The 58167-nt window shown below is 46.9% G+C and overlaps 2 protein-coding genes across 5 annotated transcripts; both read left to right on the plus strand.

The window, feature by feature from the left end:
• The first annotated feature begins 1015 nt into the window (after window positions 1-1015).
• Window positions 1016-16412, plus strand: LOC148003613 (triggering receptor expressed on myeloid cells 1-like). Of its 2 annotated transcripts, XM_087568138.1 has the most exons (4): window positions 1016-1376; window positions 1618-1947; window positions 5081-5264; window positions 14702-16412. In XM_087568138.1, the coding sequence occupies exons 1-4, from the start codon at window positions 1319-1321 to the stop codon at window positions 14799-14801; spliced, it is 672 nt and encodes a 223-aa protein (XP_087424264.1). In that variant the 5' UTR covers window positions 1016-1318; the 3' UTR covers window positions 14802-16412. The 2 variants fall into 2 exon arrangements, with proteins under 2 accessions (XP_087424264.1, XP_087424266.1); XM_087568140.1 differs by lacking the exon at window positions 5081-5264 and having other exon boundaries at window positions 14702-16400.
• Window positions 16413-32807: 16395 nt separating this feature from the next.
• On the plus strand, window positions 32808-43590 carry LOC148003614 (triggering receptor expressed on myeloid cells 1-like). 3 transcript variants are annotated; one of them, XM_087568141.1, is made up of 4 exons: window positions 32808-33168; window positions 33410-33739; window positions 36843-37026; window positions 41873-43590. In XM_087568141.1, exons 1-4 carry the CDS (start codon window positions 33111-33113, stop codon window positions 41970-41972), a joined length of 672 nt encoding a protein of 223 aa, XP_087424267.1. In that variant the 5' UTR covers window positions 32808-33110; the 3' UTR covers window positions 41973-43590. The 3 variants fall into 3 exon arrangements, with proteins under 3 accessions (XP_087424267.1, XP_087424268.1, XP_087424269.1); XM_087568142.1 differs by having other exon boundaries at window positions 36885-37026; window positions 41873-43579; XM_087568143.1 differs by lacking the exon at window positions 36843-37026 and having other exon boundaries at window positions 41873-43589.
• The last annotated feature ends 14577 nt before the right edge of the window (window positions 43591-58167 follow it).

The raw sequence follows: 58167 nt of genomic DNA on the forward strand, positions 1-58167 counted from the left end.
ACCTCCTCACAGGGTGACCTGTGCTTCCTTGGTGCCAGCATCACTACCCACTCCTCTGTCCCTTTCTTCCCCAGAGCCCATCACAAGTCCTGTGCCAATCTGGATCAACCCTTGTTCCCGGGCATCCTACCTGAAACACTGCATTGCCATTTAAAGGTTTCCCCACTATCATAGGCTTTTAAAATTATGTTTATTTGTTTATTTTGGGAAAGGTTCTCATGTAACCTTGACTGAACTTGCTGTGTAGCCAAGAATAAACTTGCCTCGCCATCTTCCTGCCTCTACCTCCTAAGTTCTAGGGTGATAATCAGGCACCCTCATGCCTGATTTTCCCCTTACTCATCTGATAACTGTGAATAGCCTGTAGCTATTGATATTCCCTAGCTCATGTAATGAAAGGTGGATTTATTTACTTTAAATTTTTCACGGTGGGGAACTGAGGGCACGTGTGTTGGGAATTGGGTCTCTCTTTCCAGCCTATGGGTCTTGGGGTTCAATCTCAGGTTCTCAGTCTTGGTAGCCAGTGTCCTTACCTGCTGAAGATCTCGCTGTCCTGTGACAGCTCGTTTAAAAATGTGTGTGATGGCTACATTGACTTCTTAGCAGTGAGTGTGGCATGTTGGGGAGCTGGGTGTATGGGGGTGACACGGGGCCTGGGGCTCCATTCTGAAGTCTTCTATCATGCCCAGGTTTCCCACCCCCACCCTGACCAGGCTCCTTCCCACCCCCTTGTTCTTCTGTTCCTGAGAGTAAATGTCATCTCCTTTCCTCTCATCACCTCTGCTCCGCATGGGACAGGAGGGCTGGTCGAAAAGTTCTGATCCCTGAGCGAAAGCTGGGCTTGGAGTTCTAGCCAGGTCTCCAAAGGGCCTCTAATTCTGTCATCTACCTTCAGTGGGTCCATCTTGAGTGGATAACAGAGACTTTAAGCTGAAGAGGAAGTGGGAGAATGGGGGTGGGGGAGGAGAAATGAGCATTCTCTTAGGGGGAGGAGAAATGAGCATTCTCTTACTTCACTTTCCTCAGGCTTTCTCAGCCCTCAGCCCTGGCCTTATGAGGCAGGAGATCACAGAGTCTCTGAGAGCCTTTACCTAGTTCAGTACAGGGACCTAGACTCAAAGCCTGTAGCTGATGGATACACAGGACCACACTGGCCTTACCTATCTTCCCTCGTGTCCACAGAGGTCTCCGGCTTCCTCAGCAGTTCATGCAGGACTGGCTGTGGTGGCTCCTGAATCCTGTCCAGGACTGCTCTCCTCTCTTCAGAGCATCCCTCCGTTCTTGCTCCCACCCCCTCTCTCAGGAAGAGAACTGAACGATGGCCTGGGAGGCCACATACCTGCTCTCCTCAATGCTGCTGCTGCTCCTGGCCTCAGGTGAGGACAGGGGACAAGGACAGAGGGAAGGAACCAGGTTGCTAAGAGGGCAGGGGGCAGGAGGTGTGCACAGTGGGGCTCTGTGCTTGGGAAGGCAGAATACATGGCGGGTTGTGGCCAGTCATTGGCTGTAAGAAAATTCTGAGCATAGACACAAAGAGGGGTCACCCCCTGAGAAGGGAGCCTATTTTCTCCTGCTGCTGCAGAGGATGGGGCTCTGACACGAAGCGTGTATTTCCAGGCTCCTGGGCACAGGACCCAGAGGTATTTCGAACATGGGAGGGCAAGACTGTTTCTGTGACATGCTGGCATAATCCGGGATACCGCTTCAATGAGAAGTTCTGGTGTAAGGAAACATCAGAAGTCGCTTGTCAACCTTTAGTGTCGAGTGTCAGCAGAGGTGCTGAGAAGCTAAGACTCTCCATCCAGGAAGATTCTCGGTTCAGCTTCTTCACTGTCACCATGACTGAGCTAGAGACGGCCGACTCGGGCATCTATCACTGTGGGTTCTTTGGAAATCAAAGAAACTTCATCTATATTCTCAGAACTATTCACCTGGTGGTATCAAAAGGTGAGCTTCCCCTTTCTATGTCGTTTTTAAGCCTTCCTGAGTAACAAGTCTTGAGATTGGAGAGGACTCAAGAGACTGCGTCCTCTAGTAGAGGGGTTGTCAACCTATGGGTCAAAAGCCCTACTGGGATCACATATCAGATATTTACATTGTGATTCATAACAGTAGCAAAGCTGGGGATTTAGCTCAGTGGTAGAGCGCTTACCTAGGAAGCGCAAGGCCCTGGGTTCGGTCCCCAGCTCCGAAAAAAAAAAAAAAAAAAAGAACCAAAAAAAAAAAAAAAAAAAGCTTAAGCTCATAACAGTAGCAAAATTACAATTATGAAGTAGCAATGAAATATCTTTATGATTGGGGGTTTCACAACTTGAAGAAGTGTGATAAAGAACGACAGCATTAGGAAGTTTGAGAATGCCTAGGTGCTCTGGTAGCTGAAAACTGACCCCTCCCACAAGGCCATCAATTTGCTAAATTTGGGGCCAACCCTAGGAAGCTTGCTGGCCTCTGAGGACACTGGTAAGAACTGAACATTTTTGCTGCTGTTGCTAACAGAAATCTTCCATTTGGTTTTTAAATATCTAATTTTAATTGTATGTGTGTACATGCTCATGCTATGGCAGACATGCAAATGTTCTTTTGGGATTCAGTTCTCTCCTTCTACCATGTGGGCTAAACTTAGGTCATCAGGCTTGGCACAGAGAACCTTCATCTGCTGAGCTATCCCATCTACACTATTAATGTGGAAGAATCTTAAAGTTCCCTAAGGCTTTCACAAGCTTCCATTCCTGAGTGTTCCTTGCCTATAATTCCATGAGAGCCCTCTCCAGGGCCGGTGGGCTCCAGCACACCATTACCTCAGAGCAGAGGGAGGTGGTCACATGACAGAGAGGAGGCAGAGAGACAGTAAAGGAGACTCTGGAGTGAAAGATGTGAGTCCTCATCCTGGATCCACCATTAATAAGTAAGAACCTGTGAGCTTTGGCATGGCAGCCCTGAGACCTTCACTGGTCCCTAGACCCCTTCACAGCTCATTCTGAACACTGCAGAGGTACCAGGCTCCTTGCATTTGTCTATGATGTTCAGAGCTTCAACAGAGCCCTCTCCATGATGCCTACACATTTGGTCAAGTAAGTACCTGAAGGTCAGTCCCATCCGAGCTTTGACCCCAAGTCTATTCCATGTAGAAGACATATTAGGTATCATGGTAGTTTGAATGAACTACCCATGGGCTCCCACAGTAGTAGAGGTGTGGCCTTGTTGGAGGAAGTTGAAGTCATGAGCGTGGGCTTTGAGGTTTCAGATGCTTGTCAGGTCCAGGGTTCCTCTTTCTTCTTGCTGCCTTCAGATCCAGATGTCTCCAGCACCATGTCTACCCACAGGGCCCTTTGAGTCCCTCCAAGATGATCATGGACTAAACCTCAGAGCTGCAAGCCAGCCCCAGTTAATTGTTTTCCTTTGTAAGAATTGTCATAGTCATGGTGTCTCTTCATAGCAATGGAAGCCCAAATTGAGACAAGTGTAAAAAGTATGTGGCGTGTTCAAATGTAGTGCAGGCAGGACTGGAAAGACAGCTCTGCTGGTGTAGGGCCTGACATGCACATGGGGGTTCTAACCTCAGTTCTAACATTAAAAAGCCTGAGGTGGTGGCCTACACTAATAATAGATCCTTGAGACACACTGGCCAGCCAGCCTAGCTAAATCAGCAAATTTCAAGAAAAAGATGAGACACTCTGCCTCAAAAAATAAGGTACCCTGAAGGATGACACCTGAGGTTGCTATCTAGCCTCTACATGCATGTACACCCTCACACATGTATATGCACACTCACATGACAATTTCTATGCACGCAGACACAGGGATCATTTAAAGCGTTTGAGTTCCATGGGCCACATGTCTCGTGGCTCTTGCAAATAAAAAAACAAAATGAGACACGACTCTCTCTGAGCTCTGAGGAAAACCAATTCATACTTCAGCCATCCTTTCAGGCTTCCGGAGTACACGCTGATGGTGTATAGAGAGAGCTAGGTCAGGTAAGGATACCTTGGAGGCCAGGGTTTCTAGCAGCCTGGCTTTCTCCCACAATCTTCATCTGAGTTTCAGGACAATAAGAAGTGGATTTCCCTTGGGTAGCACAGTTCAGTAAAAGGTAAGCAGTGGACTTGGAAGACAGTCGGGTCCCATTTCCCAGATCTCTAACTAGAAGTTACATTCTTAGGAAGCCTCTTGCAATCTACCCTCCTGCTCCCAAGATGCCATCGGTGGCCTTACCTTGGGCTTCTAAACTGTGCATCGCAGGCCTTGCTGTGGGCACAAACAACTTAAAGGTCTTATTTCAAATGCAGACCCTGCCTCAGTAGACTAGAAGTGACACTTGCTTATGAGGAAAAAGTCTCTAGGCTCACTTCAGTAGTGACAAACATACTTACAAGTCCCCACTATGAAATCTGAGTTCTCTGAGAAATAGCCTGTGCCTTGCAGGGCTCTACATCCCCAGCAAGTAACAGTGGATGTGTCAGGGATGGCAGAGAGCAAAGGAACAGGCCTCACTTCCTAGAACCAGGAGAATCTGTGCCAACCCCAAGACGGGGCTCAGTTGCAATACACCAGTAAAGGACAGGCTGAGAGTGATGTGACTTCCACAGGCAGAGGGAACAATGTCAGGAGAGCATGGGGCTGGTGGAGAGTGAGCTGCAGGCAAGAGAATTCCCAACTCAAAGGACCAAGAACTCTTTCCCCATTCCCCTCCCCTCTTCCTCCTTTTCTCCTTCCGTTCCGCTTTTATTGCCTCTGACTCAGGATGACTTCATACTCTTTCTTTGGAGTTTAGCAAAAGAAAACCTTGTTTCTTGGATGGCAATGTTTATTTCCATCCTCAGCTCCATTGCTTTTCACCTGCTCATCTGTCCATCTGTCCATCATTCTTTCCGTTATCCATCAATCTATATTTACATACATACATTTGTTCCTCCATCCATTATCCATCTATCTATCTATACATACATACATACATACATACATACATACATACAAACAAACATACATACATCTCTCCCGCCATCCATCTCTCATCCATCCCTCCATCTTTCCGTCCATCCACCCACCTACCCATTCATTATCTATACATGTCTTCCTGCAGTTTCTTCAGATGTGTCCATTCCTGACATCATTCCTATTGAAAAGCTGACTGCGGTTTCCATCCTCGTTACCACAAAATACTCGCCCAGTGACACAACTACGACCCCATCCCTACCCAAGTCCACTGCTGTTGTTTCCTCTCCTGATCCTGAAGTCACCGTCAAAAATGGGACAGATCCTACCAGGTATAATTTCTTGGCTCCTGGCTTGGACACCCTTCATTTCATCATCCTTGTGTTGAGAGGATGTGGGAATGAGGATGTGGGGTGGGTGGAGCAGGATCAGATTTGAGTCACTTCAGTCTCTGTAGATATTTCAAGACATGGAGGAGGTGACTGGCTGTATAGGAGGCTCCTGTCCTCCCTAGCTCGCTCTCATGTTTTCTTGCACATCAGAGTAGTGGGGGGGATGGAAATGGCATTTTTGATGAATGCTGTTACTCCTGCCAACCCAGAAGCAGGACAGATTCTAGACCATATGTGTATGTAACATTGGGTGAGCCAGGGACCCTGTGACCCAACAGTTCCGAGGGACGCTGTTGGAATCCCAGATCAAAGCTAGAGGAGGCTACCAACTGCCTCCCTGGATATTGTATGACAACCATCACTAGTACTGCTCAGTCATTCTGTTTGACTTTACTTATTTGTTTCATTTGATTTTAATGATGGTGGGAGCACCCTCCCATAGACACAAGGCACATACTACCATAGACTGAAGGAACGTCAGTTTGTGAAGTGGTTTGCACTTTTTTCTGTTTGTACTTCTAGGGATTAAACTCGCCAGAGCTCCTGGTTTCTGTATAAGCTAAAATAAGGTTTTTCAGGAGATTGTTAACCCATGATTATGTCAGTCACCTTTCATCTTTGTATGAGCGCCTGAGACAATAGGTTTAACGGAGGATGGGTGTACTTTGTCTCCAAGTTCTAGAGGTTTCAGTGCATGGCTTTGGGATCACAGAGAACACAAGATATACCCACAAGGCATATCATGTCACCTATATTCCCAGTATCTGCACCCTCTTCTGGCTCTCATGGGCAGACATTTCACCTACACAGTGCATAAACATATCAGGCAAGCACACATATACATAAACAAGAATAAATAAAAGATTTGCAGATGATCCCCAATGTTGAAATGGGGTGGTGGTACTGCAGGGCGGCCATCTTGGGTTTAGTTTATTAAAACATTTCCTCTATGGCCGATCATTGGCTCAGAGAATGGGCTAAGGATGCACAAGAATCTGTTTCCATCTTCAGCATCTAGAAAAAACATATTCCTAGCAAATTAGATGTGGTGCGTTCATGGTACTCATTTCTCTGAGAGTGTAGACTCCTGTTCCAGGCTTGGAGGCAGGCCTAGTGTTTCCCCTCTTCGCATTGTTTGCTTGGTACCAGGTCAAGTGTCTGGCACAGGGTAGGTACTTATTCAGCCTTCACGGACTCAATAACATTTGCAATCTAGTGAGTGTTAGCACTGATCTTTCTTTTCTTTTTAAAAATATTAACTTTTCATTGCACCTGCGTGCGTGCGTGCGAGCGTGTGTGTGTGTGTGCATGTGTGTGAGTGTGTGTGTGCATGTGTGTGAGTGAGTGTGTGTGTGAGTGTATGTGTGTGTGCATGTGTGTGTGAGTGTGTGTGTGAGTCTGTGTGTGTGAGTGTGTGCGTGTGTGTGAGTGTGTGAGTGTGTGAGTGTGTGAGTGTGTGTGTGTGTGTGTGTGTGTGTGTGTGTGTGTGTGTGTGTAAATTGTACACCTGAGTTCAGGTGCTTGAATAGACTGCAGAGGCATCTGATCCCTTGGGGTTAGAGTTACAGTAAGCTGTGAGCTGCCCAATATGGCTGCTGGGAAATGTAACTCAGGCCCTCTGGAAGGGCAGTATATGCTCTTAACCACTGAGCCATCTTCCCAGAAGTTACTTTTTCTTCCTTGCCTTTATTTTCCAAGGCACAGGAGGCAGGCGCCCTGCTCACATTCTGACTACCACTGTACCTCTTCCACCCCCTAACTTTATCCAGTGTAGATATTACGTGGGATCATGCACCAGTTCTGATCATTTTGGTCAGAGTCCAGACAGGACAGCAGCAGCCATCCCAGCTGTCCGTACAGAGAATTCTGGGATTCAATGAGTTCTCTGCCTGTGTGACAGAAGAGCAGAGCCCCTGCCCTGTTGATGGGCAGGCATTGTAGGGAGCCCCCTCCTCCTGTGGCAGGGACTTCCTCATAGGTAGGGCATGGGAAAGTAAACCTCATGAAAATGTCTAGGAAGTAGTCCTTGGAAGAGTCATTAGGGAAATGAGGCTGGGCAGGGAAGGAAATCAATAAAGGGTCATAAACAGGGCCAGCTTCCCAGGTGTGCTGTAGTGTGGGTCACACAACAGAGTCTGGTGAACACCTGAACTTGCTTCTATCAGAGGCAGAAGGCCTGGTGTGTTCATACCCCTGCATCCAGTCATTGGGTGAGGGCAGCCCTAAGCAGTGCATGGGTACATGGTGTTTGTCTTAGTCAGGGTTTCTGTTCCTGCACAAGCATCATGACCAAGAAGCAAGTGGGGAGGAAAGGGTTTATTCAGCTTACACTTCAATGTTGCTGTTCATCACCAAAGGAAGTCAGGACTGAAACACACAAGTCAGGAAGCAGGAGCTGATGCAGAGGCCATGGAGGGATGTTACTTACTGACTTGCTTCCCCTAGCTTGCTCAGCTTGCTCTCTTATATAACCCAAGACCACCAGCCCAGGGATGGCAGCACCCACAATGGGCTGGGTCCTCTCCCCTTGATCACTAAGTGAGAAAGTGCCTTACAGCTGGGTCTCATGAAGGCATTTCCACAAGGGAGGCTCCTTTCTCTGTGGTAACTCCAGCTTGTGTCAAGTTGACACACAAAACCAGCCAGTACAGAGACCTAGCACCTCAGGGGCCCCACAGTCTGTGCAAAGTCTGGGAAAGAGATAGGTGAAGTGCTGCCCTGAGGATGTGCCCTGCAGCCCAGTGCATGACAACAGCTCACAGCTCCAGGAAACACAAGAGAACCCTGGCAGCCTTGACTTGGGAAGCAGTGCAGTTAGCCAAGGCCAGAAGCAGGGCCTTTCTAGCAGCAGGTTCCTCTGGGGGCCGAGGCTGGCACCAGGGAAGGTACTGTGGCGACCACAAGATGAGAGACAGGAGCCAGCCTCCCTGCACTGGTTACCGCTCCAGCTCTGTCAACTGCTGACCTTACCAAGTGGCCTTGGGGATATTGTCACCCTGATAGGAGACAGGCAGGAGGCTGGAGAGGGTGTCAGCACAGAGGGGCATGTAACCCCAGTCTATCAGCATTTGCATGACTACATGAACTTCTTCCAAGATTATTATTTTGATTTATTCTTTAACTGAGCTCAATTCCATTTCCTAGTGATTTTCCATGATACCTCCACCATATCTATCTATCTATCTATCTATCTATCTATCTATCTATCATTTATCAATTATTTCTATATCTATACTGTATCATGTAGTTTCTACTACCTCACTTAAAGCTCAGGGCATATCTCTCTTTTTTTTTAGATTTTATTTATTCATTTTATATATGACGAGTACACTGTCACTGTCTTCAGACACACCATAAGAGGGCATCAGATCTTGTCACAGATGGTTGTGAGCCACCATGTGGTTTGGGGGATTTGAACTCATGACCTCTGGAAGAGCAGTCAGTGCTCTTAACCACTAAGCCATCTCTCCAGCACCAGGGCATATCTCATGACCAGCCACCACCCTGGTTCCCTTGGTTTCGTGGACGGAAGACGTGTGTGTGTGTGTGTGTGTGTGTGCGCGCACACACACACACACACACACACACACACACACACACGCTCATTTTTAACCTGCCATATGGTTCAGTAGCTGGCCTCTTTTAAACCTTTACTCCTTGCTCAACACTAAAAATCTGCCCTCAGCTTAGCTGTGTTTCTAATCTCCTGCCTGCTACCCCAGGCCCTATCAGGGATGTGGCTAAAGTCACTCAACGTGAGATCTCACATGGCTGAGGGCTCTCTTTCCCCCTGAAGCATGGTGAATTCCCTTTCCCTATTCCTGCCTGCCTGTAGGAACCTAGAAATTCCACCTTTTCTTCCCAGTCATTGACTGGGGTCATCTTTATTGATTGATCAAGAACCAGTTGGAGAACAGGACCATCAGGATCACATGGAAATTTCCAATCAAAGCATCATAACCACCCCCTACACTACATATACTATATATCTATACATATATCTAATCTATATCTCTATGTGTCTAACCTATAGGTCTAGACCTCTACACTTCTACATTTCTATATGTCTAATCACTAGCCATGGTTGGAGCAGGGCTGTAGTGTGTGCTCAGACCAGCAGGACTTTACACTGCTCTGTATAACTACACTACAGGGTTACCCACTAAGCTTTAGTTAGTAAGCAGGTCATTGACCAAGCCATTCCATTCTTTTTTTTTCTATTCTTTTTTTCGGAGCTGGGGATCGAACCCAGGGCCTTGTGCTTGCTAGGCAAGTGCTCTACCACTGAGCCAAATCCCCAACCCAAGCCATTCCATTCTTATTTATTTACACAAGGTCTCATCTTGTTGCCCATGCTGCCTCCTGTGGATTTGTGATCTTCTGGCCTCAGCTCACCAATGCTGGGATTATGAGCATGAACCATTTCTGGCTTTGTTAGCCAGTATGTTGTTATATGTAGAGCGTATGATGGCCTTGTGCTTACATGTAAGCAAGCACTGGGGAACCAGTCGTGCTAAACATGCATTGCTGTCTCTTCAAAGGAAGAGATGAAAAGCCTGCCTTCTGCCAGAGATCAGGGAGTGGTCACCTCTCTCCTCACAACCCTACCCATGTGGTTAAGTCACACCTGCCTGGCTGCCCCCTCCCCACCACAACTGTTACGTTTATCTCAGTCATTCACCCAACATCCTCATCTCGAGCACTGTTTCTCAGGCAATAGAACCCATCTTTATGGAGCATGTCATTTGTACTTTGGAACTGAGAATGGGATCCACAATGGAGGTGTTAGAGGAAGGATTGAAGGAGCTGAAGGGGTTTGCAACCCCATAAGAACAACAATACCAACCAACCAGAGCTCCCAGGAACTAAGCCACCACCTAAAGAGTACACAAGGGCAGACCCATGGCTCCAGCTGCATATGTAGCAGAGGATGGCCTTGTTGGGCACCAATGTGAGGAGAAGCTCTTGGTCCTGTCAAGGCTGGATCTCCTAGTAAAGGGGAATGTCAGAGCAGGGAGGCAGGAAGGGGTGGGTGGTTGGGTGGGGAAACACCCTCATACAAGAAGGGGGAGGGGGAGGAGATAGGGGGTTTATTGATGGGAAACTGGAAAAGGGGATAAGATTTGAAATGTAAATAAAAATATCCAATTACAAAAGAAAAAGAAAATACAGAGAGAGAAAAAAAAGAGTTTCGGTATCATCATGTTATATAAGCTTTGTTGTATACACAGGATTGAGTTAATTACAATCAGGAACCTCTTTTTTCTAATTGTGCTGTAGTTAAGTTTGCCTAAAACAAACTGCTCAGGGTCAGACTTCTAAGTTTCAACTAACACCAGCCACTGAATTTGTGGATCCAGCTGTCCTTCTTGCCTCACGCAGATGGACACTCTGCTGGCCATGGATTTGCAGAGACCCCCACAAGTATATGTCATAAATACTCCATGTGGCCTCCCTGTGATTCACTGTCACCTGTTCCTTTTGTCTCTGTGTCCTATCATGCAGAGTCTGTGTGTCCTCATCTGTTTCCCTATCTGCCCAGGGTCAGGCAGGGCTCGTTCTTCTCTGTGGGTCTATTTTCTAAGTCTACCTGGAACTTGGAGAACCATTTTGCTAAACTCATGACAAGTCCAAAGTGGGCTTTTCAGTGACGTTGGGTTCTTCCTGGTTTATGAATGGGAAAATGAGGCTAAGGTGCAGTGACTGTCCCCAGAAGAGGGTCAGAAGGCTGACCACAGAGATCACTTCCCTAGATGTGGTCCTCACTCATTTCACAGAGAAGGTTAAGATGCTGGGTTAACCCTTCCTCCTTCATTCATCTTCCGGACCTGAGCTCTGTGCTCTCCACAGCACGCATTTCTAATTGGTAATGCCAGGAAGTGACCCTCTGAACTGCACAGGGCCAGAGGCTGTGGGGAAGCTGTAGGAAGGACCTGGATTGAAAGATGGTGTGGGAGTGTGGGTGGCCACTGCACCGACCTTGAGGTGATGTGACTTACAGAGGCAGCCGGAACAGTGCCAGGGAGAGGATGGGGCCGCTGGAGAGTGAGCACCAGCCAGCGATAGAATTATTGCCACAACTCAAACTGCCCAGAAATCTTTTCTCATGCCTCTTCCCACCCTTCCTCCTTTTCTCCTTCCATTCTTTCTTTTTTACTATCTCTGGCTGAGGATGACTCTGCACTATTTCTTTGGATTTTGGTAAAAGAAAACCTTGCTTCTTCCGTAGCAGTGTTAGTTTCTATCCTGAGCTCCATTTTCTCTCTCCACCAATTATCTTTCCACTTCTCACCCATCCATTTATCTGTCCATTCCATGTGCCATCTTGCAGGTGATTCAAGTACTACTGTCTATTGCAGGTTTCCAACTTTGAGAGCTCATACACGTAGTCCCACACAGGACCCACTCTCCATTGCCAAGTCAACCGTTGTTGTCCTCTCTCTCCAGACCCTGACGTCAACTTCACAAACATGACAGGTGTTACCAATATGTTTTCAGGCCACCGGGCTCTTTGTTTGAATACGTTTTGTCCCCAGCCCTTGCCCAGAAAAAATGTGGGAGATAAGAATGAAGCCAGGGAGGGGAAGGCTGAGGCAGGAGTGAACTCAAGTCACCCCAGTCTGTGTAAAAATTCCCAGAGAGCTGACAGGTGGTGACTGACTGGGAAGGAGGATCATGTCCTCCCCAGCTCACCTTCTACATTTCTTTTACACCAGAGTAGTAAAAGGAAGGAAGTGGCATATTTGACGAAGCCCATCTGCCCTGCCAACCTAGGAGTGTAATGATGTAGTGAAATACCCTGAGCCTGTGTTCTCATGGCAGGTAAACTGCGTGACTTCGAACAAGTCGGGAACCTCTGTAGCTTTAGTTTCCTGTAGTGGAGGGACACCAGAGCAGAAGGGACACTAGAGCAGAGGGGGAGGGACACACAACTCTTTTTTGGAAACAAGATCTGTGTAGCCTTGGCTGTCCTTGACCTCTGTGTTGACCAGGCTGGCTGTAAACTCGAGTGCTGCCCCCAAGTGCTGGGATTCAAGGCATTTGCCACTGTGCCTGCCGAGTCCCTCAGCTCTTACAGCTATGGTGAGGACTCTCTTGAGTTTTTTGCTTTTGTTTTGCTACGCTTTGCTTTGCTTTGCTTACTTAGTTTGTTTTCTTGTTTGATTTCAACACTGGTGTGAGCACCTTATTCTACATGGACGGAATGACAATTTCTGGACATAAATTCTCACCGTTGTTGTTGTTTTTGTTGTTGTTGTTACTAAAGCCGGGGATGGAAATTAGGGCCTCACCCATGCAAATAGATGCGTTCCCTCCAAGCTCCACCCCTAGCCACTGGTCTCTGGGTTTTAGAATAAGATTTTCAGATTTCTATCAGGCAATTGTGTTGGCCAGCTTCCCCTCACTGTAACAGACCCTGCAGGCTAATCAATTTATAAAGATGAGAGGAGCCTAGTTTGTCTGGGAGCTGTAGAGGCCTCAACACACGGCTTTGAACCTGGGACAGGCAGCACGTGGCAAAGCCTTTCTCCATAGCCGGGCTACGAAGAAAAAAAGAAGTGGAGACTGGGTCCCATTGTCTCCTTGAGGATGGGGGAATGGATAGATAATGGATATGTGTATGGAGAGGTGATGGCTGAAGAAACAGGTAGGAAATGCAATAACTAAATGGGTGAATGAATTGGTAGATATCACCAATGATTGATAGATATCACCAGTGATTGATACAAATCGCCAATGACCTGAAGTCTCCGATTAGTCCCAGTCTATCTCATCATCATAATTATCTCATGCTTCGTCGCGTCTGTTTTAGTAAGACTCTTGTTCTCTTGGTGCTGAGGACAGAACCCAAGGCTTCATGAGTCCTTAGCCCATGCTCTGAGCTCCACACGAGGCCCCAGCACAAATATTTTAAAATTCTAAGCCTGCATTGACTAACTTGCAGTAAACCTGACTCACTCTGCACTAAATAAGTTCCAAATTATGGATTTCAGAAGACGGCTTGTACGTGTGATGATATCTAGGGTAACATACATGCTCAAATTTTCATGGAAATTGTATAGGGATAAATAATTTTTTTAAATGGACTGCAGAGAGGACTCAGCAGTTAAGAGTACTTGCCGCCCTTGCAGAAGACCCGGGGTCAGTTCTGAGTGTTAATGTCAAGCAACTCACAACCACTTATATAATAACCAGTCCAGAGGCATCCCGCACCCTCTTCTGGCCCCTGTGGCCTCTGTGCTCACATGCACAAACCTGCATATGAGACACCACTATGTACACATGAATAAAAATAAAAATAAAAACTTAGAGAACTAAGAGTAATATCAATGACTAATAACTGACAAAGGATTGTGCTTCTCTGACTGATGGGAAATTTGGCATTTGTTGACATTAGAATCACGGATACTAGATACTGAGGTTGAAGGACAATCTTAGCAGACAAGATGATGATGTGCAGTGTAAATTTTAAATAATCTGCAAAATATGATGATCAGAAGGTGGCTGGTGTGGCTGATGATATACAGAGGGACATGTATGCTCAAATTCTCTGGGGAGATTATATACAGATAAATGATTTTTAAAACAGAATTAGTGTCATGCTAAAATAGGTCTACGCATGGATAAAGACTGGACAAGACGGTGAGGAGTCATTTTAGATTAGTCGGAATGAAGTAAACGTTTTCTCTCTGTGTTAATTCAGCATTTAAATGAAGATACATCAAAATTCAATAGGAAATGCATCAAGTTTGTGGCTCTTGATGCTGCTTATTGGTGTACGCTGGATCTGATGTGTTCTGCAGAGGCCCAAGTTGGTTTAGTCACCCGAGTGGCCCTCAGTCACTGAGGAGAGAGTAGTAGAAACTTCAGAAGGCTCTGTGTACTCTATGTGGCCCTTGTCTGATTCATTGTCATCTGCTCCTTTTGTCCCTGTGTCCTATCACACAGAGTCCGTGTGTCCTCATCTGCTTCCCTATCTGCCCAGGGTCAGCAGGGCTCGCTCTCCTCTCTGGGTCTATTTTCTACGTCTATTGCTCTCTACCTGGAACTTGGAGAACCATTTTGCTAAACTCATGACAGTCCAAAGTGGGCTTTTCAGTGACGTTGGGTTCTTCCTGGTTTATGAATGGGAAAATGAGGCTAAGGTACAGTGACTGTCTCCAGAAGAGGGTCTGAAGGCTGACCACAGAGATCACTTCCCTAGATGTGGTCCTCACTCATTTTGCAGAGAAGGCCAAGATGCTGGGTTAGCCCTACTTGTTTCATGCATCTCCCAGACCTGAGCTCTGTGCTCTCCACTGCCAGCATGTCTAATGTGGGACGATTCTGCTGCATGGGTGGCCATTGCAATGACCTTCAATCTCTTCTCTCTGCAGGGGCTGTGTATTCAGTGTGGTTCCCGTGGTCTGTGCACTTCTCATCAAGAATGTGATCTTCATCGTCTTATTTGCTGTCACACAGAGGTCATTTGGATGACAGATCTTGAAGCTACACAATAGTGACCTTCAGCCATGTCTCTCACAGAAGGAGCTGACATGGGGGGCTAAGGAGGACCTGTGACACGAATTGAGCCTGTAATCATAGGTGACATCTAAGGCTCAGGATGTCCCCACCTGGCCCTGCCCACCCTCCTCATCTCATCCATCATTTAGGGAACGTATTCTGCACCCTCAGGAAAGAGGAACCAATTCCTAGAACACTCTAGTCATTCCCCCTAAATAGGTGGGTTTGTCTGAAATAAAGACAGAGCAAAGTACTTCCCCCTGTCTCCTTTTGGGGCAGTCATGAAGATTATGGTTTCCATGCTATCCCCATCCCTCGTCCTTCCCCTGGATGGTACAATTCTAGCCACTGGGCAGGTCCCTTGCTCATGAAGCAGCCTGCACTCCCACCTCTGGGGCCTTCTGCTCTGGGAGTCAGACACTCAGATTTCTGCCTTCACCTGTGCTCCTCGGAACACTCCCAACCATGGATCAAGAAGACAAGATCCCACCTTGACAATAATGCAACTGGGAGAGAGGAATCAAGATAAACTGGGAAACTGCTGTTGCCTGGGAAACACCTAGAGAAGCAGATGGCATCTGTAGGTTTGGATCAGTACAGCACATCAACATGCTGTGCTCATTTTATCATTGACTCCTCAGTGCATCCCATGAGCGTCAAGGAGTGTGTGAGCAGAGTGAGGCTGCAGGAGTGAGGCCATCACCTCTTGGCAAGAATGAAATGTAGAGAGCTCCCTTGGTGAGACAGGGAGTTAGAGGCTCCAGAGGCAGGGGGATGGAGAGCCAGGCTCTGCTGCTAGCTGAATGCCTTTTGGCCTGGACTGAGGCAGGGGCCAGCATTGCAAGGGTCCCAACCCAAGCTGTCCCCCTGTGTGCCTCTGCCTCCCACCCACCTTCTTTCACCTCTCAGTCTCCTCCCAGGTACTCTATGGCTCAGGCGCTTTCTCTGGGACATATCAGCACTTTCTTGTTCCTATCTCTTTGGACTCTACAGGCAAAGTGGCCCCATGGGGCATGGGGGGAGGATGGTACATGAACTCATTCTACGTCAGCAATGGCTGGAGCCAACTTCATCCCAAGGTTCCCAAGAGCAAACACATCACCACATAGCATCCAGCTCATGTGATCTCACCCAGAAGGCTGAGGAGTGGCTGGACCCCTCATCTCAGGTCAGGAAAGCACATTCCTGTCAGGGAGACTTCCACCTCCTCCTGTGAAGATCCTAGGTCCTAAGGCATGCTTCAGTCTCATAAGGATGGTTCATTGTGAACATGGCTTTCTGTGTAATTCCCCCCCTGGGGTGGCATTGATGAGGCACGGGGTATTTACAGCCCTATGACATCTAGTGTGTCCGGAGAGGCCTCAGTGGAATTCATCTATGTTGGTGTTCTGGGTGGGTCTTTGGAGAATTGATCCAGAAAATGGTCACCTCAGTATGATGTATGATTTTTTGTGTGTTCCTAAAGAACCAAGCTGTTATTTCCTGGGCTTTTCCACCCAGGACTTCTCTGATCCCTGGAGTAATGACTCTGAGTCTTCTTGTTTATTAATAAATGCCTACATCATAAGCTTCAGCTTGTTCTCCAACCAGTTCTTAATTTATTCTAAGCTGAGTGCATCCACGTGGCTGGTTTTCTCTCATTGTCTTCTTTTTTTTTTTTTTTTTTTTTTTTTTTGGTTCTTTATTTCAGAGCTGGGGACCGAACCCAGGGCCTTGCGCTTCCTAGGTAAGCGCTCTACCACTGAGCTAAATCCCCAGCCCCTCTCGTTGTCTTCTTATGTCTGAGTTCCCAGAGCAAAATCTGTCACCTTTATTTCCCAGAATTCTCTCTCTCTCTCTCTCTCTCTCTCTCTCTCTCTCTCCCTCCCTCCCTTCCTCTCCCTCTCCCTCTTCCCCCTCCCCCTCTTCTCTCCTCCCCTCTCTCTCTCATCCCACCTCCTATTTCCTGCCTCAGCTCATTGGCCGCAGGCTTCTTTATTGACAGGCGATGCCTATAAGAGATTCTCTCTACACCAAGCAGGAGGCTTTGGTCCGGTCAAGAACCAGTTGGTGTAGTACTTGCCACGAACCCAGGATTGGTGCACAGAAACCATGTGGAAATGCTGGTTGCGATGTGGCAGACTTTAATTCCAGCTCTGTAGAGACAGACACGGGTCATTTCCTAGGTTTTGCTGGCCTGCAAGTCTAGCCAGGCTAGCTCGAGAGCCTGTGTCAAAGAGCAAATGTATGGCTCTTGAGGAGCAACATCCAAAGCTGACCACTGGTCTCCACATGCACTCTCCCAGAAATGCCTGCACACATGTTCTTTTAAATGCTAAGGGAGAGACTGAAGAAGACACCTAAGAGACCTCCTGCGCACATCGATTGGTAAACTTTAGGTGGTGGACACGGTCATTTTACCAAAAGCAATCTACAGATTAAATGCAGTTCCTATCAAAAGTCCAATGCAACTCTTCACAAAAATTGGATAAACAATCTTAAAATTAATTAATACAGAAGCATAAAAGACCCCTGTATGGCCAAAACAATCCTGAACAATAAAAACACCACCAGAAATATACTACAGAGCCATGGTAGCAGAACCAGTACAGTGCTGGCAGAAAACAAACAACACACACACACACACGCACACACACACACACACACACACACACACACACACACAAATGGATTCACTGATCGATAGAATAGACTTAAGGACCCAAATAGTCCATACATCCAGGGGAGGATGTAGCATCTTTAACACACCATGTCGGCAAACTGGTTATCTACATGTGATGAATGAAATTTGACCCTTCTCTCACTCTGTACATATGTACATCAATTCCAAGTGGATCAAGGATCTCAATATTAAACCCAGAACTCTGAAACGTCTAGAGGAAGACATCGGGTGTACACTATGGGATACAGGCCGAGGTAAGAACTTTCTGGATAGGACCGTGGTCACGCAGGAAATGGTGCCAACAGCCAACCTGTGGGACCTTATGAAGTTAAAAAAAAACCTCATTCATTGCAAAGGAAACTTAAGCATCTGAAGAGGCAGACAGCCTACTGAATGGGAAGCAGTTATTTCCAGCCGGGCATCTGACAGGATTGCTGTCCAGAATATACCAAGAACTAAAGCTCACAACTATATCAACCCAATTTAAAAATGGAAGTAAAACTAAACAGAGAGTTCTCAGAGAAGTGTAAATGGCTAAAGAATGGAGGGTTCTAAGATTTTGTTTCTATTTTCAACAGTATGTGTGTGTTCTGTGTGTGTGTGTGTGTGTGTGTGTGTGTGATCTGTGTGTGGGTATGTACACATGGGTGAAGTATCCATGGAGACCAGAAGAGAGCATTGGATCCCCAGAGCTAGAGTTCCAGGCATCTGTGAGCTACCCAGTGTGGGTGCTGGAAAGAGAACTCAGTCCTCTGTAAGAACAGTATATGTTTTCATCACTGTCGTTCGCCACCTCTCCAGCCCACTACAAAACATTAGTGTTCAAAGTCACTAGCTATCAGAGAAATACAAATTAGACCTGTCTTGAGCTGTCTTCTTGACCCAATCAGAATAGCTAAGACTAGGAAAACAAGCGTTTGGGGAGGATGTGGGGAAAGCATTCACTCACTATTGGGAGTGCCAACTGCTGTAGTCACTATGGGAATTAGCATGGCTCCTCAAGGAGCTAGAAATGCACTTGCCAGGTGGCCCAACTCTGCCCTTCCTGGCATATACCTAATGGACTCTGTTATATGAGGGAGACAGGGGCTCATTCATGTCCACTGCTGCTCTATTCACAATAACTAGGACAGAGAAATGGCCTAGATGTCCATCAACTAATGGCTGTATAACAAATGATGGTATCTCTATACAACGGAATTCCATTCAGTTGGAGAGAAAAATCCAGTTATGAAAAGTTCAGATAAATGGGTAGAACTGGAAAAAATTATACCACATGAGGTAGACCAGGCCCAGAGAGACAAACACAGCATGTTCTCTCTCATAGGTGAGTTCCACTGTCAAATCTTTAGAACTCTGAGTTTAACTTGGAGTTTCTGTGGGAGACAGGAAGTAAAAGAGCATCGGGAAAGGGAGAGAGATTATGGAAGAGGGGATGGAAGGACACAGGTTATAAAGGAAGTAAGGGGAGGCTTAGGTGAGGAGGGGAATAGGGTAACAAAGAGGAAACGGTAACCAACACTGAGTTATCTGAGAGCCATATTGAAACCCACTATTTTGTGAAGTGGAAGTTTCTGGTTTCTATAAAACTCAGTTGTGTCATGCAATGTGTTTCTGGAAGCTGTCTTGTGAGAGGGCACTTGATGTTTTGCTGAGAGCAGACCCTTGAGAGAGTGTGTGATGTTTACAAAGAGTATAAGTAGAACCCCACGGGTAATGAGAGGCTGCTCTTGCACCGCTACACCGTGCAACGCTTCGCTGGTCGTCACTGGTCTTTGCTGGTCTTCACTGGTCCTTATTGGTCTTCCCTTTTTAGAGAGAAACTCAGCAAAGGACTTCTCATGGTATTCTGGCTGATTCTGGACGACTCTGCTGGCTCATGCCGATTTGGCAGAGACTTCTGTTTCTGTTAGGTCACGCCTCTGCTAAGAATTCATTTTTGGTGTTTGCTGTTAGAGTGGACTGCTAGGATCCTGACAACAAAAATTAGAATTGCCTCAGTGAACTACTTCTAAACGGATCCACAAATCACCCCTCCCCTGCCACCCCCCATCCTACAAACCTTCTTTCTTCCCTATCTCTGGTGTATAGGTTAAGAACACTTATTAAAATAGAAGCAGAAAAATCAAAGCCTACAATTTTATAAAATTGTACACATGCATATACACACACACCCCACACACACATATACACACACCACATACACACACACATATACCACACACACCACATACACACACACATATACCACACACACCACACACACACACCCATACACCACACACACCACACACACACCACACACACACCACACACACACCACACACACACACATACACACACACCACACACACACATACAACACACAGACATATACACACACACATACAACACATAAACCACACACCACACATACACACTTCACACACACACACACACACACACACACACACACACAAATGTAAATGGAGTTACCCTACATGGGGGTTAATGCTTCTCCCACAGGTCATAGAATACAAAATAAAAAATCTCAGTTCCAGATGTGGGATACAGTACTCAAGTTGTGGGTTGGGGGAGATCCCAGAACAGTGATAGCAGGCTTTTGCCGTTGCTCTCGAGTGCCCACTCAACCTGACAATAAGGTCCTGGTACTGAAAATAGCACATACTTTTGTACAAGACTTGGAGAAATCAAGATAGTGCTTACCTAGAAGCTTCCTCCTTGTGAACTAGCTGCCTTTGTCCTGGAAAGCACTCTCTTGTGCTAGGGGAGAGGGAGGGAGCATTCACTAGCAGTTCTACCCCCCCCCTGCTGTGAATCCTGCAAACTACAATAACAATTGTCCTGGCAAGTCAGACCCATAAGCACTATTGGGGTACGGATGTTGTGAAGGTAACCAAGCCCTTTCTGACTGGATTTAAGGTTCACTCCACTGAAGGAAATTCATGCATGGTACTATAAACATGACCAGGGCTGGAGAGATGGCTCAGCGGTTAAGAGCACCCGACTGCTCTTCCAGAGGTCATGAGTTCAATTCCCAGCAACCACATGGTGGCTCACAACCATCTGTAAAGAGATGTATCTGGTGTATCTGAAGACAGCTACAGTGTACTTATATATAATAAATAAATAAATAAATCTTTAAAAATAAAATAAAAAAATAAACATGACCAAAGCCTCATGTCTGGGGAGCTCATAAGCTCTAGGGGTGACTCTGCTGTTATTGCATTGTTAAATGGAGATAGTATCACACTGGCCAGGGTAGGTCTCAGTCCTCATCAGAGAAACTTTGCAGAGAATAAATGTCTGTAGACATTTATGGTATATTATATGTCCTTACCCATGGCTCAGTGTTGGGAGCAATGCCCTTAAAACCCTCCATTATTGATGTTAAAATTATAATTAAAGTATGACTGGGTTCATTAAGAGGTCAGGACAACAGAAAATCCCCAGCCAGCAGCAGAAAGCGAATATAAATCTGGTGGTCAGAATGCCTAATGATATGACAAACTTGTGACCTTTCTGAGAAACCAACATCCTGTTGACATCAGCTGACCACAAGAGCACTGTGTCCTTGGCTTTCATAGATGTTTCCCGATTCCCCCCTCCCTCTGTTACCCCTGCTATGGTATAAATTCAGCCTTGGGAAAAAAATAAAAGTTGTCACCTTGATCAGACTTTTGTCTTGGCATCCTTCTTCAAGTCTCTTGTCCCCCATTCTCTCCTAGGTGGTCCCCAACCTCCTCCGATGACAGCCCTGCAGGACAGGGCAGCTCAGGAATCATCATAGAAGAAAGAGTGAAAAGATTGTAAGATCCAGATATCAGAAGCAAAGCAGTGTCTCTTGGGTAGAGCAGGACCTTTGCATTTCTAAACTCAGGAGCTGTGGTTGCCTGAATGAAACCTGGGCAAGATTGAGCCAGTCAACATTCTATCATGAATAGGAATCACGTCTCTTCCTACCCTGTGAGTCTATGGGATTGAAATCAAGTCATTGTGCTTAGTAAGAGAGGCCCTTCTCCAAAGAGCAGTCTCAGTGGTCCGTTTTGGTTTTGGTTTTAGACAATCTCTGTACCTAGGGCTGGCTTCAAACTTCTACATAGCTGAGAGTGACCTTGGACTTTTTAAGTTTATTTATCTTATCTTTTGTGTGTGTGTGTGTGTCTGTGTATGTGCGCGCGCGCTCTTGAGCATGCCATGGTGTATGTGTGGATATCAGGAGTTAGTTCTCTCCACCATGTGGGTCCTGGCATTGAACTAAGGTGCCAGTCTTGGTGGCAAGTACCTTTACCTTCTGAGCCACCTTCCTAGCCTCACCTTGAACTTCTGATCTCCTGCTTCCACCCTCTTGAGTACTGCGATCATAAAGCTAGACCACCATTGTCATTTTAAAGAGTTTTGTGGGTTTAACCCAGGACTGTGTATGCATGGTAGGCAGGCCACCTTCCCTAGCTTCTCAAAATGGACTGTGATTCATCTCACCACGCTCTTTCTGGAAGGTGGAATCGATTTGTTTTACGCAGTAGCACATGCAATTATCTTTGACCTAAAACCTTCTATGCCTCTATTAGTATCTTTCCATCATTTCCATTTCCATCATGCTAAAGAGAAGAAGTATCTTTGCATTTATTTTAATAATTTTCATCTTGAATACATCTTATTAATGTTGCTAACGTAAATTCCTTCCAGGGGAAACTGCTTTCCTGCAGCCATATCTCCTATTTCTACTCAAATGTTCACAGTATTGTGTTTCTTTAAAAAAAAAAACCTGTTTTTTACATGAGGTCTAATAACCTTTAATCTTGCAAATAGGGAAGGAAGTTTTAATACTACTTGTGATGTTTAAAAAACATATGCGTCATATTTTTTAGTAATATCTAACTCTTCATCCTTGTAAAGTGTGAGCTGCCATTTCTTCCTGTATGGTTGTTAGCCCTAATAATCAGAGGTTCTAGAGCTAGGGTTATAGCTATCTAGTAGACCACCAGCTTAACCTGTCCAGGAGTGACACTACCCACAATGCACTGGGCTGTCCCACATCAATTATTAATCAAGAAAATGCACCATAGATTTGCCCATGAGTCAATATAATGTAGACAATTCCTCAATTGAGTTTCCCTATTCCCAGATATGTCTCGGTTTATGTCAAGTCGACAAAAACAACCAGCACAGGGATCAAGAAAATGTAATGGCTTTCCCTTCCCTTTCCTTCCCCTCCTCTTGTCTCACATCCCCCTTTTCCTTAAAACATTTTGTAGATTTATTTATTTCATTATGAATATGTGTTGCACTGTGCACATGCCCAGTGCCTTTAAAGATGCTACAACAAAAGGATTTGGAGCCCTGGAACTGGAGTTACAGACAATCGCCAGCCACCAAGTGGGTGCTGGGAACCAACTCAGGTCCTCTGCAAGAGCAACAAGTGCGCTTAACCACTGAGCCAACTCTCTAGCCTGGTAAAGTGATCTCCTTTTTTCCCCTCATGCTGTCGGGTAGCCAACAAGCTGGGGTGCTGTACACGCTAGGTAAATGCTCCACCACTAGGGGCACCCCAGTCCTTGTTTATTGTTCTGTTGTTATTTATTTTACTTTCAATTGTGTCCACACAGAAGGCAGGTGTGTGTGCACATGCCAGTGTGCAAGAGTGGAAGAATCTAGAAAAGGGCATTGGATCCCTGGAGCTGGGGTTACAGACACGGGTGATGGAGCTGAACTTGGGTCCTCTGTAAGAGCAGTATGCTCTCTTAACATCTGGGCCAGTTCTCCAAGACGCGGGCAGCCAGAGCTACACAGAGAAGCCCTGTCTTCGAAAAAAACTAAACTAAACTAAAGACGTGCTACTTCAACTAGAATTCTCATATAGCCAAGAATGATTTTGAACTTATGATTCTCCTACCACCTCCTCCTGTATGCTACAATTACAAGGGTGCGCCACCACGCCTAGTTTATATGTCCTGGAGGTTTGGGGCATGCTAGGTAAGCAGACTACCAAGTGATCTATGCCTCCATTATGATTTTGCATTTAAAAAATGTTCACTGAGCACCAAACTTTTACATACAATACCTCATGAATTCTCACAATGACCTTGCAAGGTAGGTGCTGTTTCTATAAGCAGTTTTGCACGTGACAGAGTGCAACTCAGTGGGCCTGATTGCTCACAGATGTGCTCAACAGGTGTGCTCACAGGTGTGCTCAACAGGTGTGCTCACAGGTGTGCTCAACAGGTGTGCTCAACAGTTGTGCTCTCAGGTGTGATCCCAGGTGTGATTCCAGGTGTGATCCCAGGTGTGATCCCAGGTGTGATCCCAGGTGTGATCCCAGGTGTGATCCCAGGTGTGCTTCTTATGTCTTTCATTACATTGGCCCGTCTGGGCTGAGTCAAGATGATTTGAGCCACACTAGAATGGCATCTTAGGTTTGGTGGTTGTTTTATTTTGTTTTGTTTTGTTTTGTTTTCCTGTTTCTCTGATAAAAGATGCTAACACAAGAAATTTAAAGAAGGGGTTCATTTTGGCTTAGAGTTCCTGAAGAGTACAATCATCCTAGCAGGGAAGACACGTCGGCCTCCCTTAGCTGGGAAGGAGCGAGTCACATCAGCTACTGGCTGGAGGCTGGCTGGTCACATTGTGTGTGCACTCAGGAGGCAGAGAAGGAACACAAATGGTACCCAGCTATAGAACTCCAAAGTCTGACCCCAGTGACCTGATTTCTCCAGAGAGACTCCACCCCTAAAGGTTCCACAGCCTTCCCAAACTGCACTGCCCTCTATGGATCAAGTGTGCAAACGCACTCCGGAAAGGGGATGTGTCACGTTCAAACCACTGTATATGCTTGCCCTGTAGTCCTCAAGATGCCTGGAGGGTCCTAGAAACAACATTCACGGGGCGTCTCTCTTCTTCTCTGGGTATTTGAAAACATAAGACACCACTGAAGCCTGCAGGGCCAGCCTAGACTGACACCAGGTATCCTCTGAGAGTCTTGGCAGAGCCTGGCCCACGTCTTTCTTCTCCTTAGCAGGAGCCTGTCTGTTGACTTGTCTCCAGCCCCAATGGTTGGACCATGGCAGCCAGCAACCCCTTCAACAGCACCCTTTCCAGATTCTCTACTGGATACCCACTGCCTTTATCCTAACGTCATGTCCTGGGCCACATGTGTTCAACTCTCTCCCCGAGTCATCTCTCACAGACTTCCTTGGATCTCACCCTCACCACCTCTCAGGGAAGCCTCTCACCTCTTCAGAGCACAGGAAGACCACACCCTGTCCTGTGGCTGCCATACCTACAATTCCCCAGGCCCCAAAGCCACTCACTGTTTGTTTTTTGGCCCATTTTTTTTCCTCACTTCACTTCCCTGACCATTTAAAACATTGTTTAATATATTCAAAACGCTATATTTATTATACAGGTAATTCCCAAGTACGTGCATAACAGTACTTCAGACAAACACTCCAAGTGTTGATCTAAAGGTACCGTTTCATTTAGACAGATGGGTATGGCCAGGTGGCTCACTAACCTGTAACCCTGGCTCGGGGAATCTGGCACCATTTTAGCCTCCATGGGCACCTACAGTCACATGCACATACCCATACAGCCAAACACACACACAGACACAGACACAGACACAGACACAGACACAGACACACACACACACACACACACACACACACACACACACACACACACACTCTTAGTAAAAATAAACTGTAAAAATAATCCTAACCAATCCAGTAATGGTCGACATCATTTCTCCATCTGAGTGTCTCAAGTAGACTCCTCCTTCTAAAAGCCTAGTCGGGCTTTCCCCGACATCCCTGCTATGACCTCTTTTTGTCCATTCCTTTGCCCTTTCTCTGTCAGCCACACTGCAAGGAGCAGGACACTGCCCTGAACTTAGAGGCAAGCCTTTGACAAGGTCCAATTACCAACTCTGAGCTGGTCTCCACCCACTAACAGATAGAGTGGCAGCGCCCCTTGTGGCTCAACAGGAAATTACACCTTCCCCACCTCTGCAGATTACATTCCTTTTAAAACTTGAATCAATAATGAATAAGACTCACTCTTTCTTCTGTTTAGGTTTATATCTCTAGCGTGCACAGGTGGTAGAGTCGAACGTGCACCCGGCCAGGATCTTTCTCATCTATTCTTATTTTGTCTTTTTTTTTTTTCTTTCGGAGCTGAGGACCAAACCCAGGGCCTTGCCCTTGCTAGGCAAGCGCTCTACCACTGACCTAAATCCCCAACCCCTCATCTATTCTTATTACAGAGGCGCTGAAAGAGGCACCAAACCCAAGCCTCCCCATCCACCTCCAATGTCCTCTCCACCTGTCCCTCTGCCTGTCCCAGCAGCTGCAGGGAAAGGGCCCCGTGGCCTGCAGGTCCCCACTCGTACCTCTGCTGCTGTTGTGTTCCCAGGTGAGGAGGGGAGAAGGGAGTGGTGGGAACTGTTGTGGGGGGTAGCACTGTGACCACAGGCCTGGGGTGGGGCCAATTCTATGCATACGCTGGACCTTGTTCTCCAGATTCATGCGCACACTCAAAGGTGCCAGTGGTTCAAATAGGGGTGGGGCTGACCCTCTCTGTGAAGTGCCTGTACCCATCCATGAGTAGGGCCTACAGGAAGGAAGTTGGTGCTGGATAAGACCAGCTTTTTTATGCATCAGGTTAACCCTGGAACTCCAGCCCCTAGTCACTAGCATCTCGATTCTCAATCTGGGATGACCCCAGTGTTGGCTTCTTCTTTACCATAACCATGGACAGTGTGATAGAGGAGGACTCTAAGCACTACTAATGAGCCATATACCATGGTTCCAGCAGCTCTGTCAGGTGACCTCCAAATTCCACCTGTTAGCGTCTCCAGGTGAGCGAGCCCCTTTCCCTGCCCTGCAGGGAAGTTTCTTTGCTTACTTTGGAGGTCTTCTGGTCATATCCTCCTGGAAAGGTTGCTGAGAACAGGACTTTGGGGACCCAAGTAGATGTACACACTCAGCCACCTCAACTATCCATGACTTACAAGCATGCAGCTTTTCAGAGATCCTCAGACACACCAGCCAGACGTGCTGAGCAGGCTGAGCCTATAGTAGCTGGCCACATAGAGCCCAGGCTTCTTCCATGCATTACGCACATAGCAGATCCCCAGCAAATATGCATTCCCAGGCTTCCAAGAAACTCTTACCTAGAACATCCCGTGGTGGTGTAAGCTTACTGGGGCTGTCTGTTCTTCCTGGACCAGATGACAGACATTCAGAGAGGGCCTCCAAAGTCCTCCTTACCTAGATGGTAGTCAGTAAGCAAGAGACCCCAAAGTCAGAAGGGTTTTGTGATTAGGAGGAACAAAATCAAGGAGAAAATTGTAGTGGAAATTTCTGGTTTCTTTGGCGATTCAGTTGTGTCATGTGATGTTTTGGGTTTGTTGACTGGCTGGTTGGTTGGTTGGTTAGTTGGTTGGTTGGTTGGTTGGTAGGTAGGTAGGATGGTTGGTAGGTTGGTTCGTTGGTTGGTTGGTGAATTGGTTGGTTGGTTGGTTGGTTGGTAGGTTGGTTGGTAGGTTGGTTAGTTGGTTGGTAGGTTGGTAGGTTGGTAGGTTGGTTGGTTGGTTGGTTGGCTGGTAGGTTGGTTAGTTGGTTGGTTGTTTGGTTGGTTGGTTGATAGGTTGGTTGGTTGATTGGTTGGTAGGTTGGTTGGTTGGTAGGTTAGTTGGTTGGATGGTTGGTTGGTTGGTTGGATGGTTGGTTGGATGGTTGGTTGGTAGGTTGGTTGGTTGGTTGGTTGGTTGGTTGGTTGGATGGATGGTTGGTTGGTAGGTCGGTAGGTTGGTTGGTTGGTTGGTTGGTTGGTAGCTTGGATGGTTGGTAGGTTGGTTAGTCGGTTGGTTGGTAGGTCGGTAGGTTGGTTGGTTGGTTGGTTGGTAGGTTGGTTAGTTGGTTGGTAGGTAGGTTGGTTGGTAGGTTGGATGGTTGGTAGGTTGGTTAGTTGGTTGGTTGGTGAGTTGGTTGGTTGGTTGGTAGGTTGGTTAGTTGGTTGGTAGGTAGGTTGGTTGGTAGGTTGGTAGGTTGGTTGGTTGGTTGGTAGGTTGGTTAGTTGGTTGGTTGGTTGGTTGGTTGATAGGTTGGTTGGTTGATTGATTGGTAGGTTGGTTGGTTGGTAGGTTAGTTGGTTGATTGGTTGGTTGGTTTGTTGGTTTGTTGGTTGCTTGGTTGGTTGGTAGGTTGGTAGGTTGGTTGGTTGGTTGGTTGGTTGGAAACTGTCTTATGAGAGGATGTTTTGCTAAAAACAGACATGTAATGTTTTTCTGGAAGCTGCCTGGAAAGGGGGCATATAATATTTTGCTACAACATACGCTTGAGAGAACACAGGAAGTTTGGAAAGGGTATAAATATAACACAACAGACAGTGGCAATACTGGTCACTCTTTGCTGGTCTTTGTTGGGCTTTGATGGTGCCGGTCTTCTCTGATGACACTGTGCGGTATTAGTTTGCCTTGCCTCTCTTTGCTGGTCATTTGTCAAGACTTCATAGAGAAAACACACCAAATAATTGCTGATGGTGTGCTGGAAGTATTTTGCTACTTCCACAGTTGCTGGGCCACGTGGCTTGTTCTGGATTGAACTGCCCTTGCTGATTTGTGTGCCATGTCTGCCAAGTGGACTGGGCTGCAGCTGCTGATTCGGGTTTGGTGTTTGCTAGTGGACTGGACTGAGAACAACGAAGACTGAAATCACCCCAAAGAACTATTTCTAAATAGGTACACTTCCCCCATACCCTAATAGCCTTTCTTTTCCATTACCTCTGGTAGGTGGTGGGCTAGAGGGGAGGTTGAACCCTTATTAACAAAGTAGGCTGTGAAAAACATATGCTTATATGCATACACTGTGATTCTTTTCACACACAGAGTTACACACACAGATAGAGAGACACACGGGCACACACAGTTACACACAGAGTTATATACATACATACAATTATACACACAGTTACACACACACACACACACACACACAGGGAGAAATAGCAGAGACCAGATGTGCTAACATGTGCCTGTAATCCCAGCAGTCAGGAAATATATTGGTACGTTGATAGAAATAGAAACGTATAAACAATTTCAGGGCTTAATGTTTTTAATTTTGACCAAACATACAGAGGTATTTGGTGTATCTTCAAAATATACCTTTGATTACCTTCTACATTGTTTTATCTTTTAGAAAGATACAGTGCTGCAGATCTATTCTCTCAGTGCTCAGGAGAGGAAGGCAGAAAGATTTTGAATTCTACACCTGGGTAGGCTACATGGTGAACGTAAGCTAGCCTGAACTAAATGAAATCTTGTTTCATAAATCAGTGTCTGGAACTGTACCCCACAGATGGGCTGTGTCAGCCTCATATGCACAAGGTCCTCGGTTCCTCACCACCAACAATAATGTGTTTGTGTACACATGTATACGCGCGCATGTGCTTTTGAGTTATGCCCTCTCCCAATCTCTGGAGTGTTTTTCTCTTTCTTTAATAAACTGTCTTTTCTTTTATCCCTGTGAGGAACAATTTAGAGGCTGAAGAGATGGGTCAGCAGTTTCAAGCCTTGCTGTTCCTGCAGAGGACCCAGCAGTCACATCACCACCTCTGCTTGGAGCTCACAACCATCTGTGACTTCAGTTCCAGAGGAATTGACTCCATTTTCTGACTCTATGGGTACTGCATGCATATCATGCACACATGCACATAATTCACACACACACACACACACACGAAATGAATACACCGGTTAAAAAATTAAAAAGCTATAGCTAAATTTAATTTACTTTTATATAAAAATAGATTCTGAGTCACCATATTTTGATAAAATTGATTTTCAAAATGCCCTACCAAATTATGACTGATTGTGGGAGTCACTTCTGCCCAGACACAGCGTCTAGACCAGCATGCACTCTGTTGAGAGTTGCCAGTCATCAAGACCATGTCATAACGACTCTCTGAAACTGTTCCGAGCTTTTCCCACTCATAACTTTACTTTGATTCAGCTTGGAAAGCAAGCCTCATTCCTTCCTCGCATCAAAACATGAATGCGGCCCAGCCTGGCATTCAGTAGCAAAGACAGGCAGATCTCTGTGAGTTCGAGGCCAGCCTGCAAAGTGAGTTCTAGGATATACAGAGTACATAGTAAGATCCTGTCTTTTAAAAAAAAAATGGCAAAACAAGTAGAGGTTGTGGTGAATCTTCTCCGGGGCAGTGCAGAGCCGTCCGCCCATTTACAGACGCATCAGCTGCTGAGCAGAACAGAAGGAACGTTGGCACTTGGTCCTGGTGCGCAAGAGCAGGCGTTGATGGCTCATTTCTCCACGAATGCACAAGACAGTGGCTTCAATATTCATGTATTTTCTTATTTTTGCGCAGGGGTGTGTGCGGGTGCTCACGTGCACATTGGCGCACATACATGTCCGTGTTTGTGGAAGCCAGAGAGCAACCTCGGGGGTCGTCTCTCATAAGCCATCCACGTTGTTTTCTGAGATGAGGTATCCCACTGGGACCTGGGGTTAAGCAGAGCTGCTGACCCGTGAGCACCGGGGCTCCTCCAGGCTGCGCCTCCTCAATGCAGGAATTGCAAGTGCAGGCTCTCACACTGAGTTTTGACATAGGTGCTGGGGATCCAAGTCAGGTCCTCGTGTGTGTGTGTGTGTGTGTGTGTGTGTGTGTGTGTGTGTGTGTGTGCGCGCGCGCATGTGTGTGTGTGCCCGCCTGCCTGCTTGCCCATCTGTCTGTCTGTCCGTCTTTCACCCATCTCCAGGTACACAGGTATACATGTATGCATGTGTATGACATCCGAAAGATAACCTTGGGTCTGGGTACGGTTCCCTCAGGTGATAGCCACCTTTTCCCCTCCAATATCTTTCACTGGCCTGGGACTTGGCAAGTAGCTTACGCCAACTGACCTATGAGACCCAGGGGCCCATTTGCCTCTACGTCTCCAGCCTTAGGATTACTAGCACCTGTCAAGAAAGGTTTGTAGTTTGTTGTTGTTGCTGTTGTTGTTGTTGTTGTTGTTGTAACATGGTGTGGTGGTTTGAATGAAAATGGTCCCCATAAGTACACAGGGAATGGCACTATTTGGAAAAATTAAGATGAGGACTTGTGGCCTTGTTGAAATAGGTGTGGCCTCATTAGAGTGGGTGTGGCCTTGTTGGAGTGGGTGTGGCCTCGTTAGAGTGGGTGTGGCCTTGGAGTGGGTGTGGCCTCATTAGATTAGGTATGGCCTTGTTGGAGTGGGTGTGGCCTCATTAGAGTGGGTGTGGTCTTGTTGGAGTGGGTGTGGCCTCATTGGAGTGGGTGTGGCCTTGTTGGAGTGGGTGTGGCCTCTTCTGAGGAAATGTGTCCCTGGTGGTGAGCTTTGAGGTTTCAAATGCTCAATCAGATCCTCTCTCTCTTTCTTCCCTCCCCAACCCCCCCCCACTGCTGTCAATCCAGATGTAAGACCCTCTCTCAGGTCCTTCTCCAGCACCATGTCTGCCTCAATGCCCCCATGCTTCTCACCATGAGGACAAAGGACTAAACCTCTGAACTGTAGGCCAGTGAAATGTTTTCCTTCCTAAGAGCTGCTGTGGTTGTGGTGCCTCGTCATAGCAGGCACCTGAACCCCGCCCCCTCACGTGTGTTCATACGACGGTGGGGCTCTGTGAGCCAGCAACACATGAGAGCTGTTCACTCTGATCCCTCCCCACTTGGGGACTCATGGTAGGGACACTGGGAACAGGAGTGCAGTAGACACCTATTCCTCAGCTCCTGCAGCCTGCATGGCTCCCCTTTTTCTCAAACCCCAACCCAGTCTCCTTCTTCCTGCCTTTCTTTCTTGAGCTCCAGCAGAGCCAGAACCAAAGGAGAGTTAGGTCTGGGGGCTGGGGGGCTCAGCCATCAAGGGTACCAGACAGGCCAGGAATGCTGCCTGCCTTGGAGAGGCAACAGGGGCTGAAGACCCCTGCACGAGCTTGCTTGTTTTTGTGCACTGAGAGTGGAGGAGTAACCCTGTGGCCACAGCTGTGCACGCTCCCGTAGAGTTTACATAGTGGCTGCAGAATGCGTGCCTTGATCTGCTTACTGGGAAGGATGCTGCCAGGTCTGGCCTCAGCAGCCTTGGACTTCCTGTTCCATAGTGGGAGTGGTGAGGAGTCACCGCAGAGTGCCCTTCAGCGGCAGAATGTCACCTTGTCAATGCTCAACTCCCTCTAGACATCCTGCCTTGCCACTGACTGATTGACACTGGTACCTCAAGGCTTGAAACCCCTTTGCCAACCTGATCAAAGGCTTTCCCACCTCTTAGACCTCCTCACAGGGTGACCTGTGCTTCCTTGGTGCCAGCATCACTACCCACTCCTCTGTCCCTTTCTTCCCCAGAGCCCATCACAAGTCCTGTGCCAATCTGGATCAACCCTTGTTCCCGGGCATCCTACCTGAAACACTGCATTGCCATTTAAAGGTTTCCCCACTATCATAGGCTTTTAAAATTATGTTTATTTGTTTATTTTGGGAAAGGTTCTCATGTAACCTTGACTGAACTTGCTGTGTAGCCAAGAATAAACTTGCCTCGCCATCTTCCTGCCTCTACCTCCTAAGTTCTAGGGTGATAATCAGGCACCCTCATGCCTGATTTTCCCCTTACTCATCTGATAACTGTGAATAGCCTGTAGCTATTGATATTCCCTAGCTCATGTAATGAAAGGTGGATTTATTTACTTTAAATTTTTCACGGTGGGGAACTGAGGGCACGTGTGTTGGGAATTGGGTCTCTCTTTCCAGCCTATGGGTCTTGGGGTTCAATCTCAGGTTCTCAGTCTTGGTAGCCAGTGTCCTTACCTGCTGAAGATCTCGCTGTCCTGTGACAGCTCGTTTAAAAATGTGTGTGATGGCTACATTGACTTCTTAGCAGTGAGTGTGGCATGTTGGGGAGCTGGGTGTATGGGGGTGACACGGGGCCTGGGGCTCCATTCTGAAGTCTTCTATCATGCCCAGGTTTCCCACCCCCACCCTGACCAGGCTCCTTCCCACCCCCTTGTTCTTCTGTTCCTGAGAGTAAATGTCATCTCCTTTCCTCTCATCACCTCTGCTCCGCATGGGACAGGAGGGCTGGTCGAAAAGTTCTGATCCCTGAGCGAAAGCTGGGCTTGGAGTTCTAGCCAGGTCTCCAAAGGGCCTCTAATTCTGTCATCTACCTTCAGTGGGTCCATCTTGAGTGGATAACAGAGACTTTAAGCTGAAGAGGAAGTGGGAGAATGGGGGTGGGGGAGGAGAAATGAGCATTCTCTTAGGGGGAGGAGAAATGAGCATTCTCTTACTTCACTTTCCTCAGGCTTTCTCAGCCCTCAGCCCTGGCCTTATGAGGCAGGAGATCACAGAGTCTCTGAGAGCCTTTACCTAGTTCAGTACAGGGACCTAGACTCAAAGCCTGTAGCTGATGGATACACAGGACCACACTGGCCTTACCTATCTTCCCTCGTGTCCACAGAGGTCTCCGGCTTCCTCAGCAGTTCATGCAGGACTGGCTGTGGTGGCTCCTGAATCCTGTCCAGGACTGCTCTCCTCTCTTCAGAGCATCCCTCCGTTCTTGCTCCCACCCCCTCTCTCAGGAAGAGAACTGAACGATGGCCTGGGAGGCCACATACCTGCTCTCCTCAATGCTGCTGCTGCTCCTGGCCTCAGGTGAGGACAGGGGACAAGGACAGAGGGAAGGAACCAGGTTGCTAAGAGGGCAGGGGGCAGGAGGTGTGCACAGTGGGGCTCTGTGCTTGGGAAGGCAGAATACATGGCGGGTTGTGGCCAGTCATTGGCTGTAAGAAAATTCTGAGCATAGACACAAAGAGGGGTCACCCCCTGAGAAGGGAGCCTATTTTCTCCTGCTGCTGCAGAGGATGGGGCTCTGACACGAAGCGTGTATTTCCAGGCTCCTGGGCACAGGACCCAGAGGTATTTCGAACATGGGAGGGCAAGACTGTTTCTGTGACATGCTGGCATAATCCCGGATACCGCTTCAATGAGAAGTTCTGGTGTAAGGAAACATCAGAAGTCGCTTGTCAACCTTTAGTGTCGAGTGTCAGCAGAGGTGCTGAGAAGCTAAGACTCTCCATCCAGGAAGATTCTCGGTTCAGCTTCTTCACTGTCACCATGACTGAGCTAGAGACGGCCGACTCGGGCATCTATCACTGTGGGTTCTTTGGAAATCAAAGAAACTTCATCTATATTCTCAGAACTATTCACCTGGTGGTATCAAAAGGTGAGCTTCCCCTTTCTATGTCGTTTTTAAGCCTTCCTGAGTAACAAGTCTTGAGATTGGAGAGGACTCAAGAGACTGCGTCCTCTAGTAGAGGGGTTGTCAACCTATGGGTCAAAAGCCCTACTGGGATCACATATCAGATATTTACATTGTGATTCATAACAGTAGCAAAGCTGGGGATTTAGCTCAGTGGTAGAGCGCTTACCTAGGAAGCGCAAGGCCCTGGGTTCGGTCCCCAGCTCCGAAAAAAAAAAAAAAAAAGAACCAAAAAAAAAAAAAAAAAAGCTTAAGCTCATAACAGTAGCAAAATTACAATTATGAAGTAGCAATGAAATATCTTTATGATTGGGGGTTTCACAACTTGAAGAAGTGTGATAAAGAACGACAGCATTAGGAAGTTTGAGAATGCCTAGGTGCTCTGGTAGCTGAAAACTGACCCCTCCCACAAGGCCATCAATTTGCTAAATTTGGGGCCAACCCTAGGAAGCTTGCTGGCCTCTGAGGACACTGGTAAGAACTGAACATTTTTGCTGCTGTTGCTAACAGAAATCTTCCATTTGGTTTTTAAATATCTAATTTTAATTGTATGTGTGTACATGCTCATGCTATGGCAGACATGCAAATGTTCTTTTGGGATTCAGTTCTCTCCTTCTACCATGTGGGCTAAACTTAGGTCATCAGGCTTGGCACAGAGAACCTTCATCTGCTGAGCTATCCCATCTACACTATTAATGTGGAAGAATCTTAAAGTTCCCTAAGGCTTTCACAAGCTTCCATTCCTGAGTGTTCCTTGCCTATAATTCCATGAGAGCCCTCTCCAGGGCCGGTGGGCTCCAGCACACCATTACCTCAGAGCAGAGGGAGGTGGTCACATGACAGAGAGGAGGCAGAGAGACAGTAAAGGAGACTCTGGAGTGAAAGATGTGAGTCCTCATCCTGGATCCACCATTAATAAGTAAGAACCTGTGAGCTTTGGCATGGCAGCCCTGAGACCTTCACTGGTCCCTAGACCCCTTCACAGCTCATTCTGAACACTGCAGAGGTACGAGGCTCCTTGCATTTGTCTATGATGTTCAGAGCTTCAACAGAGCCCTCTCCATGATGCCTACACATTTGGTCAAGTAAGTACCTGAAGGTCAGTCCCATCCGAGCTTTGACCCCAAGTCTATTCCATGTAGAAGACATATTAGGTATCATGGTAGTTTGAATGAACTACCCATGGGCTCCCACAGTAGTAGAGGTGTGGCCTTGTTGGAGGAAGTTGAAGTCATGAGCGTGGGCTTTGAGGTTTCAGATGCTTGTCAGGTCCAGGGTTCCTCTTTCTTCTTGCTGCCTTCAGATCCAGATGTCTCCAGCACCATGTCTACCCACAGGGCCCTTTGAGTCCCTCCAAGATGATCATGGACTAAACCTCAGAGCTGCAAGCCAGGCCACTTAATTGTTTCCCTTTGTAAGAATTTTAATAGTCATGGTGTCTCTTCATAGCAATGGAAGCCCAAATTGAGACAAGTGTAAAAAGTATGTGGCGTGTTCAAATGTAGTGCAGGCAGGGCTGGAGAGACAGCTCTGCTGGTGTAGGGCCTGACATGCACATGGGGATTCTAACCTCAGTTCTAACATTAAAAAGCCTGAGGTGGTGGCCTACACTAATAATAGATCCTTGAGACACACTGGCCAGCCAGCCTAGCTAAATCAGCAAATTTCAAGAAAAAGATGAGACACTCTGCCTCAAAAAGTAAGGTACCCTGAAGGATGACACCTGAGGTTGATATCTAGCCTCTACATGCATGTACACCCTCATACATGTATATGCACACTCCCATGACAATTTGTGTGCATGCATACACAGGGATCATTTACAGAGTTTGAGTTCCATGGGCCACATGTCTCGTGGCTCTTGTAAATAAAAAAACAAAATGAGACACAACTCTCTCTGAGCTCTGAGGAAAACCAATTCATAGTTCAGCCATCCTTTCAGGCTTATGGAGTACACGCTGATGGTGTATAGAGAGAGCTAGGTCAGGTAAGGATACCTTGGAGGCCAGGGTTTCTAGCAGCCTGGCTTTCTCCCACAATCTTCATCTGAATTTCAGGACAATAAGAGGTGGATTTCCCTTGGGTAGCACAGTTCAGTAAAAGGTAAGCAGTGGACTTGGAAGACAGTCGGGTCCCATTTCCCAGATCTCTAACTAGAAGTTACATTCTTAGGAAGCCTCTTGCAATCTACCCTCCTGCTCCCAAGATGCCATCGGTGGCCTTACCTTGGGCTTCTAAACTGTGCATCACAAGCCTTGCTGTGGGCATAAACAACTTAAAGGTCTTATTTCAAATGCAGACCCTGCCTCAGTAGACCTGAAGTGACACTTGCTTATGAGGAAAAAGTCTCTAGGCTCACTTCAGTAGTGACAAACATACTTAAACGTCCCCACTATGAATTTCTGATTTCTCTGAGAAATAGCCTGTGCCTTGCAGGGCTCTACATCCCCAGCAAGTAACAGTGGATGTGTCAGGGATGGCAGAGAGCAAAGGGACAGGCCTCACTTCCTAGAACCAGGAGAATCTGTGCCAAGCCCAAGACGGGGCTCAGTTGCAATACACCAGTAAAGGACAGCCTGAGAGTGACGTGACTTCCAGAGGCAGCGGGGACAGTGTCAGGAGAGGATTGGGCTGGTGGAGAGTGAGCTGCAGGCAAGAGAATTCCCAACTCAAAGGACCAAGAACTCTTTCCCCATTCCCCTCCCCTCTTCCTCCTTTTCTCCTTCCGTTCTGCTTTTACTGCCTCTGACTCAGGATGACTTCATACTCCTTCTTTGGAGTTTAGCAAAAGAAAACCTTGTTTCTTGGATGGCAATGTTTATTTCCATCCTCAGCTCCATTGCTTTTCATCTACTCATCTGTCCATCATTCAGTCTGTTCATCCATCAATCTATATTTACATACATAAATTTGTCCCTCCATCCATTATCCATCTATCTATACATACATACATACATACATACAAACATACATACATCTCTCCCGCCATCCATCTCTCATCCATCCCCCCATCTTTCCGTCCATCCACCCACCTACCCATTCATTATCTATACATGTCTTCCTGCAGTTTCTTCAGATGTGTCCATTCCTGACATCATTCCTATTGCAGAGCTGACTGCGGTTTCCATCCTCGTTACCACAAAATACTCGCCCAGTGACACAACTACGACCCCATCCCTACCCAAGTCTACTGCTGTTGTTCCCTCTCCTGATCCTGACGTCACCGTCAAAAATGGGACAGATCCTACCAGGTATAACTTCTTGGCTCCTGGCTTGGACACCCTTCATTTCATCATCCTTGTGTTGAGAGGATGTGGGAATGAGGATGTGGGGTGGGCGGAGCAGGATCAGATTTGAGTCACTTCAGTCTCTGTAGATATTTCCAGACATGGAGAAGGTGACTAGCTGTATAAGAGGCTCCTGTCCTCCCTAGATCGCTCTCATGTTTTCTTGCACATCAGAGTAGTGGGGGGGGGGGGGATGGAAATGGCATTTTTTTTTTGGTTCTTTTTTTCGGAGCTGGGAACCGAACCCAGGGCCTTGCGCTTCCTAGGTAAGCGCTCTACCACTGAGCTAAATCCCCAACCCCGGAAATGGCATTTTTGATGAATGCTGTTAGTCCTGCCAACCCAGAAGTAGGGCAGATTCTAGACTAGCTGTGTATGTAACATTGGGTGAGCCAGGGACCCTGTGACCCAACAGTTCCGAGGGACGCTGTTGGAATCCCAGATCAAAGCTAGAGGAGGCTACCAACTGCCTCCCTGGATGTTGTATGACAACCATCACTAGTACTGCTCAGTCATTCTGTTTGACTTTACTTATTTGTTTTATTTGATTTTAATGATGGTGGGAGAACCCTCCTATAGACACAAGGCACATACTACCATAGACTGAAGGAACGTCAGTTTGTGAAGTGGTTTGCACTTTTTTTTCTGTTTGTACTTCTAGGGATTAAACTCGCCAGAGCTCCTGGTTTCCGTGTGCTAAATTAAGGTTTTTCAGGAGATTGTTAACCCATGTTTATGTCAGTCACCTTTCATCTTTGTATGAGCGCCTGAGACAATAGGTTTAACGGAGGAAGGGTGTACTTTGTCTCCAAGTTCTAGAGGTTTCAGTGCATGGTTTTGGGATCACAGAGAACACAAGATATACCCACAAGGCATATCATATCACCTATATTCCCAGTATCTGCACCCTCTTCTGGCTCTCAAGGGCAGACATTTCACATACACAATGCATAAACATATCAGGCAAGCACACATTAACATAAACAAGAATAAATAATAGATTGTGCAGATGATCCCCAATGTTGAAATGGGGTGGTGGTACTGCAGGGCGGCCATCTTGGGTTTAGTCTATTAAAACATTTCCTCTATGGCTGAGCATTGGCTCAGAGAATGGGCTAAGGATGCACAAGAATCTGGTTCCATCTTCAGCACCAAGAAAAAACATATTCCTAGCAAATTAGATGTGGTACGTTCATGGTACTCATTTCTCTGTGAGTGTAGACTCCTGTTCCAGGCTTGGAGGCAGGCCTAGTGTTTCCCCTCTTCGCTTTGTTTGCTTGGTACCAGGTCAAGTGTCTGGCACAGGGTAGGTACTTCTTCAGCCTTCACGGACTCAATAACATTTGCAATCTAGTGAGTGTTAGCACTGATCTTTCTTTTCTTTTTAAAAATATTAACTTTTCATTGCACGTGCGTGCGTGCATGCCTGTGTGTGTGTGTGTGTGTGCGTGCGTGCGTGTGTGTGTGTGTGTGTGCATATCTCTGTGTGTGTAAATCTGTGTGTGTGCCTGTGTGTGTGCGTGTGTGTGTGAGTGTGTGTGTGTAAGTGTGAGTGTGTGTGTGTGTGTGTGTGTGTGTGTGTATAAATTGTACACCTGAGTTCAGGTGCTTGAATAGACTGTAGAGGCATCTGATCCCTTGGGGTTAGAGTTACAGTAAGCTGCGAGCTGCCCAAAATGGCTGCTGGGAAATGCAACTCAGGCCCTCTGGAAGACCAGCATATGCTCTTAACCACTGAGCCATCTTCCCAGAAGTTACTTTTTCTTCCTTGCCTTTATTTTCCAAGGCACAGGAGGCAGGCACCCTGCTCACATTCTGACTACCGCTGTACCTCTTCCAACCGCTAACTTTATCAGTGTAGATATAACATCGGATCATGCGCCAATTCTGATCACTGTTGGTCAGAGTCCAGACAGGACAGCAGCAGCCATCCCAGCTGCCCGTACAGAGAACTCTGGGATTCAATGAGTTCTCTGCCTGGGTGACAGAAGAGCAGAGCCCCTGCCCTGTTGATGGGTAGGCATTGTAGGGAGCCCCCTCCTCCTGTGGCAGGGACTTCCTCATAGGTAGGGCATGGGAAAGTAAACCTCATGAAAATGTCTAGGAAGTAGTCCTTGGCAGAGTCATTAGGGAAATGACGCTGGGCATGGAAGGAAATCAATAAAGGGTCACAAACAGGGCCAGCTTCCCAGGTGTGCCGTAGTGTGGGTCACACAACAGAGTCTGGTGAACACCTGAACTTGCTTCTATCAGAGCAGAAGGCCTGGTGTGTTTATACCACTGCGTCCAGTCATTGGGTGAGGGCAGCCCTAAGCAGTGCATGGGTACATGGAGTCCCATCACCTCAGAGGCCCCAAAGTCTGTGCAAAGCCTGGGAAAGAGATAGGTGAAGTGCTACTGTGAGGGGACGTGCCCTGGAGCCCAGTGCAGGACAACAGCTCAGAGCTCCAGGAAACACAAGAGAACCTTGGCAGCCTTGACTTGGGAAGCAGTGCAGTTAGCCAAGGCCAGAAGCAGGGCCTTTCTAGCAACAGGTTCCTCTGGGGGCCGAGGCTGGCACCAGGGAAGGTACTGTGGCGACCACAAGATGAGAGACAGGAGCCAGCCTCCCTGCATTGGTTACCGCTCCAGCTGTCAACTGCTGACCTTACCAAGTGGCCTTGGGAATATTGTCACCCTGGTAGGAGACAGGCAGGAGTTTGGAGAGGGTGTCAGCACAGAGGGGCATGTAATCCCAGTCTATCAGCATTTGCATGACTACATGAACTGCTTTCAAGATTGTTATTTTGATTTATTCTTTAACTGAGCTCAACGCTATTTCCTATGATTTTTCATGATACCTCCGCCATATCTATCTATCTATCTATCTATCTATCTATCTATCTATCTATCTATCTATCTGTATCTATCATCATCTATCAATCATTTCTATATCTTTATATCTATATTGTACCATGTAGTTTCTACTACCTCACTTTACACTCAGGGCATATCACATGACCAGCCACCCCCCTGGTTTCCTTGGATCCATGGATGAAACACATGTACACACACACACACACACACACACACACACACACACACACACTTGCTCACTTTTAACCTGCCATACGACTCAGTGACTCGCCTCTTCTAAGTCTCCCACGGCGAGACTGCCCCTCCCTTTACTCCTTGCTACCCTAAATCCGCACTCAGTTTAGCTGTGTTTCTAATCTCCCACCTGCTACCCCAGGCCCATTCGGGGAATTGGCCAATGGTCACTCCACCGGTGATCTCACATGGCTGATGGCACTCTCTCCCCCTGAAGCATGGTGAATCTCTTTCCTTCTCTTGTGTCTCCTAGCCTGCCTGCAGGAACCTAGATGTCCCACCTCTTCTGCCCAGTCAACCACCCCTTACACTATAGACAATGTATCTATACATCTATCTAATCTACATATCTATCTATCTAATCTCTACACGTAGACGTGTACACTTCTACATTTCTATATGTCTAATCGCTCGGCATGGTTGGAGCAGGGCTGTAGTGTGTGCTCAGACCAGCAGGACTTTACACTGCTCTGTATAACTGCACTACAGGGTTACCCTAAGCTTTAGTTAGCAAGCCGGTCATTGACCAAGCCATTCCGTTCTACTTATTTATTTACACAAGGTCTCATCCTGTTGCCCATGCTGCCTCCTGTGGATTTGTGACCTTCTGGCCTCAGCTTACCAATGCTGGAATTATGAGCATGAACCAGATTTCTAGATTTATTAGCCAGTATGTTGTTATATGTAGAGCGTATGACAGCCTTGTGCTTACATGTAAGCAAGCACTGGGGAACCAGTCGTGCTAAACATGCATTGCTGTCTCTTCAAAGGAAGAGATGAAAAGCCTGCCCTCTGCCAGAGATCTGGGAGTGGTCACCTCTCTCCTCACAACCCTACCCATGTGGTTAAGTCACACCTGCCTGGCTGCCCCCTCCCCACCACAACTGTTACGTTTATCTCAGTCATTCAGCCAACATCCTTATCTTGAGCACTGTTTCTCACTCATCTTATGGAAGATGTCATTTGTACTTTGGAAAGAGTTTCAGTGTCATCATGTTATGTAAGCTTTGTTGTACACACAGGATTGAGTTAATTACAATCAGGAACCTCTTTTTCCTAAATTGTGCTGTAGTTAAGTTTGCCTAAAACAAACTGCTCAGGGTCAGACTGTAGAAGTTTCAACTAACACCAGCCACTGAATTTGTGGATCCAGTTGTCCTTCTTGCCTCACGCAGATGGACACTCTGCTGGCCATGGAGTTGCAGAGACCCCCACAAGTATATGTCATTAATACTCCATGTGGCCTCCCTGTGATTCACTGTCACCTGTTCCTCTTGTCTCTGTGTCCTATCATGCAGAGTCTGTGTGTCCTCATCTGTTTCCCTATCTGCCCAGGGTCAGGCAGGGCTCGCTCTCCCCTGTGGGTCTATTTTCTACGTCTACCTGGAACTTGGAGAACCATTTTGCTAAACTCATGACAAGTCCAAAGTGGGCTTTTCAGTGAGGTTGGGTTCTTCCTGGTTTATGAATGGGAAAATGAAGGTAAAGGTGTGGTACCTGTCCCCAGAAGAAGGTCTGAAGGCTGACCATAGAGATCACGTTCCCTAGATGTGGACCTCACTCATTTTGCAGAGAAGGTCAAGATGCTGGGTTAGCCCTACTTGTTTCATGCATCTCCCAGACCTGAGCTCTGTGCTCTCCACTGCCAGCATGTCTAATGTGGGACGATTCTGCTGCATGGGTGGCCATTGCAATGACCTTCAATCTCTTCTCTCTGCAGGGGCTGTGTATTCAGTGTGGTTCCCGTGGTCTGTGCACTTCTCATCAAGAATGTGATCTTCATTGTCTTATTTGCTGTCACACAGAGGTCATTTGGATGACAGATCTTGAAGCTACACAATAGTGACCTTCAGCCATGTCTCTCACAGAAGGAGCTGACATGGGGGGGGGGGGGCTATGGAGGACCTGTGACACGAATTGAGCCTGTAATCATAGGTGACATCTAAGGCTCAGGATGTCCCCACCTGGTCCTGCCCACCCTCCTCATCTCATCCATCATTTAGGGAACGTATTCTGCACCCTCAGGAAAGAGGAACCAATTCCTAGAACACTCTAGTCATTCCCCCTAAATAGGTGGGTTTGTCTGAAATAAAGACAAAGCAAAGTACTTCCCCCTGTCTCCTTTTGGGGCAGTCATGAAGATTATGGTTTCCATGCTATCCCCATCCCTCGTCCTTCCCCTGGACGGTACAATTCTAGCCACTGGGCAGGTCCCTTGCTCATGAAGCAGCCTGCTCTCCCACCTCTGGGGCCTTCTGCTCTGGGAGTCAGACACTCAGATTTCTGCCTTCACCTGTGCTCCTCGGAACACTCCCAACCATGGATCAAGAAGACAAGATCCCACCTTGACAATAATGCAACTGGGAGAGAGGAATCAAGATAAACTGGGAAACTGCTGTTGCCTGGGAAACACCTAGAGAAGCAGATGGCATCTGTAGGTTTGGATCAGTACAGCACGTCAACACGCTGTGTTCATTTTATCATTGACTCCTCAGTGCATCCCATGAGCATCAAGGAGTGTGTGAGCAGAGTGAGGCCGCAGGAGTGAGGCCATCTTCTCTTGGCAGGAATGAAATATAGAGTGTTCCCTTGGAGAGACAGGGAGGTGGAGGCTCCAGAGGCAGGGGGATGGAGAGCCAGGCTCTGCTGCTAGCTGGATGCCTTTTTGCCTGACTGAGGCAGGGGCCAGCATTGCAAGGGTCCCAACCCAAGCTGTCACCCTCTGTGCCTCTGCCTCCCACCCACCTTCTTTCACCTCTCAGTCTCCTCCCAGGTACTCTATGGCTCCGGTGCTTTCTCTGGGACATATCAGCACTTTCTTGTTCCCACCTCTTTGGGCTCTACAGACAAAGTGGCCCCATGGGGCATGGGGGGAGGACAGTCCATGAGCTCATTCTAAGTCAACAATGGCTGGAGCCAACTTCATCCCAAGGTTCCCAAGAGCAAACACATCACCACATAGCATCCAGCTCATGTGATCTCACCCAGAAGACTGAGGAATGGCTGGACACCTCATCTCAGGTCAGGAAAGCACATTCCTCTCAGGGAGACTTCCACCTCCTCCTGTGAAGATCCTAGGTCCTAAGGCACGCTTCAGTCTCATAAAGATGGTTCATTGTGAACATGGCTTTCTGTGTAATTCCCCCCCTGGGGTGGCATTGATGAGGCACGGGGTATTTACAGCCCTACGACATCTAGTGTGTCCGGACAGGCCTCAGTGGAATTCACCTATGTTGGTGTTCTGGGTGTGTCTTTGGAGAATTGATCCAGAAAATGGTCACCTCAGTATAATGTATGATTGTTTGTGTGTTCCTAAAGAACCAAGCTGTTATTTCCTGGGCTTTTTCACCCAGGACTTCTCCAATCCCTGAAGTAATGACTCTGAGTCTTCTTGTTTATTAATAAATGCCTACATCATAAGCTTCAGCTTGTTCTCCAACCAGTTCTTAATTTATTCTAAGCTGAGTGCATCCACGTGGCTGGTTTTCTCTCATTGTCTTCTTTTTTTTTTTTTTTTTTTTGGTTCTTTATTTCAGAGCTAGGGACCGAACCCAGGGCCTTGCGCTTCCTAGGTAAGCGCTCTACCACTGAGCTAAATCCCCAGCCCCTCTCGTTGTCTTCTTATGTCTGAGTTCCCAGAGCAAAATCTGTCACCTTTATTTCCCAGAATTCTCTCTCTCTCTCTCTCTCTCTCTCTCTCTCTCTCTCTCTCCCTCCCTCCCTTCCTCTCCCTCTCCCTCTTCCCCCTCCCCCTCTTCTCTCCTCCCCTCTCTCTCTCATCCCACCTCCTATTTCCTGCCTCAGCTCATTGGCCGCAGGCTTCTTTATTGACAGGCGATGCCTATAAGAGATTCTCTCTACACCAAGCAGGAGGCTTTGGTCCGGTCAAGAACCAGTTGGTGTAGTACTTGCCACGAACCCAGGATTGGTGCACAGAAACCATGTGGAAATGCTGGTTGCGATGTGGCAGACTTTAATTCCAGCTCTGTAGGGACAGACACGGGTCATTTCCTAGGTTTTGCTGGCCTGCAAGTCTAGCCAGGCTAGCTCGAGAGCCTGTGTCAAAGAGCAAATGTATGGCTCTTGAGGAGCAACATCCAAAGCTGACCACTGGTCTCCACATGCACTCTCCCAGAAATGCCTGCACACATGTTCTTTTAAATGCTAAGGGAGAGACTGAAGAAGACACCTAAGAGACCTCCTGCGCACATCGATTGGTAAACTTTAGGTGGTGGACACGGTCATTTTACCAAAAGCAATCTACAGATTAAATGCAGTTCCTATCAAAAGTCCAATGCAACTCTTCACAAAAATTGGATAAACAATCTTAAAATTAATTAATACAGAAGCATAAAAGACCCCTGTATGGCCAAAACAATCCTGAACAATAAAAACACCACCAGAAATATACTACAGAGCCATGGTAGCAGAACCAGTACAGTGCTGGCAGAAAACAAACAACACACACACACACACGCACACACACACACACACACACACACACACACACACACAAATGGATTCACTGATCGATAGAATAGACTTAAGGACCCAAATAGTCCATACATCCAGGGGAGGATGTAGCATCTTTAACACACCATGTCGGCAAACTGGTTATCTACATGTGATGAATGAAATTTGACCCTTCTCTCACTCTGTACATATGTACATCAATTCCAAGTGGATCAAGGATCTCAATATTAAACCCAGAACTCTGAAACGTCTAGAGGAAGACATCGGGTGTACACTATGGGATACAGGCCGAGGTAAGAACTTTCTGGATAGGACCGTGGTCACGCAGGAAATGGTGCCAACAGCCAACCTGTGGGACCTTATGAAGTTAAAAAAAAACCTCATTCATTGCAAAGGAAACTTAAGCATCTGAAGAGGCAGACAGCCTACTGAATGGGAAGCAGTTATTTCCAGCCGGGCATCTGACAGGATTGCTGTCCAGAATATACCAAGAACTAAAGCTCACAACTGTATCAACCCAATTTAAAAATGGAAGTAGAACTAAACAGAGAGTTCTCAGAGAAGTGTAAATGGCTAAAGAATGGAGGGTTCTAAGATTTTGTTTCTATTTTCAACAGTATGTGTGTGTTCTGTGTGTGTGTGTGTGTGTGTGTGTGTGATCTGTGTGTGGGTATGTACACATGGGTGAAGTATCCATGGAGACCAGAAGAGAGCATTGGATCCCCAGAGCTAGAGTTCCAGGCATCTGTGAGCTACCCAGTGTGGGTGCTGGAAAGAGAACTCAGTCCTCTGTAAGAACAGTAAATGTTTTCATCACTGTCGTTCGCCACCTCTCCAGCCCACTACAAAACATTAGTGTTCAAAGTCACTAGCTATCAGAGAAATACAAATTAGACCTGTCTTGAGCTCTCTTCTTGACCCAATCAGAATAGCTAAGACTAGGAAAACAAGCGTTTGGGGAGGATGTGGGGAAAGCATTCACTCACTATTGGGAGTGCCAACTGCTGTAGTCACTATGGGAATTGGCATGGCTCCTCAAGGAGCTAGAAATGCACTTGCCAGGTGGCCCAACTCTGCCCTTCCTGGCATATACCTAATGGACTCTGTTATATGAGGGAGACAGGGGCTCATTCATGTCCACTGCTGCTCTATTCACAATAACTAGGACAGAGAAATGGCCTAGATGTCCATCAACTAATGGCTGTATAACAAATGATGGTATCTCTATACAACGGAATTCCATTCAGTTGGAGAGAAAAATCCAGTTATGAAAAGTTCAGATAAATGGGTAGAACTGGAAAAAATTATACCACATGAGGTAGACCAGGCCCAGAGAGACAAACACAGCATGTTCTCTCTCATAGGTGAGTTCCACTGTCAAATCTTTAGAACTGTGAGTTTAACTTGGAATTTCTGTGGAAGACAGGAAGTAAAAAAGCATCGGGAAAGGGAGAGAGATTATGGAAGAGGGGATGGAAGGACACAGGTTATAAAGGAAGTAAGGGGAGGCTTAGGTGAGGAGGGGAATAGGGTAACAAAGAGGAAACGGTAACCAACACTGAGTTATCTGAGAGCCATATTGAAACCCACTATTTTGTGAAGTGGAAGTTTCTGGTTTCTATAAAACTCAGTTGTGTCATGCAATGTGTTTCTGGAAGCTGTCTTGTGAGAGGGCACTTGATGTTTTGCTGAGAGCAGACCCTTGAGAGAGTGTGTGATGTTTACAAAGAGTATAAGTAGAACCCCACGGGTAATGAGAGGCTGCTCTTGCACCGCTACACCGTGCAACGCTTCGCTGGTCGTCACTGGTCTTTGCTGGTCTTCACTGGTCCTTATTGGTCTTCCCTTTTTAGAGAGAAACTCAGCAAAGGACTTCTCATGGTATTCTGGCTGATTCTGGACGACTCTGCTGGCTCATGCCGATTTGGCAGAGACTTCTGTTTCTGTTAGGTCACGCCTCTGCTAAGAATTCATTTTTGGTGTTTGCTGTTAGAGTGGACTGCTAGGATCCTGACAACAAAAATTAGAATTGCCTCAGTGAACTACTTCTAAACGGATCCACAAATCACCCCTCCCCTGCCACCCCCCATCCTACAAACCTTCTTTCTTCCCTATCTCTGGTGTATAGGTTAAGAACACTTATTAAAATAGAAGCAGAAAAATCAAAGCCTACAATTTTATAAAATTGTACACATGCATATACACACACACCCCACACACACATATACACACACCACATACACACACACATATACCACACACACCACATACACACACACATATACCACACACACCACACACACACACCCATACACCACACACACCACACACACACCACACACACACCACACACACACACATACACACACACCACACACACACATACAACACACAGACATATACACACACACATACAACACATAAACCACACACCACACATACACACTTCACACACACACACACACACACACACACACACACACACAAATGTAAATGGAGTTACCCTACATGGGGGTTAATGCTTCTCCCACAGGTCATAGAATACAAAATAAAAAATCTCAGTTCCAGATGTGGGATACAGTACTCAAGTTGTGGGTTGGGGGAGATCCCAGAACAGTGATAGCAGGCTTTTGCCGTTGCTCTCGAGTGCCCACTCAACCTGACAATAAGGTCCTGGTACTGAAAATAGCACATACTTTTGTACAAGACTTGGAGAAATCAAGATAGTGCTTACCTAGAAGCTTCCTCCTTGTGAACTAGCTGCCTTTGTCCTGGAAAGCACTCTCTTGTGCTAGGGGAGAGGGAGGGAGCATTCACTAGCAGTTCTACCCCCCCCCTGCTGTGAATCCTGCAAACTACAATAACAATTGTCCTGGCAAGTCAGACCCATAAGCACTATTGGGGTACGGATGTTGTGAAGGTAACCAAGCCCTTTCTGACTGGATTTAAGGTTCACTCCACTGAAGGAAATTCATGCATGGTACTATAAACATGACCAGGGCTGGAGAGATGGCTCAGCGGTTAAGAGCACCCGACTGCTCTTCCAGAGGTCATGAGTTCAATTCCCAGCAACCACATGGTGGCTCACAACCATCTGTAAAGAGATGTATCTGGTGTATCTGAAGACAGCTACAGTGTACTTATATATAATAAATAAATAAATAAATCTTTAAAAATAAAATAAAAAAATAAACATGACCAAAGCCTCATGTCTGGGGAGCTCATAAGCTCTAGGGGTGACTCTGCTGTTATTGCATTGTTAAATGGAGATAGTATCACACTGGCCAGGGTAGGTCTCAGTCCTCATCAGAGAAACTTTGCAGAGAATAAATGTCTGTAGACATTTATGGTATATTATATGTCCTTACCCATGGCTCAGTGTTGGGAGCAATGCCCTTAAAACCCTCCATTATTGATGTTAAAATTATAATTAAAGTATGACTGGGTTCATTAAGAGGTCAGGACAACAGAAAATCCCCAGCCAGCAGCAGAAAGCGAATATAAATCTGGTGGTCAGAATGCCTAATGATATGACAAACTTGTGACCTTTCTGAGAAACCAACATCCTGTTGACATCAGCTGACCACAAGAGCACTGTGTCCTTGGCTTTCATAGATGTTTCCCGATTCCCCCCTCCCTCTGTTACCCCTGCTATGGTATAAATTCAGCCTTGGGAAAAAAATAAAAGTTGTCACCTTGATCAGACTTTTGTCTTGGCATCCTTCTTCAAGTCTCTTGTCCCCCATTCTCTCCTAGGTGGTCCCCAACCTCCTCCGATGACAGCCCTGCAGGACAGGGCAGCTCAGGAATCATCATAGAAGAAAGAGTGAAAAGATTGTAAGATCCAGATATCAGAAGCAAAGCAGTGTCTCTTGGGTAGAGCAGGACCTTTGCATTTCTAAACTCAGGAGCTGTGGTTGCCTGAATGAAACCTGGGCAAGATTGAGCCAGTCAACATTCTATCATGAATAGGAATCACGTCTCTTCCTACCCTGTGAGTCTATGGGATTGAAATCAAGTCATTGTGCTTAGTAAGAGAGGCCCTTCTCCAAAGAGCAGTCTCAGTGGTCCGTTTTGGTTTTGGTTTTAGACAATCTCTGTACCTAGGGCTGGCTTCAAACTTCTACATAGCTGAGAGTGACCTTGGACTTTTTAAGTTTATTTATCTTATCTTTTGTGTGTGTGTGTGTGTCTGTGTATGTGCGCGCGCGCTCTTGAGCATGCCATGGTGTATGTGTGGATATCAGGAGTTAGTTCTCTCCACCATGTGGGTCCTGGCATTGAACTAAGGTGCCAGTCTTGGTGGCAAGTACCTTTACCTTCTGAGCCACCTTCCTAGCCTCACCTTGAACTTCTGATCTCCTGCTTCCACCCTCTTGAGTACTGCGATCATAAAGCTAGACCACCATTGTCATTTTAAAGAGTTTTGTGGGTTTAACCCAGGACTGTGTATGCATGGTAGGCAGGCCACCTTCCCTAGCTTCTCAAAATGGACTGTGATTCATCTCACCACGCTCTTTCTGGAAGGTGGAATCGATTTGTTTTACGCAGTAGCACATGCAATTATCTTTGACCTAAAACCTTCTATGCCTCTATTAGTATCTTTCCATCATTTCCATTTCCATCATGCTAAAGAGAAGTATCTTTGCATTTATTTTAATAATTTTCATCTTGAATACATCTTATTAATGTTGCTAACGTAAATTCCTTCCAGGGGAAACTGCTTTCCTGCAGCCATATCTCCTATTTCTACTCAAATGTTCACAGTATTGTGTTTCTTTAAAAAAAAAAAACCTGTTTTTTACATGAGGTCTAATAACCTTTAATCTTGCAAATAGGGAAGGAAGTTTTAATACTACTTGTGATGTTTAAAAAACATATGCGTCATATTTTTTAGTAATATCTAACTCTTCATCCTTGTAAAGTGTGAGCTGCCATTTCTTCCTGTATGGTTGTTAGCCCTAATAATCAGAGGTTCTAGAGCTAGGGTTATAGCTATCTAGTAGACCACCAGCTTAACCTGTCCAGGAGTGACACTACCCACAATGCACTGGGCTGTCCCACATCAATTATTAATCAAGAAAATGCACCATAGATTTGCCCATGAGTCAATATAATGTAGACAATTCCTCAATTGAGTTTCCCTATTCCCAGATATGTCTCGGTTTATGTCAAGTCGACAAAAACAACCAGCACAGGGATCAAGAAAATGTAATGGCTTTCCCTTCCCTTTCCTTCCCCTCCTCTTGTCTCACATCCCCCTTTTCCTTAAAACATTTTGTAGATTTATTTATTTCATTATGAATATGTGTTGCACTGTGCACATGCCCAGTGCCTTTAAAGATGCTACAACAAAAGGATTTGGAGCCCTGGAACTGGAGTTACAGACAATCGCCAGCCACCAAGTGGGTGCTGGGAACCAACTCAGGTCCTCTGCAAGAGCAACAAGTGCGCTTAACCACTGAGCCAACTCTCTAGCCTGGTAAAGTGATCTCCTTTTTTCCCCTCATGCTGTCGGGTAGCCAACAAGCTGGGGTGCTGTACACGCTAGGTAAATGCTCCACCACTAGGGGCACCCCAGTCCTTGTTTATTGTTCTGTTGTTATTTATTTTACTTTCAATTGTGTCCACACAGAAGGCAGGTGTGTGTGCACATGCCAGTGTGCAAGAGTGGAAGAATCTAGAAAAGGGCATTGGATCCCTGGAGCTGGGGTTACAGACACGGGTGATGGAGCTGAACTTGGGTCCTCTGTAAGAGCAGTATGCTCTCTTAACATCTGGGCCAGTTCTCCAAGACGCGGGCAGCCAGAGCTACACAGAGAAGCCCTGTCTTCGAAAAAAACTAAACTAAACTAAAGACGTGCTACTTCAACTAGAATTCTCATATAGCCAAGAATGATTTTGAACTTATGATTCTCCTACCACCTCCTCCTGTATGCTACAATTACAAGGGTGCGCCACCACGCCTAGTTTATATGTCCTGGAGGTTTGGGGCATGCTAGGTAAGCAGACTACCAAGTGATCTATGCCTCCATTATGATTTTGCATTTAAAAAATGTTCACTGAGCACCAAACTTTTACATACAATACCTCATGAATTCTCACAATGACCTTGCAAGGTAGGTGCTGTTTCTATAAGCAGTTTTGCACGTGACAGAGTGCAACTCAGTGGGCCTGATTGCTCACAGATGTGCTCAACAGGTGTGCTCACAGGTGTGCTCAACAGGTGTGCTCACAGGTGTGCTCAACAGGTGTGCTCAACAGTTGTGCTCTCAGGTGTGATCCCAGGTGTGATTCCAGGTGTGATCCCAGGTGTGATCCCAGGTGTGATCCCAGGTGTGATCCCAGGTGTGATCCCAGGTGTGCTTCTTATGTCTTTCATTACATTGGCCCGTCTGGGCTGAGTCAAGATGATTTGAGCCACACTAGAATGGCATCTTAGGTTTGGTGGTTGTTTTATTTTGTTTTGTTTTGTTTTGTTTTCCTGTTTCTCTGATAAAAGATGCTAACACAAGAAATTTAAAGAAGGGGTTCATTTTGGCTTAGAGTTCCTGAAGAGTACAATCATCCTAGCAGGGAAGACACGTCGGCCTCCCTTAGCTGGGAAGGAGCGAGTCACATCAGCTACTGGCTGGAGGCTGGCTGGTCACATTGTGTGTGCACTCAGGAGGCAGAGAAGGAACACAAATGGTACCCAGCTATAGAACTCCAAAGTCTGACCCCAGTGACCTGATTTCTCCAGAGAGACTCCACCCCTAAAGGTTCCACAGCCTTCCCAAACTGCACTGCCCTCTATGGATCAAGTGTGCAAACGCACTCCGGAAAGGGGATGTGTCACGTTCAAACCACTGTATATGCTTGCCCTGAAGTCCTCAAGATGCCTGGAGGGTCCTAGAAACAACATTCACGGGGCGTCTCTCTTCTTCTCTGGGTATTTGAAAACATAAGACACCACTGAAGCCTGCAGGGCCAGCCTAGACTGACACCAGGTATCCTCTGAGAGTCTTGGCAGAGCCTGGCCCACGTCTTTCTTCTCCTTAGCAGGAGCCTGTCTGTTGACTTGTCTCCAGCCCCAATGGTTGGACCATGGCAGCCAGCAACCCCTTCAACAGCACCCTTTCCAGATTCTCTACTGGATACCCACTGCCTTTATCCTAACGTCATGTCCTGGGCCACATGTGTTCAACTCTCTCCCCGAGTCATCTCTCACAGACTTCCTTGGATCTCACCCTCACCACCTCTCAGGGAAGCCTCTCACCTCTTCAGAGCACAGGAAGACCACACCCTGTCCTGTGGCTGCCATACCTACAATTCCCCAGGCCCCAAAGCCACTCACTGTTTGTTTTTTGGCCCATTTTTTTTCCTCACTTCACCTCCCTGACCATTTAAAACATTGTTTAATATATTCAAAACGCTATATTTATTATACAGGTAATTCCCAAGTACGTGCATAACAGTACTTCAGACAAACACTCCAAGTGTTGATCTAAAGGTACCGTTTCATTTAGACAGATGGGTATGGCCAGGTGGCTCACTAACCTGTAACCCTGGCTCGGGGAATCTGGCACCATTTTAGCCTCCATGGGCACCTACAGTCACATGCACATACCCATACAGCCACACACGCGCGCGCACACACACACACACACACACACACACACACTCTTAGTAAAAATAAACTGTAAAAATAATCCTAACCAATCCAGTAATGGTCGACATCATTTCTCCATCTGAGTGTCTCAAGTAGACTCCTCCTTCTAAAAGCCTAGTCGGGCTTTCCCCGACATCCCTGCTATGACCTCTTTTTGTCCATTCCTTTGCCCTTTCTCTGTCAGCCACACTGCAAGGAGCAGGACACTGCCCTGAACTTAGAGGCAAGCCTTTGACAAGGTCCAATTACCAACTCTGAGCTGGTCTCCACCCACTAACAGATAGAGTGGCAGCGCCCCTTGTGGCTCAACAGGAAATTACACCTTCCCCACCTCTGCAGATTACATTCCTTTTAAAACTTGAATCAATAATGAATAAGACTCACTCTTTCTTCTGTTTAGGTTTATATCTCTAGCGTGCACAGGTGGTAGAGTCGAACGTGCACCCGGCCAGGATCTTTCTCATCTATTCTTATTTTGTCTTTTTTTTTTTTCTTTCGGAGCTGAGGACCAAACCCAGGGCCTTGCCCTTGCTAGGCAAGCGCTCTACCACTGACCTAAATCCCCAACCCCTCATCTATTCTTATTACAGAGGCGCTGAAAGAGGCACCAAACCCAAGCCTCCCCATCCACCTCCAATGTCCTCTCCACCTGTCCCTCTGCCTGTCCCAGCAGCTGCAGGGAAAGGGCCCCGTGGCCTGCAGGTCCCCACTCGTACCTCTGCTGCTGTTGTGTTCCCAGGTGAGGAGGGGAGAAGGGAGTGGTGGGAACTGTTGTGGGGGGTAGCACTGTGACCACAGGCCTGGGGTGGGGCCAATTCTATGCATACGCTGGACCTTGTTCTCCAGATTCATGCGCACACTCAAAGGTGCCAGTGGTTCAAATAGGGGTGGGGCTGACCCTCTCTGTGAAGTGCCTGTACCCATCCATGAGTAGGGCCTACAGGAAGGAAGTTGGTGCTGGATAAGACCAGCTTTTTTATGCATCAGGTTAACCCTGGAACTCCAGCCCCTAGTCACTAGCATCTCGATTCTCAATCTGGGATGACCCCAGTGTTGGCTTCTTCTTTACCATAACCATGGACAGTGTGATAGAGGAGGACTCTAAGCACTACTAATGAGCCATATACCATGGTTCCAGCAGCTCTGTCAGGTGACCTCCAAATTCCACCTGTTAGCGTCTCCAGGTGAGCGAGCCCCTTTCCCTGCCCTGCAGGGAAGGTTCTCTGCTTACTTTGGAGGTTGTCCTGTCATATCCTCCTGGAAAGGCTGCTGAGAACAGGACTTTGGGGACCAAGTAGATGTACACACTCAGCCACTTCAACTATCCATGACTTACAAGCATGCAGCCAGTGGCTTTTCAGAGATGCTCAGACATACCATCCGGACGTGCTGAGCAGTCTCAGCCTATAGTAACTGGCCACATAGAGCCCAGGCTTCTTCCATGCATTGCGCACATAGCAGATCCTCAGCAAATATGCGTTCCCAGGCTTCTAAGAAACTCTTATCTAGAACATCCCGTGGTGGTGTAAGCTTACTGGGGCTGTCTGTTCTTCCTGGACCAGATGACAGTCATTCAGAGAGAGCCTCCAAAGTCCTCCTTACCTAGATGGTAGTCAGTAAACAAGAGACCCCAAAGTCAGAGGGTCTTGTGATTAGGGGGGGAAATCAAGGAGAAAATTGAAGTGGAAATTTCTGGTTTCTTTGGCGACTCAGTTGTGTCCTGTGATGTTTCGGGTTTATTGGCTGGCTGGTTGGTTGGTATGTTGGTTGGTTAGTAGGTTGGTTAGTTGGTTGGTTGGTTAGTTGGTGGTTGGTTGGTTGGTTGGTAGGTTGGTTAGTTGGTTGGTAGGTTGGTTGGTTTGTTGGTTGTTTGGTAGGTTGGATGGTTGGTTGGTTGGTTAGTTGGTTGGTTGGTTGGTTGGTTCGTTGGTTGGTAGGTTGGTTGGTTGGTAGGTTGGTTGGTTGGATGGTTGGTTGGTAGGTTGGTTGGTTGTATGGTTGGTTGGTAGGTTGGTTGCTTGGATGGTTGGTTGGTAGGTTAGTTGGTTGGATGGTTGGTTGGATGGTTGGTTGGATGGTTGGTTGGATGGTTGTTTGGTAGGTTGGTTGGTTGGTTGGTTGGTTGGTAGGTCGGTAGGTTGGTTGGTTTGTTGGTTGGTTGGTTGGTAGGTTGGTAGGTTGGTTGGTTGGTTGGTTGGTTGGTTGGAAACTGTCTTATGAGAGGATGTTTTGCTAAAAACAGACATGTAATGTTTTTCTGGAAGCTGCCTGGAAAGGGGGATATAATATTTTGCTAGAACGTACGCTTGAGAGAACACATGAAGTTTGGAAAGGGTATAAATATAACACAACAGACAGTGACAATACTGGTCACTCTTTGCTGGTCTCTGTTGGGCTTTGCTGATGCCGGTCTTCTCTGATGACACTGTGTGGTATTGGTTTGCCTTGCCACTCTTTGCTGATCATTCTTCAAGACTTCATAGAGAAAACACACCAAATAATTGCTGATGGTGTGCTGGAAGTATTTTGCTATTTCCACAGACTTGTGTCACTTGCTGGGCCACGTGGCTTGTTCTGGATTGAACTGCCCTTGCTGATTTGTGTGCCATGTCTGCCAAGTGGACTGGGCTGCAGCTGCTGGTTCCTGTTTGGTGTTTGCTAGTGGACTGGACTGAGAACAACAAAGACTGAAATCACCCCAAAGAACTATTTCTAAACAGGTACACTTCCCCCATACCCTAATAGCCTTTCTTTTCCATTACCTCTGGTGGGTGGTGGGCTAGAGGGGAGGTTGAACCCTTATTAACAAAGTAGGCTGTGAAAAACATATGCTTATATGCATACACTGTGATTCTTTTCACACACACAGTTACACACACAGATAGAGAGACACACGGGCACACACAGTTACACACAGAGTTCACACACACACACACACACACACACACACACACACACACACACACGGAGAAATAGCAGAGACCAGATGTGCTAACACATGCCTGTAATCCCAGCAGTCAGGAAATATATAGATAGGTTGATAGAAAACGTTTAAACAATTTCAAAGCTTCATGTTTTTAATTTTGACTAAACATACAGAGGTATTTGGTGTATCTTCAAAATATACCTTTGATTACCTTCTAAATTGTTTTATCTTTTAGAAAGATACATGTAGGGAGTGGCGCGGCAAAACAAAGATGGCGCCGACAGCCAGCCCGGTCTGAATGTAAACAACCTACCGCGCATTCACAGGCTTGTCACCTCCTCAGGGCAGCTGTATGATCCGGCGCCCTCCTGTGGTGAACAATAGTACTGTGCATGCGCGGGTTTTGCACCTGGTGTCAGTTGGCAGGTAATATGCTAATGAGGGGGTGGTACCATGCTAGTAAGGTGATTTATTCTCCGCCAATCCCTGGAGGACAAGTAGTGGGGTGACAGTGTGGTGATAGTGGGGTGACCCGTGCCCCGCCAATCCCTGAAGGATTATTAGCATACTGTTGTGTATATAAGGCGAGCGCTTTTGCCGCTCGAGGTCCCCGTGTCAACAATGAAGGTGTCCTGCAATAAAGGCTGTTGAGAAGAATCCAACCGTATTGCATCTTCCTTGCCGGCCAAGGTGGGCGTGACAGATACAGTGCTGCAGATCTATTCTCTCAGTTCTCAGATGAGGAAGGCAGAAAGATTTTGAATTCTACACCTGGGTAGGCTACACAGTGAATGTAAGCTAGCCTGAACTAAATGAAATCTTGTTTCATAAATCAGTGTCTGGAACTGTACCCCACAGATGGGCTGTGTCAGCCTCATATGCACAAGGTCCTCGGTTCCTCACCACCAACAATAATGTGTTTGTGTGTGTGTATAGACACATGTATACACGCACATGCACTTTTGAATTATGCCCTCTCCCACTCTCTGGAGTGTTTTTCTCTTTCTTTAATAAACTGCCTTTACTTTTATCCCTGTGAGGAACAATTTAGAGGCTGAAGAGATGGGTCAGCAGTTTCAAGCCTTGCTGTTCCTGCAGAGGACCCAGCAGTCACATCACCACCTCTGCTTGGAGCTCACAACCATCTGTGACTTCAGTTCCAGAGGAATTGACTCCATTTTCTGACTCTGTGGGTACTGCATACATATCATGCACACATGCACATAATTCACACACACACGCATACACACACACACACACACACACAAGAAATAAAAACACCTGTTAAAAAATTAAAAAGCTATAGCTAAATTTAATTTACTTGTGTAGAAAAATAGATTCTGAGTTATCATATTTTGGTAAAATGGATTTTCAAAATGCCCTACCAAATTATGACTGATTGTGGGAGTCACTTCTGCCCAGACACAGCGTCTAGTCCAGCATGCACTCTGTTAAGAGTTGTCAGTCGTCAAGACCATGTCATAACGACTCTCTGAAACTGTTCCAAGCTTTTCCCACTCATAACTTTACTTTGATTCAGCGTGGAAAGCAAGCCTCATTCCTTCCTCGCATCAAAACATGAATGCGGCCCAGCCTGGCATTCAGTAGCAAAGACAGGCAGATCTCTGTGAGTTCGAGGCCAGCCTGCAAAGTGAGTTCTAGGATATACAGAGTACATAGTAAGATCCTGTCTTTTAAAAAAAAAATGGCAAAACTACAAGTAGAGGTTGTGGTGAATCTTCTCCGGGGCAGTGCAGAGCCGTCCGCCCATTTACAGACGCATCAGCTGTTGAGCAGAACAGAAGGAACGTTGGCACTTGGTCCTGGTGCGCAAGAGCAGGCGTTGATGGCTCATTTCTCCATGAATGCACAAGCCAGTGGCTTCAATATTCATGTATTTTCTTATTTTTGCGCAGGGGTGTGTATGGGTGCTCACGTGCACCTGGCTGCACATACATGTCCGTGTTTGTGGAAGCCAGAGAGCATCCTCGGGGGTCGTCTCTCACAAGCCATCCACATTGTTTTCTGAGATGAGGTATCCCCCTGGGACCTGGGGTTAAGCAGAGCTGCTGACCCGTGAGCACCGGGGCTCCTCCAGGCTGCGCCTCCTCAATGCAGGAATTGCAAGTGCAGGCTGTCACACTGAGTTTTGACATAGGTGCTGGGGATCCAAGTCAGGTCCTCGTGTGTGTGTGTGTGTGTGTGTGTGTGTGTGTGTGTGTGTGTATGTGTGTGTGTGCGCGCGCGCCCATGTGCCCACCTGCCCGTCTGTCTGTCTGTCTGTCTGTCTGTCTGTCTGTCTGTCTTTCACCCATCTCCAGGTACACAGGTATACATGTATGCATGTGTATGAAATCCAAAAGATAACCTCGGTTTTGTGTACAGTTCCCTCAGGTGATAGCCACCTTTTCCCCTCCAATATCTTTCACTGGCCTGGGACTTGGCAAGTAGCTTACGCCAACTGACCTATGAGACCCAGGGGCCCATTTGCCTCTACCTCTCCAGCCTTAGGATTACTAGCACCTGTCAAGAAAGGTTTGTAGTTTGTTGTTGTTATTGTTGCTGTTGTGTTGTTGTTGTTTAACATGGTGTGGTGGTTTGAATTAAAATGGTCCCCATAAGTACACAGGGAATGGCACTATTTGAAAAAATTAGGATGAGGACTTGTGGCCTTTTTGAAGTAGCTGTGGCCTCATTAGAGTGGGTGTGGCCTCGTTGGAGTGGGTGTGGCCTCATTGGAGTGGGTGTGGCCTCGTTGGAGTGGGTGTGGCCTCATTAGAGTGGGTGTGGTCTTGTTGGAGTGGGTGTGGCCTCATCAGAGTGGGTGTGGCCTCGTTGGAGTGGGTGTGGCCTCGTTGGAGTGGGTGTGGTCTTGTTGGAGTGGGTGTGGCCTCATCAGAGTGGGTGTGGCCTTCTTGGAGTGGATGTGGCCTCATTAGACTAGGCATGGCCTTGTTGGAGTGGG

The sequence above is a fragment of the Rattus norvegicus genome, chromosome 9 (assembly GCF_021556685.1).
Source record: "Rattus norvegicus strain SHRSP/BbbUtx chromosome 9, alternate assembly SHRSP_T2T, whole genome shotgun sequence".
NCBI lineage: Eukaryota > Metazoa > Chordata > Mammalia > Rodentia > Muridae > Rattus > Rattus norvegicus.

Excerpts from the sequence above, each read along its gene's own strand:
- LOC148003613 (XM_087568138.1), top strand. The coding sequence starts at position 1,319 with ATGGCCTGGGAGGCCACATACCTGCTCTCCTCAATGCTGCTGCTGCTC. Across the intron at positions 1,948-5,080 it reads TCACCTGGTGGTATCAAAAG|TTTCTTCAGATGTGTCCATT; the intron begins GTGAGCTTCCCC and ends GTCTTCCTGCAG. Across the intron at positions 5,265-14,701 it reads AATGGGACAGATCCTACCAG|GGGCTGTGTATTCAGTGTGG; the intron begins GTATAATTTCTT and ends TTCTCTCTGCAG.
- LOC148003614 (XM_087568141.1), top strand. The coding sequence starts at position 33,111 with ATGGCCTGGGAGGCCACATACCTGCTCTCCTCAATGCTGCTGCTGCTC. Across the intron at positions 33,740-36,842 it reads TCACCTGGTGGTATCAAAAG|TTTCTTCAGATGTGTCCATT; the intron begins GTGAGCTTCCCC and ends GTCTTCCTGCAG. Across the intron at positions 37,027-41,872 it reads AATGGGACAGATCCTACCAG|GGGCTGTGTATTCAGTGTGG; the intron begins GTATAACTTCTT and ends TTCTCTCTGCAG.